The sequence below is a fragment of the Rosa chinensis genome, chromosome 2 (genome assembly GCF_002994745.2).
Source record: "Rosa chinensis cultivar Old Blush chromosome 2, RchiOBHm-V2, whole genome shotgun sequence".
Taxonomy (NCBI): Eukaryota; Viridiplantae; Streptophyta; class Magnoliopsida; order Rosales; family Rosaceae; genus Rosa; species Rosa chinensis.
Genome location: NC_037089.1, coordinates 55886244 through 55958332, shown reverse-complemented (window position 1 = coordinate 55958332; position 72089 = coordinate 55886244). Strand labels below are relative to the sequence as shown.

The window sequence follows — 72089 nt, the reverse complement described above, 5'->3', positions numbered from 1 at the left end:
CTCCTAACTGTTGTCTCAGAGACTCCAAACTCATGACTTTCACGTTAAACACTTAATCAAAATCACAAAGATAATTCCATGGTTAATAAACCTGTGACATTCATATGACTAAGCAAGATATGGAGAACTTAAGTTATACAGTGAATGATAGCATGTTTCGAACAAGTCCAATCCAAACTCACAGGGCATACTCTCGATTTTTCTCTCAGAAATGGCTATGCTTAAAAGCTTCACACTCAAGTATATGCAAGAGAACAAATTGTAAGGCAACAAACAGCTTGCATATTTCATCAATAAACACATTTTGTGAAGAATTTTTAAAGACCTCATGAAATGACTAAGTGCACAAATGGACCTAAACCATAAGCTCGACTGCGTAACTGACTCCACTAACCAAAGATTGCCCATCTCAAGGATCAAGTTAGCACTTAAAACAGGTTGTAATGGGGCTAAGCTAGGGTTTTCGAAATGAAGATTAAGGATACAAAAAATCCTAAGGACCTAGCAGAGCATATAAGGACCACCTTATGTCATCATTTTTGTAGACCCCAACATGGGAATGGACAAAGGCATAATTTTCAACTTTGAGCCTTCTACAAATTTGAAAGTCCAAAACCACACTTCAACAATTTCCCAAGAGTTTTCTTTTCAATTTTTCTTCTCTTTTGCCGCTTCTCTTTCTTTCTTTCTTTTTTTTTTTTTTTTTTCAAGGCAAAATTTTTTCTTCTTGGATTTTCCCCACCCCACAGTTGTCTTTCATCGTCACCCCTACATACTATGTCATGCTCTACTAAGTCCTTAAGACAAGGGTAGAGATATCCTGTACTAAGCTCATGGTAGGGTAGTGAGGGTGATGAAACAAAGGTTTTCAACGTAGGCTCAAAGGGGTTCATTCTAAGGAGTCCCACGACGGGCACAATTGGGGACACATGCTTGTTTGGCTTTGGTGGTTACCCTAATGCCTTCTATCCTATCCAGGATCAGTGCATATTATGGTATACAAGTTTTGACAGTCACAACAGTCGAGTTCTAGTATTCTCTAGTCCATTAAAATCTATGGCACATGATCATTGGATTTTTAAAGAAAGATGAGGTTTTGCAAATATAGCCACGAAATTCAAGAATTATCAGTATGCACTCAAAAAGAAAGTATTTTAGCTCAACAGCTCACTTGGGTCAAATGAATCAGACTTAATCCTAGCATGCTTAATGAACCAAGTTACAATCCTATCTCAAATCTTCATACAAGCATCACAATGTCGATTAACCACAGAATTCAATTAAGTCCTATTTTGATTGTAAAAACCTTCAGCCATGAATTCGGAGACATGTTCATCCTAGACGTTAGGAGCATCCTAAGACTCAAACAAACAAAAACACTCTAAAACCAACAATTTTTTTTTTTTTTAAATTAATTTAATTTCAACACTTAGGTACGGGAACAGGGAGTCTCGATGTGCAATGGGACTGAAACAGCTACCCTTTTTCAAGACTATGTTTAATCCAATATACCTTAGTGTATCACAACATCAACTAAAAACACAATAAAAACACAATCCAACATCAACTATTTTTCAATTTTTTTTTTATATACTAACTACTAAAAACACAATAAAGCAATAATCCTTCCCCCATACTTAATTCATGCATTGTCCTCAATGTATAAACAAATATAAATCATGCAAAGCATAAATCAAGCATAGAAGAGAAAGTTAACACAACGAAACCTAAAACAACTTAAAATTCATGAAAATAAAATAGAAGGAAGAGTTCAAGAAAGCAAATCTGCGTTTGATGTCTCCTCCACAGCTACGGTTGAAATGGGTTGCCTCCCATGCAGCGCTTAATGTTTAAAGTCTTTCAACCTAGACTTGTACCTCCATTTACTCATTTGGAGGAGCGGTATGCGGGCGAGTGGCAGCCCTCTTGCTGGTTTCAGCCTTCGGAGGCGAGTCCTCATGTTGTGATGCAGTAGTGTCCTTGCGAGGAAACCCAGGAGGATAACTCTGCAAGTTATTGACTTCCTGAGCAAGCTTGTTTATTGCAGTGTGACAGCGGATCAAAGAGCAGTTCATCTCAGAGATGTAATCGATCATGCAATTGACTCTCCAATCTGTCACCATAATACCATCGCGGAGAGAGGAACGCAAATCATCAATCGAATCCGACAAGCTTTCCAGGGTGGCCATAGGCCGAGGAGCAGGAGCAGCTGGTGAGGAAGAAGACTCTTTGGGATGCAGTCTGGGAGAGCGACGAGGCAGAGGAGGGGGACTGCGGGTACGCTCACGGATAGGACGATGGTCCCATGGACGAGTAAGCCCAGCTCTAGTGGCCGCTTGACGACCTTCTTCTTCCAAAGAGAGAACACGGCGTTGATTGACGCCCCTGCGAGGGGTAACCTTGGTTCGAGCCATGAGGAAGTAGAAGGAATTTGAAACTGCACGTTTAGACAAACCTTAGTAAAATCTGGAGGAGACAAAAAAGGATGTATATGTAAAGCACAAAATATGGTAGAAATCTCAACAGGCACACGGTTTTAACAAAGCTTCTCCGGGAAGGAGAAGAGTTATGATAGTTCACGGCCCAAGAAACTCCCCCACGTGTAAATATTCCTTTCTTTTCCTGGATTTATGGCATGCTTTCGGCTATAGCTTGTCTGTCACGGATCCTCGAGATTCGTTTGATTCCCCCACGCGTCCTTTCTTTTCCTTGATTCACGGCAATTAAACCTGCTTTCTGCTGTAGCTTGTCTGTCACAGCTCCTCGAGATTCGTTTGGTTCCCCCACGTGTCTTCCACGCACCAACAGCTTTTCCGTGTTTTCGGGTGACTTTAATCCAACGCGGAGATTTAATCTCAGAGATCGTCCATCCAACGGTGGAGATCCGCTCACTCGTTCTATAAATAGGTGCATTCTGAGGGAGCGACTATTCACTCCAAAAGAAAATTCTTCCGAGTTCCAGTCTTTCTCTCTCAACCCTTCAGCCTTTCTTTCGAAACTCAAATCCTTTCTTCATCAACATGGAACCACGAACTCTGCAACTAATGGAGTTACAAACCCAGCAACAAATGGAATTACAAGCCCAGCAACCAACCGAGAAGGGAGGAAGCATCCAAGCAGCCGGGAGTAGTAACCGGTGGGCTCCCACACCGCCTCAACTAAGAATCCTCAAGGGCCTTTACTATGATAAGGGTTTTAAGTACCCAACTCCAGAGCAGATTCAAGAGATCTGCCTTCATCTGAAACAGTATGGGCAGATCGAGGACAAAAACGTCTTCTTTTGGTTCCAGAACCTCAAGGCTCGTGAGAGGCAGAAGTTGAAGGAATTTCGGAACGTTCCGGTTGGTGGATCTCTCGATCTCAATTTTGGATCCACTGGTTCTACTAGTACTGACAGATCCATTGATCTAAACTTTGGGTCACGTGTCGGCTATGGTGCTGATGGATCGATCATGGAACAACGAGGAGAATATCACCAGGAGATTGAAACCCTTCCACTATTCCCCATGCATGGTGAGGACATCTTTGGCAACATGAAGACTACTTCCGAGGGAGGTAGCGGTTATGGCGGTGGCTCTCGCATTTCTCTTGAGCTCAGCCTCAACTCCTACGGAGATGCAGACATGGCTTAGTATAGTGTATAAAGTTTTTTTTTTTGTTTTTTTTGTTTTTTTTGTTTTTTGTTTTTTTTTTTGTTTTTTGTTTTTTGTTTTTTGTTTTTTTTTTTGTAAATAGCTGAATTTAATAAGACAGAATGAATGCAGTTTTTTTTTTTTTTTTTTTTTTTTTTTTTTTTTTTTAATATAAATACTCAAAAATAAAAGACAAATATATATATAGGACTCAAAATGAAAGACAAAAATATAAATCTCTTCCCCCACACTTAAATATTGCATTATCTTCAATGTAATCAATTAAAAGCATGCAATGAAATAAGTAAGCATAGATAGAAGACATTTACGAAAACAAATCCTAAAATAAAAACAATAGAGAAAAAATGAAAAATAAAAAGAAATAGGGAAAGAGAAAGCAAATCTGATTATATTCTGAATTGGGTTGCCTCCCAAGTAGCGCTTGTATTTTATGTCTTGCAGCCAGACAGTACCTACATTAAATAAAGTTAGTAACTATAATTAACAAAGAAATACAAAATAAAAACAAGTATAACTATTAATTACAAACTACAAGTATAATTAACAAGTATATTGTACATAAGACACAAGTTAAGTACTCAAGTGAGTATAAAACGTGAAAAATATTTTTACAAGTTTAAAGTGTGAAACAACAAAATAATTTACACGTATAGAGTATTCACAAGTATTTCTTTTGTTATAAACATTATTGATATCGAATCAAATTCCAAGCGGTAAATAAAGTGGACGTGCGGCCCAAGTATAGTCGCCTAGACACAAACTCCCTTTCAAATCGTTTGGGCAACCTTACTGAAATGACCAGGTGGGGGAGGACGAACACGAGAGGAAAAATCCATTTTGGCATGAGCTACTCCCACATAGTGGTTTAGGCCCATTTGCAAGCACTTCTGGATTCAAAAACCCGTCATGAACGTTGTCCCCTTCCTAGACACCATTTCACATAGGCTTTCTTACTAAGATGAAAAAGTTCATAAGTGTGAAGACAGTTCAACAAGTGTTAATAAAGGCCGCCCTCAACCTTAAGGGACCTGAACTAGGTACCAATAAGGGGTTTAGGCCAATATTAACAAAAGAGACTTCACCTATTCCTCTCAATTTACAACATACAATTAAAATTCGTGTTCAATAATATAAATAACATCCTAGTTAATTTAAACTAAGTTTCAAACAATTTTTAAACAACAAATATATACAATAAATGACACAATTTAACAAGTGATTTTTCAATCCCCGGCAACGGCGCCAAAAATTGATGCGCCTTTGGGAACGCATAATTTAACCCTGAAATATCGTTAGTAGTATAAGCAAATAGGGATCGTTCTATCCGGGGATTGAGGGTACACTTGTAATTGTGAAACAAATAAAGAAAAGTATTATTTACAAAAATAAAATAAAGAATATAAATATATAGAATTGTATAAACAAATAAAGAATTAAAATAATAAAGTATTATTTACAAAAATAAAATAAAGAATAAATATATACAAGTAAACACAAATAAGGGGGGGGGATTAGGATTCTTAAAATTAAAAATAAAAATAAAGAAAACGTAAAAACATATATACAAGGGTGGAACGCAAGGAACAAAGATCAAAATCAATTCCATGTAATCAAATTCGATTCAAACCCTATAATTGTTCTTCCAAGTCATGAGAGAGGAGTTGATCATGTGAAACATTCGAAAGCAAATGATTTCCCATATTTTACTTTTCAATGCTAATTAACCTAAGCGAAAGCACCTAGATTAATCCTATCAAACATGCAATCAAGCCCTAGAAAGCTAGTCAATCATGACATGTTCAACGCATTAGACATAGAGAAAGGCTATCAACTCAAGTGTACAACTTAGTTATGGAAAAGTCCACCTAATTGCAATCCTCTTCAATTAAATTCGATTCTTGTCCAGAACCTTTACTACTTTTGATTCAAGTTACACAAAACGAAAAGTCGATTTCATGTTCTTAAACCTAGCACCAATTACATGCAAATCCTATAAGTGTCGACCCAAATAAGATAAACATATAAAAGTTTTCTGTAAAGCAAATTTAATCGAACAAACTCACATAAGCAACTTAGAATCACAATTATAGAATTCGAAAACTTTATTTAAACATAGAAATTGGGCTTAAACTTTGCCCTAAACATTATTGTTAACTAGAATTCATAGTTTTACAAAATCAAACAAAGAAAACAAGAGAAAGGATATAATACACCTTGAAAGATGAATGATAAAGCCTTGAGACGAAGAACTTGAAGATCCTTGAAAGCAAGCAATCTTCTAGGGACGACACAAGGGTGGATGGCGGTTGGGAAATTGATGTATTGCATGGCTTCTCTTTCTCTTGGCTTGAAAATGAAGAACAAGAAAACTAGAGAATGGAAAAGAAATATGGAGAGGAAATGGAGAGACAAGGAGATGGAATGGATGAAGGAATTGGTGACTAAGGAAAATGGAGAGGAAATGGTGAGACAAGAAGATGAAATGGATGAAGGAATGTTTGTGGGAAAATGGAAAGGAAATGGAGAGACAAAGAAGATGGAATGGGTGAAGGAATTGGTGATTGAGAGTGAGAGGAGAATGTGTTTAAATAGGGAAGAAAAAGAAGAGTGAAATGATGAGATGAAGAAAAATAATGAAAGTGGAGTATGAAAGTGGTTTGTAAAATATGTAAAAGATGAGGTAATGATGAAAGCAAAGCATGAAGGTGAAGAAATGTGGAAGTGATGATGATCTTTTAGGGTAGAAAAAATGTATCCAAGGAAAAAGAAATGCTTTCTTCATATGGGTGGGAAACATGAATATGTGGTGTTGAGCTGTTTTCAGGTCAGTTTCTTCCCCTTTATTCCTTCAATTATTTCTCCATCAAAACTTCAGAATGAGCCTTGGACTTCTTCATAAAAAATGTTCCACTATGAGTGTAGATCATCCTGACAAATTTTCAGAGCTTTATTCCATGTGGTTGGGCCGGAAATGCTGCTGGACCTCTTACAGGTCCAGTTTTCCGGTTTTGCTTATGTAGAAAATTGGGCTGATTGTTTGAAGGCCTTCCACTCATATTTTTCTCTGGTACTCTTCATAAGAAATGATCCTTTAGGTGTCTAGAATGGATCTGGAGAGCTTCAGCTCATTTCAAGTTCATTTGGTCAGGTGGCCGCTCCTTCTTCCTTGCTTGGCTCTGATTCTCCTAGCCGGAGTAAGAAAATATTCAAGGTTGACTTTTTAGTGCATTTTCATTCTTCTCCATCATTTCTAGGTAATTATGGACGTAACACTCATTTCTTCTTCATCTACTCCAATGTACCTAAAAATAGAAATTAAGTTAAAAATCGATTCGTTAAGGAATAACTAAGCAAAATGTGAGGAATTAACATTTAAAATATCGCATTAAAATGCTCCTATCACTTGCCTCAGTGACTCTATCTTCATTCGGCTTCAATACTTATCGTCGGCTAACTTGACGCTGGACTCTATCCGGATTGGCTTTAATGGACGTCATCAACGGCTGCAATTAATCTTGAAGTGGGCTATCTTGGATTGAATTCTCCTTATCGGCTGACATGAATTTCAAGTCGACTGAAATACTACTTGATCAAATTTCATTTTTATCGCTTATTGGCCTCTCTGACAATCGGCCATTATCCTTCTAAGTTGAGTTCGAATTGGAAACCAATTAGAGTATTGGCCAATGGGCTTTTAGACAATAAACCAATGACTACGGGCCGGCCGATAACCAAAGGCCAAACTTTCGAAACCCTCTATCGGCCTATTTTTTATGTGACTCGTCTTAGATCAGATGAATTGTCCAATTATTCATCGGCCAACATTTTTGGCAATCGGCCCAATTATTTGTTGAGTGGCAAACTGTAACTAGAAATCATTCAATAACTATGCACATTAGCTACGTCCGAGTGGCCATGCAAATGTGGGTACAAACATTGCCCCCCCAAGTTTCTTAAGCATCGGCGAATGTCGCCGAGTGGTTGAGAAATTTGAGTCAACTTGGGCCCCTAATCGACTTCGAAAATTCATGTATTAATGCTCCACATGACCTCCTTGATGGCTAGAACATACTTCCTTCGTTGAATGAGATTTCGGAAAATTGACTAAATTGGCGAACCAAATTTAATGGCCGAAATCCAAGTTGATAAGTTGGCATCTATACCTATGTTCTAGTGAGTAACAGGACAACTTGAGAAAATGATATTCGAGTGAGTTGTTCGTTAGTAGGCCAACACGGAAATATAGCTTTTGGTGGCCAATAATGCAATAGATACAAGGAGCAAATCGACTAATGAAGGCCAACAAATAACTTACTCGAGTTTAGCCGGTTGATAGAACTGGAGTTGGCCAACAAGTGAGAGTGGCTCATGGAAGCCAATTTGTAGTTCATGTTGGCCAACAAGTGAAAAAACCTTAAGTTAGCCATTAAATGAGTGGCTAGTGGGAGCCAGCACATGAAAAATCTTCAAGGAAGCCAACACATGAAAAAGTTCAAATTGGCCAATAATTTTCAAGTTGGCCAAAGGAAGGAAGTGTAAGTTTGGCCAACACAAGAGAGTAAGCCATCAAGGGAGACTATTTTCAAGTTGGCCAAAATGAGGGAGGGTAAGCCAACACATGAAAAATTTAAGTTGGCCAACAGAGAGAGAGGGTCAGCCAACACACAATATATTTAAGTTGGCCAAATGCATAAAAACAAAATCGCAAGTCAGCCAACTCAAAATGAAAGTTGGTAGACAACTCAAAAGAAAGTGGCAGCCAAATGAAAATGAAAGTTGGTAGACAACTCAAAAGACAGTGGCAGCCAAATGAAAATGAAAGTTGGTAGACAACTCAAAAGAAGTGGCAGCCAAATGAAAGAAATAGTCAGCCAACGCAATGAAAACTTGGCAGCCAACTCCCTTCGTCTTTCTTTCTCTTCTTTCGGGTTGGCTGTGCACCCATTTTTCTACGGGTCGACCCATTGGTGATTTATTATTCTTTCCCTTCTTATCCTTTCAGCTCCTCACGACCACATGTTAACTCTTCATTCTCTCTTTGACAAAAAACACAAACCAAGCTTTGCTGTGGGTGGTCTTCAAGCTCCCACATACCCATCTTCAAATCTATCAAATTTTCAACAAGTGAACTAGGCATGGAAGGAGTAGGTGATGAAATCAGCTATCATCATTACACGAAAGGTACGATCTTGAACTTTTTACTTGACATGGAGAACCAGAAAACTCAGATTTGCCAAATCTAATGAATATCTCTTCTGCAGATCTTGAACTTGGCATCTTATAGTCATCTATTCCATTGTTCTAAAGTTGAAATCAAGGCTGGGTATCTCGAATTTGAACAAATTCCACTCTAACGGAGCTGTATAACAACTGGGTAACCTTGAATTGCAGGTATAGCTCTTGCTGCTTTTGAAATGCAATTTCGTACTTTGGGATAGTTAGTTGTGCAATTATAGCATTCTGCACTATTGTTCTTATTTTTTCCAGAAATCTACAGTATATGCCATGAACTAAACTGACTGCAATTAAGCACTCGATGGGGACGTGAGTTTGGGTGATGCAACTTGTCCTCAAATTATCTTATAATTTCCTTTTTCCTCTTGTCTTCGGCCGATGCAGTCTTTCCCCTTTTTATTTATTTATTTATTGAAGGACTGAATGCTACCCCACCACTTTTTGCTGCACACTTGCTTTGAGACAACCTACGTTTATTGTAAAGAGAATTGCTTCATTTATATGATAATTTGATTGCAATAATTCGTGCAATTAATATATTGCTGTCAACATTCAAGGACCATGCTGAATAATATATTAATTACAAATGCAAAGGACACGGCCACGAGCACAAAAGTGAAATTGCACAACTATTTATGCTTCCCCCATGCAATTAATATATGGCTGTCAATTATGAAGTGAGTTCCCAGTTGTCATATCACATTCATTGTTTGTCCCAGCTTTATTTGATGCAATTGCTGTCAATACATTGCAATTGCAATTAAAACATGTGCAGCAATTATATGAGCTTTCTTCTCCATGCAATTAATATACGTTTATGTCAATTGGCCCAACTCCTTTGCCGAGTGGCCATGCAATTGTTCCAGCAATGAAGCTTTTTTTTTTTTTTTTTTTTTTTTTTTTTTTTTTTTCTGTTATGGTCAAGTTGGTTCATAACGTCTCATATAATTAATAGCACATCTTTTTTGAGTGGCTTGACCTATGCAATTGTAAGGTACCGGACATCTATAGTAGGGCCTCTCATATAATTAATAGGAATGATTTCGTTCACTCATATAATTATGTGCTATTAATCTAATTGATAAACCTTCAATTAGTTTATTTGATAAACCTCGGGCAGCCAGTCTTTTCCGTGTGCAATTGGCCATATATATATATTTTATATGTCGAGAATGTCTTGGCTCATATGCATGTAATATGCTTTTGCCCCCCCCAAGTTTCGTGGTTTTCGGCGAATAGCACCGAATAACTAGAAACTTGGTGTACTCTGAGAAACATGGTGTGCTAACCAATTATGCTCTATATCATGCAGGACTTGGTTGTCCAAGCAATGGCTTCGAAAGGGACCAGAGAAGACAATTATGAAGGCAAGCAAAAAAGTATCACCAAACGCTCATTTGCATTGGCGGAAGCACTAAGTCAAGCCACTGAAAAGAATGCCTCGGCCTTCATGAATAGAATAACACAACGAGTCCTGAATGAAGGTGGGGTACGTCAACTTGGCCCAAGTTTCCAGAGTGATATACCGGCTGATGTGGAAAAAATTTTGAGCCAGCATGAAGTGGATGATTCTAGCTATTTCAGTGATGGAAAAGCATGGGGAGCATGGGGAACAAAACCAGGAAAATGGCCTGGTGAAACGGCCAACTGGATTCCGTGGGTAGAACGAGTCGAGAAGCGATTTGGGGAAATATGGAAACGACTTGGGATCTATGACGCCATCAAGCTGTCCACCATTACTATTCCTTGTGACCGCTCCTTGCTGGTTGCTGCTATGTGTTTTTGGAGTTCTCAAACAAACTCTCTGGAGCTTCAGTTTGGTGCACTTAGTCCGACCTTGATTGATATAGCGGCCATTATAGGCCTGCCGCCATATGGGCAAGTGGTGGACATTGTATTTGCAGAAGGAAAGTTTGACATTGATCTTGGTGGTGAGCTAAGAGATCGAAGTAAGGGCAGACCAGCCGTTGCCAATTATAATACATGGATTGAGGTGTTTAACAGCGGCTTGGGAAATAAGTCACTTTATAGTATTGGCAGTGCAGAAGAGAAAGAGGAAAACCAGCAGGAGACAATGGAAGTAACTCATGTAGAGCATGCTGCGTTTCTTGCCTTTTGGATATGTAAGTACTTAGTGTGCACAACTTCTAAAAAAGTGAATGTGGAGTACTACAAGTTGGCTGAAGCATTAGCAAGTAAAGAAGTACAAGAGAGCGATCAGCCATTAGCTCTTGGTCCATTTGTGCTTGCCCACTTATACAGATGTCTTCACCATTGTGTGACCGAAGGACTGAACCCAAATTGGTCTGGGCCATTGTGGATTTTTCAGTTGTGGCTGCACACTTACTTTCCCACTTTCAGACAGCCGGGTTTAGCATTGGCCGTAGACACCACTCTTGGACAACAATTGGCTTCTCTTGATTTACTTCCTCATTCGGCAGAAGAGTGTTTTGAGGTGTTGTTCAAGTGTCCAGAGTTTTCTGCAGAACAGTTTGCCGTTTGTTTTAGTAGGAAGTATCCATCCTATCTTGCAATAGATATCAGCCAACACGCCTCAGAAAGTGAGACGAGATGGGAGACTGCGTGTTTAGCTTGGAAGAGTGCAATAGGTATGAGGGATCTCTTCTGGGGTGCCTTGTCTGGTAAAACACTCAAGTGTGGAGTGGAGTTATATTCACCATCCTATTTCAGTCGTCAGTTGGGATATTATCAAGCTATACCGGCTCCGGTGCCAGAATCGTCAAACCGATATAGTTCATTGCTAGCCGTTTTCTCCAACAAGGACGACATTGAGCAGAATAATAAGGCGTTTGTGTACAACATGAGCTTTCCCATGAAGACAAGAGTAGCAACTAGCAAGAGTTCCTCCCAGTTCAGAGAGTGGTGGGCGAAACGAGTAGGTAGCCGCTTTAAAGATGGGTTGGTGTCGGCTAGGCGATCGGCTTTTGCAGGAAATCCATGGGCACAAGAAAAGCCGAAAGCTGTAAGGCGTGGTAAAATAACAAGCAAAGTTTCTAGAGCAATCCCAACTATAAGTAAGTTGTTGCTTCCCCAAGTGTACTTTCATTTATGCACATGTTGTTAGTTTGTTCACTAACTTGGAGTTTGTTGAATGTAGGTGGCCAAGAATCTTTGAAGAAGTGTGCTAAAGGGAGCACAAAGAGAAAGGCCATCCATAGTGCGGCCACTGAGGCGACCAAAGGTAAGCCGAAATCAATTTGAATTGCAGTCGGCCATTATGTAAGGAATCATGACTGATGGCTAATGGCATTTCTGTTTTGTCTCCTTTGAATAACAGATGGTGCCACTTTGTCTTCAACGTCTCAATCTCCTCAAGCAAAACAACTGGTAACACAAGATGAGCAATCGTCTGAGAGCGAAGAACAATTGTGCGTGGCCAAACGAAGTTGCCTGTGGGGGAGATAATTTCTCTTGAAAGAATGGCTGAAAGCGAAGTTGTGACAAGGAATATGGAAGAAACACTTGTGCTCACCCAAACTTCAACGCAAGCCAGTATTCCCTCCTCGTCGTTTAGTGAGCAACACCTGGTGTTGGCTAATGAACTAGTAAGTATGCACCAAACATGTTTTGTGATTACTTCCCTTCTATTATGCGGAAGAACTGATTGTTAGTGGCTGACATTGTAGGAATGTAATCAAGGGTTTGAAGCCGAACTTCAGGCTTTCATGAGGGCATTTTCGGCCGATGCTCTAATCCAACCAGAATGCTGCTCGGCCATTTTGCAGTTACCGGCCACTCAATTGACATCAAGGGAGGAAATTGATGGGGCTTTGAAGGTGGTAAAGGAAGCGTTAACGCAGCCATTAAAAGAATTTGTGGAAACAGGCCAACTATCAAAAGTGAAAGTGGCCATGGATTTGTTACTTGGAGCCAAATACTTTGCCCCTCCCAAGGTAGCTCTTATTGGTGAGAAGTTAGAAGTGTTGACCCAACAAATATCCCGTGCAGCTGGTTCTTACCAAGAAATAGAAAAGAGGAGACAACAAATCTCGGCTTGTGAGCTAATGAAGAAAGCCTTGGTTCCCGAGTTTGGGTGGTGTATGGAACAAAAACGGGTTGTGGAGTCTCTTGAAGGCAAGATAAATGAGTTGGAAAGACAATTGGCATCCTTGAAACAAGAGAGAGAAGAAGTGGGGGAAAAGCTCCTTCAGAGGAGTAAGCAGTGTTTCCAAAGTCAAGGACAACTGAAGAAGATAGAGGCCGATTTGAAAGCTTCCGAGCCTAGGTGTATGCAACTTGAGAGTGACCTTCAGGCCACTAGTTGTACCTTGGGAGCTCTTAATGATTTATTAGCCGAGGAATGATGATTGATGTATGTGGCTCTTTTGTCGGCCATTGGCCGGTTTTTATAAACATTTGAAAGTTATGGGCCGATGAAAAACTTAATTAATTATTTGCTTGCCGGTAGATTATCATAAACATCATTGGGTCATGGATAGATAGTATCTTGTAGTAGTAAATACAAGTGAAGTATAATGGTCAAGCAAACAAACTGGAAATCTGATAAAAGTAATCTTTTCGGCTTAATTGCATCGGCCAGAATCAAGATGGCCTAAACATATATACATTATAAACTAGTGGCCATCTTTTGGTTACACCATTATTCAGCAGCTCGCGCTTCCCACATTGTGGGATAATATTTCTTTAGGTATTGGCCATTGATGGGCATTGCATGTCGTTCACCATCTTTATCTCTCAAATGATATGCTCATTTTCCAAGAACTTTGTCGATAATAAACGGACCCTCCCAATTTGGTGACCATTTTCCAAATCTGGGATCCTTTGTGCCGATGGGTAACACTGCTTTCCAAACCAACTCGCCTTCGCCAAAACTCTTGTATTTGGTCTTTTTATTATAAGCACGAGCGACAGCCTTCTTTTGAGCTTGAAGCCGATCATATGCATCCAACCGCGCCTGGTCAAGATCCTCTAGTTCTTGCAACATTGCCTGACTATATTCGTCGGCTGTGAGATTGTTTTGCATTGCGACTCTCAATGATCTAACTGTCATTTCCATTGGTAGAATTGCATCATGTCCATAAGTCAGAGCAAAAGGAGTTGTCCCTGTAGCCGAGCGTTTGGAGGTCCGATAAGCCCATAAAGTTTCTGATAGAAGATTGTGCCAATCACGCGGATTTTCCTGAATCATCTTTTCCACGATTTGGATGAGGACCTTGTTTGTGGCCTCAGCCTGTCCATTAGCCTGAGCATAATAGGGTGTCGATTGCTGCATTGTAATCTTATACTCGGCCATCCGTTTGATGACGGCTTCAGCTATGAATACCGATCCTCGGTCAGTTGTTATAGTTTCTGGAATACCGAAGCGGTGAATGATGATTTGCTCAATGAATTTGATCACCTCGGCACTACTTATGGAGGTGAATGGAACGGCTTCAACCCATTTTGTAAAGTAGTCTGTGGCTACCAGTATCCATCTGTGCTGCTTGGAAGATGGGGGAGAGATTTGGCCAATTATATCCATTGCCCAGCCCCGAAAAGGCCATGGCTTCACTATTGGATTCATGGGGAAAGCAGGAACTCTCTGAATGGATCCGTGAAGTTGGCATGGAGCACAACCTCGGGCATACTCAATACAATCTTTAAGAATAGTTGGCCAGTAGTAACCATGTCTCCTAATTAGCCATCTCATTTTTATCCCAGCCTGGTGTGCTCCGCAAATACCCTCATGAACTTCGGCCATTACTAGCTGGGCATCTTCGGAGCCGAGGCAACGAAGAAGAAGGTCATCACCAGGACTTTTCCTTAGCAGTTCACCATTTTTAATTGTGAACTTGCTAGACAACATTCTAATTTTTCGGCTTCCACCGCCATCAGTTTTCATCAAAAGGTGTTGGATTATGTAAAATCTCCAATCGCCAAGTGGCACGTCTAGCTCAAAGACATCGGCCGGCATACCTCTCTCGGCCAAAGATGGCAACGATTTTCTCTCAATTGTGATGATTTTGTTAGTCTGGCCTGCAGGAATGCTGACGCCGGAAGCAATTTGAGCCATTTCATTCGCTTCACGATTGAGTTCTCGCGGAAGATGGTGAAATTCTACATCATGAAAACAACTAAGTAGTTGTTGTGCGGCTGCATAATAAGTGGCCAACGAGAGATTTGAACATCTAAAAACCTGGAGCATTTGATTGATGACTAATAGTGAGTCCCCAAACACCTTAACTCTTGTTGCTCCAAGTTCCTCTAATACTTCCAGGCCAATTATTAAGGCTTCATATTCGGCCTGGTTGTTTGTGCAGTTAAAGTCCAGTTTGAAGGCATATTGATGCTTTTGGCCGGTTGGAGATGCAATCACTATTCCTGCCCCGGCGGAGTCACTAGTGCTTGAGCCATCAAAATATAGTAGCCAAGGCTCGTGGTACATCTGGCCGACTTGTGCAGTATCTATTTCAACGTTCTCCATATCTTCAATTTTAACAGAAGGGTGGTCAGCAAGAAATTGAGCCAATGCCTGGCCTTTGACTGACTTCTGGGCCACGTATTTGAAAGTAAATTCAGAAAGTGCCATTGTCCATTTTCCAATTCGGCCTTTGATGATCGGCCGAGTCAACATATATTTAATTAAATCCGTTTGTGAAATTATATGAACAACTGATGGTAACATATAATGTCGTAATTTAATCGCCGAAAAGTAGAGCACGAGGCATAGTTTTTCAATCGGCGAATATCTTATCTCAACGGGTGTGAGGATTCTGCTCAAATAATGGATGGCTTGCTCTTTTCCTTGATCATTGTCTTGAGCCAACATGCTCCCAATTGATTCAGTTGTGGCCGCTATGTAGAGCTTCAACGGCTTTCCTTTATGTGGAGGTACTAACACTGGGCGTTGTGTTAAATACTTCTTGAGTTCGTCAAAAGCTTGTTGGTGCTCTGGCTCCCACTTGTATTCATCTCCAATTTTTAACTTAAGTAGAGAAGAGAAAGGCCGAAGTTTACCGGCCAAGTTAGAGATGAATCGTCTGAGAAAATTAACTTGACCAAGGAATGATTGTAGCTGTTTTTTGTTAGAAGGAGCGGGTGCGTCGATAATGGCTTTAGCTTTATTCTTGTCGACCTCAATTCCCCGCTGGTGAATGAGAAAACCTAGAAAATTCCCCGCCGAGACTCCGAAAACACACTTCTTGGGGTTCATTTTAAGTTTATGTTTTCGCATACGTTTGAATGTTTGCTCAAGATCAGCTAGATGTCCTGATCGGGTTTTTGATTTAACGACCACATCATCTATGTACACCTCTACGGTTTTGCCAATTAAGTCGTGAAAAATGGCATTCATGGCCCTTTGGTAAGTTGCTCCGGCATTCTTTAAGCCGAATGGCATCACTATCCATTCAAAGGTTCCAACAAAGCCTGGGCACCTGAAGGCGGTTTTATGGACATCCTCTTCGGCTACAAATATTTGATTATAGCCGGCATGACCATCCATGAAAGATAATATTTCATGTTTGGCCGCTCCATCAATTAAGAGATCGGCCATTGGCATAGGATACTCATCTTTTGGAGTTGCTAAATTTAAGTTTCTGAAGTCAACGCACACTCTCATCTTGCCATTTTTCTTTCTTACAGGTACAGCGTTGGAAACCCATTTCACATATCTAGCAGGTCTAATAAATTTAGCATGTAATAATCGTTCAATTTCCTCTTTCATTTCAATTTGCACCTCGGCGGAACATCGCCGAGGAGCTTGTTTGTAAGGTTTACAATCATCTTTAAGAGGTAATACATGTTCTACTAAGCTTCTATCGAGGCCGGGCATTTCATGGTACTCCCATGCAAAACAATCCTTATATTCTCGTAATAAAGCCTCCATTGCTATTCGTAGTTCTGGATCGAGAAGTCTACTGATAGAGATTAGCCGAGGGTTATCTTCATCTCCCAAGTTGATTTGGTCTACAGGATCTTGAGTTTCGGCTTCAGTATCTTCTAATTCGGCCGGGGCTGGGCTGATATCTTCCAACTGCAATTCTTCTTCCTGTTGCTCTGCAATATATTCCATCAAGTTGATGGCCGAGTTAGACTTGGTAATCCTGTCGGCCCAATAGGCCAGCAAACGTCCTAAAATAGATCGGACTGCGGCCTTTCTTTCTAGAGACCTTGGGTCTCTAGACATTGATATTGTCCTTGAAGAGGTCAACCAGGGTTGGACGTTCTGCATCTTGCAAAACATCCTCACTCCCTAGGTTGACAATTTTCTGGGCCGTAACTTGGGTAGGTCGGCCCTTGCTATCTCGTCCACTGAAAGTGAAATAACCAATATCGTCCTCATAAAACCTTGCTTCTACTACATTGTTGGATGCTTGAAATGGATTATTGTCTGCTGGAATGACCTCAATTTTGTCTCCATGCCAGAAGATCAAAACTTGATGTAGGGAAGAAGGTACACATAAATTCTGGTGAATCCAATCGCGGCCAAGCAATGCATTGTAATGAGCAGATGAATCGACCACGAAGAAAGCTGTCATGTTTGTCTTTTCCCCCACTGTGACATCGAGTGGGAGGATACCTCTTGGCCTGCTCTTCCCGCCAGAGAAGTTGCTCACTGTGATGTCAGAAGGTAGCAAATCGGATTCAGTTCTGCGTAATTTTTTCATAACGGCTGTAGGTAACACATTAACTGCTGCACCATTGTCCACCAAAACTTTCGTTATTGGATATCCCTCTATGTAAGCCGTGATGTATAACGGCTTCAAATGCTGAGCCATTTTGGCCGTTGGTTTTGTGAGTACCACACGGCCGTCTTCATCCTTCAACTGGGCAACAACTTCATCAATCTCAAATCGAGGTTGTTGATCGGCAACAAAGTCGCCGATCAGTTCATTTGACTGACCTGGTTGAGCTTTGAGTTCGGAAGGTAGGACATAAACCATGTTGATGTCCATTGTATTACCTTCTCCTTTTCCAAAGGCGGCCTCGCCCTTGTAAAATGGGGATAAGGTTTCCATGTCAAAAGCCGTGTCATCTCCTATGTCGTAGTCGATTCCAGCTTCATTATCATAGTCACCTTGTTCTTCTTCTTCCCCATAATCGACTTCCTCATCACCCTCGTCTCCATAATCGTCTTGCTTACCATTGTTCGTGGCAGCACCTTCTATCATTTCTTCATCCTTCAACTTCTGATTGAGACTAGCTTGCTCTTTCTTCAATTCTTCAATGGCCCCAGTTGTCAGCTTGGTGGACGCCTTCTCTGTCTCTGCTTGCCACTCGATTGCACGAGCCCGCAGGTATTTGGACAAATTATCTAGTAATTTGCTCTCGGCGGACGTGAATCCGTAAATCTCAACAGCTGGATGTTGTTTATGGTAGGCGCGGAGGTAAGTCAGGTCGGCATCAGAAATAGGTAAGTTATCAGTATTGGCTTCCAGTTTATAATTCTCCATCATTGCCTGATAACTAATTTTTAAGCCGATGCTAGAATCCTCAGTGATGAGGTATGACTCTGAAGACATATCCTTTTCTAACATTTTCATCATCGCGCTTTCCTCCTCAGTTAGGCCATAAGTGGCCAATGCTGAGTACATCCTATGATATTTTTTCATCATCCCTAGATCTTGATTTGAGAACGGCGGGTCCTGTCCTCTCAGTACTCTTATGGTAGGGACTTTTCCATTTGGCGTCTTATCCATAGCCGCCTGTTGCACTTCCTTTTGTCGTTCAATATCCTTAACTTTGGCATCGACTTTTGCTTGCTCTTCAGTCGCAAAGTCTTTCTTTTCTAAATAGTCATCAAGTTCCCTTGCGAGCTGAGCCTCTTCTGGTGATATGCCATAGGTTTCCTCAGCCGAGTGACTTCTATGAAAACATCTAAGGAAATGAAAGTCGGCTTCTGAAACTGGAATTTGAGCGACTATATCTTTCTTTTGGATTCCTTTGCGATGTGCTTGATACAAAGCTTTTAAACCAGGTGTAATGAATCGGCTATGGAAACCCTGCCGAATTAGAGCATGATCGGCATCAGAATTTGCTACTATTGTATTAAGAATATAGTCTTGACTCCTTGGAAGCCCATAAATTGCAAGGGCTGAATGTTTCTGGTGAAACTTTTTCATTGTTTCTAATTCAGCCAACTTAAATGGAGGGTTAAGATGTTTGAAGACTTTAACCCCTCCTTCAGTAAACCGCAGATGGGGTAGCTTTGGGAAGCTAAGGACATTTTCAAAATGATCACCAATGGTCTCAAGTTCCATAGGTTCTCCTGAATCCTTGTGAAAGTCCTCTCTTATTATAGGGGCTTCTTTGTTATCTGCTTCAGTAGAGCGTCTGACTTCCTGCCCTTCTGACCCCTGCTGCCTTGCGGCCGCCACTTCCCTTTGCATACGTCTCTTTTGAGTTTTTGTCAAAGGGGAAAATGGCTGATCTCTGGCCGTTCGGCCATACCACCTATTATCATGAGTAACTGGTGGCCGATATGTCCTATAAGGTCTTCGGCCTCTATTTCTAGCAAAATAATCTTGGTCATAAAATCGATCATCTTGGTCAAAACCTTATCGTCGTCGGCCATTGAAACCATCAGCAAAATTTCCCTCAAGATCATCATCCTCAAAGGTCAACCTCCTCCTCACCGAAAGTCGTCCGCTTTCGGCATTTTCAGATTCCTTTATTCTCTTAAACACACTTTGGGAAGTTTGTTGTCCCTGATAACATCCCTTGGGACTGTGAGGGCCAAAGAGCTTAAGAACTTCATCCTCGGCCATATTGGCCGTGGGAGTCCCTAATTCATTGTCAGCATGTTTCCCTACTGAGTCTTTCTTCTTACTGTCTTCACAATTAGTTGGGGCTTTTAACCCAGGCTTTACCTGTCGATCAGTAGATAACTCTTGGTTTTTGATTTGCAGAAGACTATTGAGGGTTACCTCACAGTTGCAACGGCTGCACAGAATCACAGCATTGGCCGGAGGTACTTTTGAAGTAGATGACGAAGAGGTCTTCAAAGCCGGTGGCATTGTCATATCGTATGCGTCCTCATCCTGACTATCATAAACTGGTTCCCTCCTCTGGTCACGAAACATATATCTCCTTCGGGCCCTAGGATCAGACAAGTTCATATTTGGCCAATTCCTCCTGTGACCTCTTGGGAAGTTGACGTACACCATGTTGACTGGAAAAGGGTCGGTATCGACAAGCTGAGCTGGTTTGCTCGTCTCCGGAAACTTTAGCTTTCCTTTTTCGATGAGATCCTGCAAAGTATCACGGTAAACCACACAATTGTTAGTAGAATGCTTCCATGAATTGTGAAATTTACAATAAGACTTATTTCTAGTTTCATCGGCCTTAGGTATAACATGGCCGTTTGGCAATTTAATTACTTTCTCAGCAAGAAGTTGATCAAAAATTGTGTCAGCCTTTGTGATATCAAAAGTGTAAGTGCGGGTAGGTGTCAATCTTAAAGGTGTGCCATCTTTGGTATGGTAGGTTATCGGCTGAGGTTTATCCTTGATTGGGTTTGTTGGCTTTGCAAGGGCTTTACAAATCATTGGTTTGTTTATAAACAATTCGGCAGCATTGATATCGGCCGAATCTTCTTCCTCGACCTTCAAACCTTCGAAATTGGCCTCCATAGCATGAACAGTAGGATTTTTATAATAAGTTCCCTTTGAGGCTGATCTAGCTTGAGTCTCTTCTCTAATGATTGCCTCATATCTAGCCACGCTAGTGGTTAACTCAAAGATGTCTCTAATATCAACTCCCTCATATTTCTTGCGCAATTCATAATTCAGACCTTGCTGAGCTATTCGAACAAACTCTAGCTCTCCCAGATTGACTCTGCACTTATTTCTTGCGGCCTTAAATCTATCTAAAAAATCTTGGGCCGACTCATGTGCTTCTTGATACATTTTTGCTAAGTCAGCGATTGTGACTTCTGGTTCGGCTCGGTAGAATTGCTCATGGAAAGCTCTTTCCATGTCGGCCCAGTTTTGAATAGAATTAGGAGCCAAGTTGACATACCAAGCATGAGCAGGGCCGGTCAATGAGTTCTCAAACCACTTCAACTTCAAATCATCATCTCTAGAATGCTCAGCACATCGCGCTGTGAACCGGGAAATGTGTGCTATAGTTGATTGGTAATCATCTCCACTGAATAAAGGAAAGTCGGGAAATTTGAATCCCCTCGGATAGTCTCTGTTTTCAACCCTTTCTGGATATGGTTTGGTGTATCTCGGCCTGGCCGTTCTTCTAGGAGCCGGCCCTACAGTCTCTTCACAAATTCTCCTTATTTCTTCGACTGTCAACCCATTCCTAGGCGGATTTTGTCCTCCCAAACCGTTGTTATTTATTGGCTGTTGCACATAATTATTAGCCATTCCAAATTGGGGTTGAGCTTGAAACGGCTATCCACCAATAGGAAACTGAGCCTGTGGCTGTGGAACATATGCATGAGCTTGCTGCCATGGGGGTTGAAGTGTTTGGTTGAGTTGGCCTTGTTGATTTTGTATCAGTAAGGTTTGCAAAGTGTTTTGACCATTCACCATAGCCGCCATTGTTTGGTTCAGTTGCTCAAGAGACGTCTGTAATCCTCCGATAGATCGGTTAGTAATCTCTCCCAAAACAGTGGCTAACTGATCTACCAACGTTCTATTGTTGATTTCTCCTGGGGTTGCGAGTTCATTCGTCTGCAATTTAAAAACCTCATTCAATGCTTTGTACAAATACTCAGCTGATACTCCGGCCGGTCCTAAATAATCAGTTTCCACAGTATCTCTAATTCTACCATCTCGTGCTGCATAGATGATAGCACCAGGAGTGGTTGCACTATTCGAGGCACTCTGAAAAGCATTAAGTGGTGAATCTCTAGACGAACTTTCAGTAGATTGTCTGGCCAAGGCTGCGTCAGCGGCCGCTCGTCTCATGTCTTCTTGCCTTGCAGCGGCGTCGGCTGCCGCTAGGCCTGGCAATTCAGCCCATGACCCGTTAACCGCCCATTAACCGCCCGCTAAAAACCCATTTATTTCCGCCCAATAACTTAACGTGTTAATAAGCTGCCAACCCGTTAACAACCCGTTAGTTAACGGGCGGAATCGGTTTGCACGACGGAACCCATGGAGCCCAATTAGAAAAAAAAAAAAAAAAAAACAGTCTAACACTCTAACCCTCACTTCTCTCGCTGACACTCTCCTCTTCTCCATTTTAGCTGCTCGAACCCTCTAGGCCTCTACCCATCTCTACGCCGCCGGCCGCCGCTGCCAAAGAGTTCGCCGACGGAACCCTCTACAGTCTACCCATTTCTCTTCTTTCACTTCTCGCAACTCTTCATTTTCAGCTTGTTCTGTTCTCGCCGACGGGCTCCATGGTGAGTCATGCTTGTTCAGTTTCATTTATGTTTTCTTTGCTTTCTTTCTATCGATCTCTGTATTGTTTGTTTTCTGGGATTTTCGAACTGGTGGGTGTTTGTATTTTCTGGGATTTGCGAATTGGTGTTTGTATTTGGATCTGGGTTTTTTTATTTTTCTGATGTGCAATATATATGGATTTATATATATATGGATTTTTCTGAGAATATGAAGGGGAAAAGGAGCTAGATAATCTGTGGAGATGGTTTGATTCTGCACTTCTTTATGGGCTTCTGTTTCTAGGAAGCTCAGGGAATTGTTAGAATTGGAGTTTAGCTGTTGTTTAGCAAATGTGATGCAAAGCTAGTTTATATATTAAGGTTTTGGTTTTGAGGTCAGTTGTTCATGAAAAAACGTAGAACCAGTAGAGGAAGACAATGGAGAAGGATTGAACTAAATGGGTCCTGCGTCTGAGTGCGGAGTTTATCATAAACCCAGAGAGGAGAACTTCACTGAGTACAGGAGACATCAATCTAGCTCAAACATGAAGAGCTGGATATGTATATATTAAGCATTAGAGAAGCTAGGACCAAACTAAGAGAGCTTTATTGGTATGTGAGAAAACACAACAATCAAAGCTAAAATTTTTCTGTTTCTGGGTTTTGTTTCTCTTTACCTAAAGCATTTACTGTTTTTGTAACTGCTCACTGTGAAGTTGATTTTGGGAAGACTGTGAATTTGATCATCTTTATGTCGTTGATGCTCTTTTTGGTCTGATTATGTCCTTGATGGGGATGATGATGAATCTTTATACAAGCATGCAATTGCTTTTGGTGGTTTCTTTATCACGTGTTAAAGGGCTTGGGGGGGGGAGCCCCTCTTTCTTTGGCTTTTAAAAATGGCCATTTCTTTCTTTTCTGTAAAAACCAGAGAGAGAGAGAGAGTACTAGATCAATACCCTTCTATGTATGTTATGCCTTCTAGTTTTGTCGGTTAAAAGGTTGTTAAATATCATGTGAAGATTCTTGTAACATGATATTTTTGTTTCGATTCTTGTAAAGGAATAAACTATTAGGAAACTAATATGATAAGCATATAAGATTAAGATGTCAAAGTTTCTTGGTTCTTGAATATTTTGCTAATCATGGTTTTTTTTGCTTTTTTCTTTTGGGTGTTGAAAGTTTCAACAGCTTTTGATTGGTTTAATTGCTTTTTGATTGTGTTCAGACAAGTATGAATGATGAGACAATTAATATAATGGAAGAAAGCGGAGAAGCTGTGGCAGAAAGTGGACATGGAACAAGTAGAAGACTTCACACTAGAGGTGTTCCAGTTAGGAAGCGAAAGAAAACTTCTCGTTGTTGGATATCATTTAAAGAATTGCCTGTAACTGAGGATCAAATAGAGCGTGCAGAATGCATAAAGTGTGGAGCTGTGTATAAGTGTGATTCTATTACGGGAACAGGTAGCCTTTTACGTCATCATGATACTTGTTATAGTTCGAGTAATGTAGTGTCACCTCAGTCTTCTACACGTTCTTCAAAATTTCAGTATGAAAAGTTTTCTGAATTGTTAATCGAGGCCATTGTTCAGCATGACTTGCCATTTAGTTTTGTGGAGTACGAGGGAATCAGAGCTGTATTTCAATATATTTCTCCTTCACTTAAGTTGCCTTGTAGAAATACCGTTAAAGCCCATGTTTTGAAGCTATTTGATAGTGAAAAGTTGAAACTTCAGAATCTGTTAAGTTCAGTTAAAGGGAGAATTTGTTTAACTTCTGATTTGTGGAGTTCTCAAGCAACTGATGGTTATTTAACACTCACAGCACATTTCATTGATTCAGAATGGAAATTGCATAAAAGGATACTTAGTTTTTGTCATATGCCTCCACCACATAATGGTATTGCCCTAGCTGAAAAGATCAATTCATTGATATGTGAGTGGGAGATTGATAAGAGATTGTTTTCGATTACATTGGATAATGCATCTGCTAATGATTCATTTGTTGAGAAATTGAGAACTCAATTGAACTTTAGAGGGCTTCTTTTGTTAAATGGAAAATTTTTCCATGTTCGATGTTGTGCTCACATCTTGAATTTAATAGTTCAAGATGGATTGAAATCAATTGATCATTCAGTTATAAAGGTACGTGATTGCATCAAGTACATTAAAGGTTCTATGGCAAGGAAGCAAAGATTTTTGGAGTGTATTGTACAAGTGGGAATGGGAGGTAGTAGAAGAGGCTTGAGACAAGATGTGCCCACTAGGTGGAACTCCACCTATCTTATGCTCGATAGTGCAATTTACTATCGTCGTGCATTGATTAACTTTGCATTAAGTGACATTGATTTTAAGTGTTGTCCATCTCCTGATGAATGGGACAAAATAGAGAAGATTTCTAAATTTCTTGGATATTTCTATGAGGTCACTCTCTTATTTTCTGGAACCAAGTATCCTACTTCAAATTTGTTTTTTCCCAAGGTATTTGTTATCCAGCACAGCATTCAACAAGCCATGAGACACCAAGATGGCTTCATGAGACGAATGGGATTAGAGATGAATATGAAGTTTGAAAAATATTGGTCGGATTACAGCTTGATCCTTGGAATTGCAATTGTGATGGATCCTCGGTACAAAATGGAATTTGTAGAGTGGGCCTATAGCAAGCTCTATGGTGTGAACTCTGAGCAGTTGAAGCAATTCACTGATACTTTGTATTCTCTATTTGATGTATATGCGGAGAAGTGGTCTAATCCCGATAATTCAAGTGGTTTCATGAGTGAGAGTTGTTCTCAAACTGAAGGTGAAGACACTATTTTGGAGGTAAACACCATTATTAGTCATCTACTTTCCATTATTAGACATCAAATTGTTTCTATTAAATTATGCCTATGAATTATATATTATCAAACTGAATGTGAGTAGCTTACTGTTTGATATTTGGACAACATGACCTAGCTTGCTTCTTTGTATTGTAGTAGGTAGCTTGCTTCATTGTGATTTAAGTGCATGTTTGGTTTATTTTTGTCTAGGAATTTGATGCTAACTACAAGAATGGTTCAACTTCTAGTATGAAGAATGAATTTGACAAGTATCTTGATGAAGAAAGGTTGGAAAGAAAGAAAGAGTTGGATGTTCTTTCTTGGTGGAAAATGGAACAATTTCGATATCCTATACTTTTCCATATGGCTTGTGATGTGCTAACGATTCCTATTTCTACGGTTGCATCGGAATCCGCATTTAGTACTGCTGGTAGAGTACTAGATCAATACCGTAGCTCATTATTGCCTGATACTGTTCAAGCATTGTTATGTACTCGAGATTGGATTTTCGGTAAAAAAGGTAAATTCTATATCACTTGGTTATTGTATTAGCTTCTTATCTTTTCATCATGTGAATATTTATTTTAACTTGCCTCTCTTTCTTTTTGTGTAATTTAGACCAAGATCGAACTGATTTGGAGCAACTTACTGAAGATGTGTTGGATTTGCCATTGAATGGACAAGGCCACACCAACTAAAGACTTTTTTAGTTTCATGTAAAGATTTTCTTTGAATTTGTAATATTTTAGTTTCAAGTAACATTGGATTCAACCTATTATGAGAATTGTGAGTCTAATATGTTTCAAAGAATGTGAGTAGCTTACATTGATATTATAATATCTAGAAAGTGAAAAAAAAAAAAAAAGTTTCAATGGGTAATGGGTTGGAAAATAATTTTAAAAAAAAATTAGAAAAGAATTTTTAAATGAAAAAAAAAAAAAAAAAAAAAAAACTTAGCGGTCTTAACGGGTTCCAACAGGTAACCCGCGAACCCGTTAAGCCCGCCCGTTATAACCCGTTATCTTAACGGGTTATAACGGGTTAAACCCGTTAAGACCGCCAACCCGTTAAGCCCGCCCGTAACCCGCCCATGACCGTCCAGTTGCCAGGCCTAGCTGCCGCTGCTTGTGTGGCCTCCTGTCTTGCGGCTAGTTCGGCCGACGCAGTCTTTGCTGCTTCTTGAGCTCTATGTTCATCGGCTGATTGTTTAGCCGATGAAGCGTCTGAAGTCCCATTCCCACTTGACTCAAGTGACATTCTGATTGGAGTAAGATTGAGCTTCGGTCGTGATGGACAAAAAGTTGAATTATGTCCTGACTCTCCACACCGAAGACACTTCTTTCCCCTGTTTACACTATATGGGTTGTCTTGTTTTTGTTGACTAACCTCCTTCCCTTGCATTCAACCTTACTAAGAAAATAGTAATCTTAGTCCCACTGGGCGTGCCAAAAGATGTTGCCTCTGAAAATCACCTCGGCCTATATAGCCGAGGGATCAAGGAACAAATGTCCTTCTCGATGAATAGATGCGGAGCGTGCCAGCACACGGCCAGAAGGCCAAGTGTGCAACTGTAGGTGTAGTGGATGTAAATCTGACTTATCAAGCAATTGTTAGCCGAGGAAGGAACTTATTCTCAGCTGTGATTCGATGCCTCTAGATTAAGGACTTGGTGGCTGAAGGTCGAGTGAGTTAGGTGTTGTCGTGACAGTATGAGTAAATATAAGAGTAATAGCTACTATGAATAACACGATCAAACAAGTAAAGCGTAAAGACAATAAGGAGCAAATATAAGATAATAACAAAGAAACTGAAATCTGGAATGGCTAAAAATTATCAACTATTGTTTGAAAGAAAACAAAGAAAACAATTCAAAATCGATACTAGGCTACAAGAAAGGTAAAGTAACTGAGATTGTAACTAGCAGAGCAAATAAACTAAGGAAACAAACGGAAATTCTACCTAAGCAAAAGGTAACACGAAATAAGAAAAGCTTGATGGCTTGAGTTTCTGGAGTTGTGTGTATTTGTCTTCTTGTCTTGCTTCTATTTATATCGGCTGCTTTATGACTTGAACTGATCTCTTGACTCTTTGAAGTTGAGTGGAATTCGGCCTCTTCTTGCCTCAGTGACTCTATCTTCATTCGGCTTCAATACTTATCGTCGGCTAACTTGACGCTGGACTCTATCCGGATTGGCTTTAATGGACGTCATCAACGGCTGCAATTAATCTTGAAGTGGGCTATCTTGGATTGAATTCTCCTTATCGGCTGACATGAATTTCAAGTCGACTGAAATACTACTTGATCAAATTTCATTTTTATCGCTTATTGGCCTCTCTGACAATCGGCCATTATCCTTCTAAGTTGAGTTCGAATTGGAAACCAATTAGAGTATTGGCCAATGGGCTTTTAGACAATAAACCAATGACTACGGGCCGGCCGATAACCAAAGGCCAAACTTTCGAAACCCTCTATCGGCCTATTTTTTATGTGACTCGTCTTAGATCAGATGAATTGTCCAATTATTCATCGGCCAACATTTTTGGCAATCGGCCCAATTATTTGTTGAGTGGCAAACTGTAACTAGAAATCATTCAATAACTATGCACATTAGCTACGTCCGAGTGGCCATGCAAATGTGGGTACAAACAGTTTTGGGTTCTCAGGTTGTGTCTAAGGCTGTGAGATTTTGACAGATTTTTTGCCATGATTTAGGCAGGATTTGCTGCTGTAATTTAGGCTTTCTGTTACGCATGTAAGAGTAAAATCAGTGCTGTGTAAAAGAATGCTACATTTGAGAGGAAATCACTGTTTGTGTAAAAAGATGTTGTTTGTTTGGTTTGAAAGAAAGTTGTTATTATGATAAATAAGGCTTGTCAATTTGGGATATCTCTTCTTCATTTACCCGCATTAAGAGTTAGGCCGTTGGGTATGAATTTTGGTCCCAAGTCCAAAATTATCAACGAGCCTAAAACTAATAACGAGCCTCATGCAATTTTGTTACCTTCCACACCATACCTATTCTTGTAAGCCCAAGTGCATGAATGTGGCTTGGGTCCACGTGCGTGGCGTGATGTTTGCGGGTGTGATTTGCCTCGAAATATGAATTGGGCTTGTTAGCTGAGTTTTTGGGTGTCAACAGTTACCTTGCCGCAGGTTGTCGGAAATCTCACCAGAGTAGCTTTTGTTTATAGTGACAATAGTTTTTGTTGCTTGTGACAGTAGCTTTTGTGACCTCGCAGGAGGTTGCCAGAAATCTTACCAGAGTAGTTTTTGTTGTTGTGACAATAGCTTTTGGTGTTAGTGACAGTAGCTTTTGTGGTCGTTGGAGTTCGGCCGGAGACCCGCTGGAGTTGGTCGTAGACCTCACCAGAGAGAATTGAGAGGATGATTGTTAACTTTTTACTCTAGTGGCATTTATGTAAATATGTTAGTTTTTATATCCAAAATTTTACATCCTTTTTAATCTAGTGGCTTTATAAGGGAAAAAAAAATAGTTTGTGGCCTTATGGCTAAAAAAATATTCAAATATGCACTTTATATGTAGGGAACTTCTATTCATATCTCTATAGTTGGCATTTGGACCTCCCAAATTTTTTTTTTTTTTGAGAGAATTGTCTACTCATTTCATTGATTAGCGAAATTATACATAATGAGACTGTCAAAAGAGTCACTCACTACCTAAGTAATTCAACATTTTTAAAGATCATGACGCTCAGCCAAAACTACCCTAAAACATCCATGAGAATCAAAGGGGCACAGATGCTACAAACATTTCTGGCGACATATTCTCAGAGAGACCCTACGAACTCCTTCCCCAGAGGAGACGGAGTCCTTACAATATAATAATTGGAAAAGATAAATAAAATCCAAGCCCAAAGAAATAGGCCCAGACCCAAACAAGAAACCCTAGCAGAAGGAAGCCCAATAGAGTACCAAGCCCAGCTGGAATTGATGAGGCCACCCATCCATCAGCCGCTAACCACCAGTCTGCCTCCCTTCAACGACGGCGCTCGAAAATATTAGACCCTGCAGCCCACCGCAACCTTTGCCGCAGTCAACCTCAGTCCAAGGTGGTTGACATCGCCAACTCCGTCGCAATCCTCGACCACCAACAGTAGGAATCGAGAACCCACCCTAGACCACCGCCCAGAGCTCTAGTCCACACCCCATCCGATCGCATTCGCCAGATCTGCTTGCGCATGCAGCACCAAGCACCGAGACCCAGAGACCTTCACCTATCTAGATAACCCAGGGTCACATCCCAATGCCACGACCTCGCGCCTCCTAGGATGACCATCACTACTGCCAAAGCAGACGACCCCGAACAAGAAACCAAGAAGTAACATTTTGAGAAGCCGATAGCGAAGAACCCCGCCACCTTCAATCTCCAGTCTACTCGATGAAAGGGAAATCCCATGTCCTTCAGTCCAATTTGCAGATCCGCCGCCAGGAGGCCACGACCTCCACCCACCTCTCAGAGAGAGTAATCTAAACATAACTTGGAATAACTATCACTTGACCTCCCAACTTAATAGACCTCCAACTTACTTTTATAGATAACAAATTTGCTATCTAGACCTCCCGTAGTTTTCCCACAACGCCCATCGTCCAAAAAAATCAATAAAAACTTCTTCTTTTACGTTTTATTCATACCTCCAAAATCAGTATTCGAACCTCATTCAATTTTTGAAGATTTCACAATCCTATTTTACCCTTCATATAATTAAGCTGCACAAAAAATATATATATATATATCTCCAGTTGGTAGTCAATATAGTATTTTTCATTAAATCAATTGAATATAGAAGCACGTTAGTATACTGTTATATGAGATGTTTAGATATTACTCCCAATTCTCAAATTTTTTAATTAAACTGAGTTTTTGGGTACAAAGTTTTCATCACTTAATTATGATTTATGTACAGTTGGTACAGATGACCATACTGAAAGTGGTCATGGTGTTCCAAAGCCAGTCCAACATAACGTTCCTTAGCTTGGAGAGAGACACATATTTACTAATTGCTTCGAGTTGGAAAAAACGCGCAAGTAGCAATATAATAGTCAATGCACAGCTCGGAATTTTGCGAATTGACTCATCGAAACATGCTGTTTGTAAAGTTAAGAAGAGACTTTTGTTTTTTTTTTGTTAGTGAGCTGTGACCTATTGGTTATCTAGGATAACCGATATCGTGGATATCACAGTTTCAGACCTCACTGACATCATAGGAGGGGAAAGGTGGGGTGGGGTTAAAAAAAAAGGGTGCAGCTATTGCCACCCTACTATTTTCTTAGTTCACCCTACAAACATTTGAATTATTGAAAAACTATATTATCTAAGTGCAAAATGACAAATAAGTACACTAATTTTCTAAAATCCTAATATGTATGTAAAACTAAATACATAACCAATAAATTAAATACAAAGACTACTTAATTTTTTTATTAAATAGCATTAATTTTCATCTTCTCCACTTAAATTTGAATTTATTAATATTTTTTAGTCTTTTTGTTGCCTCCTCATTGTAATTCGTGGTTTAATTCACAAAACTATTAGTGTTAACTTCATCATCTTTGCAATACCCATTGTAAAACAAAAAACAAAAAAACTCTCTTCTTCATTGCTCATAATTTTTTTTTTTGGAATAGTTCTTCATTTCTCATAGTTGTTAAGTTACTAATCTTTTAACATGGATTAACATAGATGAACATTGAAACTAAAAGAAATTTTTTAAAAAAAAATAGAAGTAAATCAGAATTATAATTTTATTAGGAAACTTTAAAAGATTTTAGTCTTTTTATTGGAATAAATTAAATGAGAGATTTTGTTAAAAAATATATTCTTTAATTGGATATGTCAGATAAAGATATTTTTGGAATAGAGAAATGGGTTAGATAAGTAATATAATAATTAAAATTAATATGTAGGGTGTAATGAGTAAGTAGGGTGAACAAAGAAAATGGTACGGTGGCAATAGCCGCACCCTAAAAAAAAGGGGAAATGATCATTTACCCAATTTTAACTTGAAAATTGCCCACTTACCCAAACACTCTAAGAGATTGCCCACTTACCCAAACACTCTAAGGCTATGTTTGTTACATGGGACTAGACTGGATTGGAGTAACTTATGTACGAAAATAAGACTCATCCCACGTTTGGCACACATGAGGACTCAATTAAATGAGATGAGAGAGTCCCCGCATCAGCTCCCGACCTTCTTACATAGAACCCCCAAATCTCATCAGACTGTGGAAGCACGGGCTTCAACAACGCATTAGTCTCTCCTTCCCTTTCACGCGCTTCAGCCTCGTCTCTCCTTCTCTTTCGCGCTTCAGCCTCGTCTCTCCACTCTCGATCGTGCATCATCCTCCTTGAACTTCCAGGTTCAATTTCTTTTCTCTGTCATGCTCCTTTTGCTTTGATTCTAATTTCCTCTTCCCTTCGACCCCGTCTAGCTTCTTCTTCTCATGTGTCTACTGTGATTTGTTAAATTAAAGACTATGGATTGATTTTCTATTAACAATTGTTTATGGGTTGTAACAATTGGTGTCTGGGTAGCTTGATTTGCTAATAATTGATCAATTTCAAGATTGAGTTTTTTTTTTCTTTTAACAATGTCTGTGTTTTTATCTTCTTCTTTGGTTGGTTGTTTTCATTGATTTTGGATGTTGATCAATTCTGGGTTCTTTCTTTCTTTTAACAACGTCTGTGTTTTTATCTTCTTCTTTGGTTGTTTAATTTCATTGATTTTGGATGTTGATCAATTCTGGGTTTTTTCTTTCTTTTAACAACGTCTGTGTTTTTATCTTCTTTTTTGGTTGTTTGTTTTCATTGATTTTGGATGTTGATCAATGGATGCAAGAGCTGCAAGGGATGCAAGAGTTTGAAGAGAATAAATGATGTAGTTTCTGCTTTATAGGCCATTTAGTACGAAGGATCATAATTTATGTAACTTTTGATTTGTTGTGAACACTAGATGAGACAATAGGTAACTGATTCTGTACATCAGTTACGTACATTGTTAGGAGCTATTGATTAGTAGAGCTATTGCTTAATCTGAAATTGTTTTCCTTATTCTCATGATTAGTTTTTGTGTGTTTACTTGTGTTGATGTAATTGGTTTATTCTCATGACGAGTATGTAACTGGTCACGTAACTGACCATGTCATTGACCAAGTCACTGTAACTGAAAGCTCACACTGAACATGGACAAGCTCCTTCTTTTGCTAGATTAACATTCATTTTTTTAATTGCTAGATGGAACTTGTGAATGTTAAATCTGTGTATTAGGGACTTGTGAATATGTAAAAACTAACTACAAGTATGGAACTTTATTAGCATAGAACTTTATTAGCATGTGTTGTATTAATAGGTGGACTTGTGAATGTGTAAAACCTAACTACAAGTATGCAAATTGTGGTTGCTCTTCTCAAGCTATTTGGTTATTAGATTTCTTCTTGCTGTATCTGAACTTTGCCAAAAAAAACAAGCTACAACAGTTTCTCACGGCATTTTCTGATTGCCATCTTGAGATTAGGATTTGTCTTTAGCTTTCTCATTCCAATTTTCTTTTCTTCTCACAAACTCATAAAATCGTTCATGTCTTTACAAATTACTAACTTTTAGTCCAATACAAAACAAACATGGGATATGACTATTTTGACTATTCTGCTCTTTAGTCCTAAGCAATACCAAACATGGGTCAGGTATTAACATAGCATATCCCAGGTTAGAAGAGTCCTAGACTATTATAAGAAATAAGGTGGGGGATAATAGTCCCACGTAACAAACACCACCTAAGAGATTATTTCCCTAATACCCAATTAAGTATTTTTTAATTCATTTTTATTTATTTTTGGGACAATTTTGCCCTCTCCTTCTTTGTCACTTAGACAAAGAAGTCATTCTTCTTTGTCACTTAGAGAAAGAAGTCATTGGAGACATTGCTTGACTCCGGTGGCGGTCCGGTGACCGGTGACAGGAATTCGGAGACCGGATTCCGGCGTTTGAATTTATTGCCTCTAATAATACCCAGTAACCATATTATTGTCCCCCAGTAACCATATTATTGCCCCCCAATACTCATATTATTGCCCCCCAATACTCATATTATTACCCTCCAGTGAATTGTATAATCTCCCAAAACCAAAATGAATACACTACAGGCACAATTGATCAATTTATATGCATATTATTGCCCCCCAATACTCATATTATTGCCTCCTAATAATCATATTATTGCCCCGCAATAGACATATTATTACCCTCCAATAATCTTTTTACTACCGCCCAATAATCTCATTATTATCTTCTAATAATCGTTTTATTGCCCCCTAATGATCTTTTTACTGCTTGCTCTTGGGCTTTATGAAATTTCTCATTCAATGGAAAAAAGAAAAAGAAAAAAAAATCGTAAAAGACAACACCCAGTTGATACGCAATGTCTTATCTCCCTTTTCTTATCTAATTAAGCTGACTAGCTAAGGGCCCAGACTTCTTCTGCACATGGTAATTGCCCAGGAGATATTATCACAGTAGCAGATGGAAGTTTTTGGTTTGGCAATCGTGGGTTTCATTACTTTTCTTCAACTCCATCCTCCCAGAAGATTATGATTCACCAGTTTCATCCGCCGCCGCTCAAAACGTCGCCGTCTATGGCATTCCCCAACCAACAAGTACCCAATCTCCGACTAGCCTCGTCTCTCGCGGCTTCTTCCTCCACCGCACCACCGCCAACCTCAAACCTCAACCACCTTACGTCTTCGTCGCCGTTGGGTTCCCCAAGCAAGACCCGGCCAAGATCCGGATAAAGAAACAGAGCCGAGATGGCCCAAAATCCGCTGAAAAGGTTTCGTCACCGTCATCGACTCGCCAGGCGACGACTTCTGCAGTGAAGTCTTCACCGCTCTAGATCGGATTCCTGTACTCCGACGCTCCAACGAGAGAGAGAGAGAGAGAGAGAGAGAGAGAGAGAGAGTCTGATAGGAGGAGAGGGAGAAGTTTGTAGTTTATTAATTTGATTGTGGGTAAAAATGTCACTTGCGTTTAAATGGGGTAAATGAGGTTAAAAAAGTCTTAGTGGAGCAAGTGGACAATTTTTAGGTTAAAATTGAGTAAGTGGTCACGGCCCCTAAAAAAAATTATAAAAAAAAAGTTTTATTTTTTTCCCCTCTTTTGTGTCCTTATTAGTAATTTGGCATGAGTTAACAAATAATTTAGAAAAAGAGAGAGATACAAATACCAATTTTGGAGGTATGAATAGAAACTCCCTTTATATGTAATTAACCCTATAAAAAAAAACAAAAAATCCGACCCGGCTCATTTAGGGCGGACTTGCCCAAATTTAACCGACTTGGGAATGAGGAGGGTTGTTGGTTACATAGAGGTGAGGTAGTAGACTCCTAGTTAGAAGCTGATAGTTAGAGGGAACCCATCCATGGCGTTGCGGAGCCTGACGGTGCCTCTGCCCGCCGTAATTCCACCAACCTCCTCTTCTTCTTCTTCTTCTCCTCGCCGGTATAGTCTTACACAAAACAACCAGTACAATTCCCCTTGCTATGTAACTCTCCGCCGCACCCCTACCTTCGTCGTTCACAGCCTTCGGATGCGACGGCATGTCGTTCGGATGGCTCCCGAGGAGGAAAGGTTGACCCGTCGCTCCCCTCTCGATTTCCCCATCGTAAGTTTAACTTCTCTCTCTGATTAATTCTGTCGAACACGTTCTGTGCTTTCTGTAATTCTCTCATTGAATTTCTTGGTAGATTTCAAATTTATGGAGAGCTATTGCCACATTAGTATATAACTGATAACATACAACTTGTAGAGGTTTATTATCAGAGGAATGAGGACTTCTAATTCTGTGAGCAATATTTCAAGAGTCATAGTATAATACACTCTTGTCTAGGCTATATTTAGATCCAAACTGGGGATGTGTTGATGCACATCATGCTTCTCTTGTTGATGGGTTGTTATTACCTGCCATCGTGTCATTGATTTCTGTTAAGTATCATCTGATTCTTGACCATGCCTACGGGTTGCCATCTCGGCAGATGAGAATGAAAGGTAAACTGTCGTTTACTTTCAATTGTAGCTTGTTTCTTAGATTTGTCTTGCTTCCCCATGCTCAGTTGTAGGAAAACTGTACATTAAAATCATTTTGCTGTTTGGGTTTCCCGAGCGGGACAACTTTTAGAATTCAGTAGATTTGGCCCTATGAAAACAACCATCAGAACATAGCGCTAGGATATAGCCCCCACTCCATGCGGAGGTTTTTAGCCAGATTAATTTAGAAAACATTCAGTCAGGTCAAGAATCCAAGGCCGGTGGTACTACTCTCTCACTCCCTCTTTCCATCCTTATAGCCCAAATAAATTGAGAGAATAAAATCAGTAGGAATGGAACCTAAAATGGCAGCACTGAAGTTGAACCCCCAATGGAGAGCAAGAGTATCCCTGTATCATTCTGTTTTGCAATCTGCTCAAAGTGTGCACTCTCATACACACACCCACACACACAGAACCATATATTAGAATGTGTGATTTCTCCATTGCTAGACACATTAGATGTTATCCGGTGAAAAAATCCTGGAATGGGACGTGTAAATAGGGAATTAGGAAGATTCTTCTCTTTACTGTGTTGTCGATGAAAATGAAAAGTTATAAAGACAGAGAAAAGCTTTATTTTTTATTAATTTTTTTGTAATTTAAAACAAGCTATATATGCTGGAATATGCCTTATGTATTGATTATCAATTTGTAGGAACTACATAAATGTATGTTGTAAACATTACTACTGATATTGAATGTCAGGACCATGGGTTTCTGCTTTTCTTCCTTGTGCCCTGGGTTTCAAACCCCTCGGGTTACCTTCCTAGCCGTTTTCTAGAGTTTCCAGTCTCCCAAAGGTTGTAGGGTTTGGTTGGAGGATCCAATTTCGATTTCGGGTCCACAAATCAGATTGGGGGATGGGTATAACTAAAAATGCTGCAAGACACTACAGGCTATTCTAGGCAGCAACAATACCAAATAGAATCTACTATTATCTGATAGACATGATAGGCAGTTCTACTTTTTTTTTTCTTTTTTTCAAGGGCCATAGGTGTAATCTTCTCTCTTGTTTTAATTTATTTTTCACCAATCTAATTAACTAGCCCTGTAATCAAAGTTGGTCTTTAAATGATTTTTTTTTTCATTTTTTTTTATAGATAAATTCCTTTTGTATAGTCAAATTTGAGAATGGCTTCCTCTTAGTGTTCTCCTCCTTTGACGTTGCTTTGCTTGGGTATCCCCAATTTTTTTTTTTGTCTCTTTTGTTTCCTTGTAAGAAAAATTGGAGTTAGGCTTAATCAAAAGTTCAAAACTAAAATGAGTTGGCTGTGGATATTGAAGTCGTGCAGACTTGCCCAAGTTGTAGCCAGTGGAGATGAGTCAGGAATCAGAAGAGTAGTATAATCTAGTTAGGTAGATTATAGCAATCCCAACTCCCTGTCCTCTGAAAGAATTATTTGACCTATTTTGAAGTCATTTCATGTAGGCAGAACTCGGTATATGTAGAAAATAACCAAGATGTGAATGATATCTTCCAAGTGCTAATGACGTGTTTGTCTATTGGCCCGCATAGCATGTTTCCATCTTTAAGGATTTGGGATCGCCAACATTAGGGAGAAGTAGGATTTGGGAGTTCATAATACCCTTCAGTATGGCTTTCATGTATTTTCAATCTACGGTAGTTGCTTCTTGTGACCAGCCATCTTGTCATTGAATTCTCTCCTGAGTCTCTCTCTCTCTTTTTTTTCTCTTTGAAAAGAAACAAATTGTACTTATCACAATTAATGAATGCAATAAAAGTGGACTACTGGTCCACATAAAAGAGAAAAAACCTGTTAAGCAAAGAAGCACAAGAAATTTACACTAAATACAATTGGGCAGCTGCAGACAGGACAGTCCATAGACCCTATGCTTAGACTACAGTTCCCCTACAGTCAAGCAAAATTTGAGAAATGCTAGTCTCTGAAGCAGAAGCTAATGAAGCTGCCAAAAATGTAGCAAGAGCAGAACCCCTCCATCCCTGCATCTCTATAATCTTTGAAATTCCTTCTATTTCTTTCCATCAGTAGTTCCCATGTGACAGCTCGCTACAATCCCAGAAAACATTAGCCTTCTTCCCTTTACCAAAGCCAAGATGCCTTGAACTTAATAGAGCAAGACTCCCTGTTGGAATCTTCGACCTCAATCCTGCCTTTCTGCTTAGTACCATCCCACTTTTACATATGGCCATCTAAACTGATGAAATAGAAGGTAAACTGTTTGTTTTTCCTCTTTTTCAAGGTATGTTGTCTTATATGCTAGAGCTATACTCAGGCAACTTGCTTCCTCACTCTCAATTAACGAAAAATTTGTAATTAAGTTATGCTTTTTGGGTGTTCCAAGTTACTGAACTTGGAACTCTAGTAGCTTGAGAGTGATCCCATCAAACTAGCAGCCTTAGAACATAGGAATTGATTATAGCTCCGCTGCATGTGGGGGGTGTATTGGTAAGTTGATTAAGCAAATACTTTGAAACTCTGCATGGCATAGAAGCATCTTTCGGAAGTGGGGCAAAAAGTGCCCTATAGTGCAGGTTGTTTGTTTTTCAAGTCAAGCTCCATATGCCCATCTCTTTTTAGGTTGGCATAACAAAGAAAGTATTTTCTATAAATGGTACAGGGTGGAGTAACCATGACATCTGGACGCCCCTCTTGTTTCTAGAATCAATAGAACTAGCTGCATTGTAGTTGAAGAGGAACCATTTCCTTTTATCATTCTTTGTTGATGGTTGCTCACTTGTTCCATAATGTCGGCACATAATCATTTATTGGGTTGTATGTGCAACTATTTTTATGATGACACAAACTAAAAAAAATAGGGATTTAGAAAGGTTCTTCAGTTTAATCTGGTGCTAGATGAGAGTGGAAAGAATATAAGACAAAGAAGCTAAAAAAGTACCCATAATTAAATAACAAGATATAGGCACTGGCTGTTGGAATTTTATTTTAAAGTATGATGTAGATTTAACTGAAACTTTATATATTGTTCTTTTCTCACCTGCTGTGCATTTACATCACATTTCAGGAATGGGAAAGACCAAAACCTGGGAGGAGACCAGATATATTTCCCCAGTTTAGCCCTATGAAAACACCTTTACCAACTCCAATGCCAGCAGATCCTCCCGAAGAAGATGAAGAAGAGGAAGAAAAGAAAGAGGATGACGAAGAAGGAGAAGACAATCCTGACAAGGAGAACCCAGGAATCCCAGAAGAGTAGTTGTGCATCACACTAGAGTATGTGGAGCATATATCACTTCAATGTACAGCTGCCTTGTCTGTTTTCAAGCTTGCCAAGTGCGGTTGATACAATCGAGTAGAATATGATAGAGTTAAAGCTGTTGGAACCAACTTTAAATGTCATGCCTGTAGCATTCTTACATATTATGCCTTACGATTTAACAACTCTAAATCTCTGTTGATTTGTTGAATACTGTCTTTAGTTTTTGTTTTTATTGAGCAATATTCGGTGTTTATAATGTTTAGAGGAGCTGTGTATAATCACATTTCCTGAATTGGGAATAGTAAGGTCTGGTAGGATGATTATTAAAGCTGTGGTCTAAAGAAAATAAGGCGAATGCCTCCACATTGACCAGTGAATTGGAATGAATGATCTTAATTTGCCGAAAATTCGATACTTGATTCCATTAGCAATGAATTTAGCCATTCAGTGTTCAAAATACAGTTCCATGCTTGAAGAGCTGTACAAATTCAGACAAAGCATAAGGATAGCAGCATAAGAGGCATTTCATCAAACATAGTAGTAGACATAGATTTTCGAATATTGGGTAATAAATGTATTCAACTACGCTATTTTGGAATCTCATATCTTCTACTGAAGAATACGTATATGAATTTGAAGGGCTTGTTACAAGCTTCAAAATGGTGGTAAAATTATTTATTAAGCTCAACTTTTAAAAATTATAATTGAGCGTGAAAAGACTTGCTAGAGTGGAGGTTACTGACGTTTCTTTCTCAAGAACAATTTGGGTCTTCTCGTAGATATATGCACCATGGGAATCCAAAGGTAATTGGTCGTTATAAGTCGATGTTAATTCGAACAATACATAACATTGTAAAGAACAGTACAGGGAAGTCACCTAATCACATTGACTACTGAAGTGGATCAGGAAAATTCTCTTGATAAGACAAACTTAGCATATGAATTTGCATTGCCGGAAAGAATGAATGGTAATTATGCTAACAGTAATAACAAGCTGATCAATGCACCAAACATATGGTACTTTAATCTCAAAACTCGAGACTCATTAGTACTCCTAAAATGTGATGGTGAACAAATAAAGCTTGAGCACAACAGCCAGAGCCACAGAAGGATCCCGGCCACAATCAAGAACCACCTTTCACCTGCTGACATAATGTGTGTTTGAAGGTTAATGACCAAAAAATGGCGGACATGACCACAGCCACACAAGCAATTACTTGTTGGAAAGGGGCACAACTGAGAGACACTGCAAGCAGAGAGTAGCAAAGTCAGCTAGCTACTGTATCCATCTAAATCTGAGATTTTTCATTGTAAAATGCACCTATGAAAGCATTAATTGGCTCGTGATAAACAATGAAAAATTTACCATTTAGTAATTCTAACCTAAAACATTAATGTCCAAACTCTTAGAGGTAGCAGCATTTAAGAAAGCATCCCCGGGATTCAACTTTTGCAACGTAAAATTTTGACATCCAGAAAATTTCTGATAGATGTTTTCCTCCCACCCTTGATCTACATTTTAATGGTGCATAGGTCGAAATAGCTGGAATGAGCTTTGGGGAGATCGAAACGTTTCTGAAATACATCTCTTTAGTAATAGGGCTAAGGATAAAAATACATCAAAACAAGGGACTTACCAAAGCTGGAATAAAGGCAAACAGGGACAAGCCATACAGATAAAACAATAAGTCTAGGCTCTGGCTGGTAGGTTATCTTGTAGAACTTTATTTATAGATCATTTGTTGCATATTTTATCTCATGATCAATTAGGATGGTTGACCCAAAAGGCAATAAGAACAAGTATTAGAATGATAGCCTCTTATTTAAGTAAAGCAATGGGAGTATAACTGAACTAACATCAAGAGCAATAAGACGAGATTCATATGTTGGAGATATGGTATCAAACATTCATATTTAATAAATCTAATCCGGCAACCAAATCAATTAAATCAATTGAGCACATCATATAGACACAAATAATATAAAGAAGAAGAGATATGAAGAGTCAAGCCTGTGAGAACAAGAGAGGCACGACATTGGCTATCCTAAAGCCGTAGACGCCTTTACGTCTACAACTCCAATATATAGCCCTTTGCACGACTAACGGTAGATGGGGTGCCCAGTATTTATCAGCTGCCCAAGGATTAGGAAATAGGAACGAAAAGAAGAAAGATGAAGAGTAAGAGAATGAAAGCAGTACAAAGTTCTCTACCTTTTGTCTCAAGAGTTAATGTTTATAGAACTCTTTATAACCCTTAAAAAAGATATGACTCTTCATTTAAATTAATATTATTTAAATAATAATATGAGTTTTGAATCTTAATAATTTAATAAAAAACCAACAATCCCCCACAAGATTCAAAACTCAATGAACTTAAAAAGATGGGAAGGTTTTTTTTTTTGAGGTTTGGACGACAGTAGTGACCACACACACACCCTCATGCAGTGTATCTAGTGTAGTTGGACTAATCACTGCACCGCAGACGCACGAACCTTGGTGTGTAATCAACCTAGGTCCCTCAAATCTGCTGGCCACGGGGTGGAGTTGGGATTCAAACGCTAGACCTGGGGGTTCCAGACTAGGCCACTCAACCAACACACCACACCAAGTGGTTAAGATGGGAAGGTTGAGAGAAGGAAATTTGGGCAACTTTTATACCATGCAATAGGTGTAGCCGTGTAGGTGTCTTCCGAACTTGAACTTACACTTAGTGTAAACAACTTTCATTTGAAGGAATCATAGTTCACTATGAGTCTTGAACTAGACCCCTTTTAATCAAATTACACATTGTCACACACATGATATCGATACGTAAACTTGGCGTGGGTTAGCACTAGTTATGGCCATGCGCTTAATCTTGATACTCATGAAAGTTATTAGAGTGCAGCCCACCTCTCACAGTTACGGCCTCACAACTACTCTCACTTACGTGAGTTCTCCAAGAGTTACATGTGACAATATATACCCCAAACTTATTCAAGGTAAGATACCTTTCCTTAATTTCACATTAATATAGAACTATGCCTTAGGGATGTGAGGGAGAATCTGTTTTTGGATGTCTCCTTAAAAATTTGTGCTATGTAAATGAGTCACGCAATATGAATTGTTTCTACCACATTGAACTTCCTTCATAGGATCTCCAATCACAGAAGTTGAGTTTCTTCCCTAGGTGACTCCCTTATGGGCTTAACTACACCCCCTACGACATATAATAAATATTATAGTCTCCTACCCAAGACTATAGCCTTCTTGAGGCATATATAGCTTTTTGTCATATTGAATGAATTTGATCATTCAAGACTTGCCCTCCTTGCTAATACATCCATGTTAGATGAGTTTTGGGTGGAGGACACACTTGATATCATACAGGATGTTCTTATTGAGGATGATTGTTCTTTATCACGAGGTTTAGACTATATGCCCCCCTCATTGTATTGTCCAAGTATAAATAATGAAAATATAGGAAGGAGCACCACCACTCCAACCTAACGTGGCTTTTGCCAGTCTTAAAAAAAAAAAAAAATTGTTACACATTGACACTCGTACAAGCGTTTAGGAGCACATTCGATTAGCTAGAAATTAGACCATCACATAAATTGAAAGACTTCAATACAGGTAATATTACACCACATCCGAACTTTAGGTTTCAAAAACCCCTTTAATTTGTTTCCATTCTTCTTGAGGCTAGCACCTCCAAAAGACTCTTTCTGTTGTACCTTGGCTCTAAGCTCTTTCAGTGCCAGCTCATCATTAGAATAACAGCTTTTTATTAATAATTAGTCAAATAACTACATAAAAAAAGAACCAGGATATTGTGACAATTGCATGAGCTCTTACCTTCTCCTCATCCTTCTTCGTCTGAAGCTTAGCCAAATCATCATGTAGGGTAGCAAATAAAAATTGATATTGCAAGGAAAATTGCGATAAAATCTATAACAAGGCAAGTCCTGCATGAGCCTAAACATGGGCTCGATCAATAAAATCTGAAGAAACATATGCTTAATAAGAACGCAAGACACATATAACTAGGCCTCAAACCCAAGGCAAAGATTGAAATCTGAGCAGGACAATCCAACCTTAGAAACTTAGAATACAAGATTTTATCATGGAACAACTTATATTGTGGTAATAACAAAATAGTTAACGTATGAAAAATGCCAAGTGCAAAAACATTCCAAGCTAGAAGCCTAATGCAACAATTCCTACTAGCAACGACTATGTTTCTTAGAGTGATCTAAGATATTCATGCATCTTCAATGAGAATTTCATCTTCTAAATTCTAATGTGTAATGATTGTGATATATCTGTAGTAACACATTCCACTGCATGAAGAGCAGAGCAGCAAATGGCATCAAAAATAGTTTTCACACGTACAATACGAATCTTCTTTCAAAATATTCTCGATCCCTTGGTTGCAGACTTGATATAAAAGCCTCAGGCTTGGTTTAATAAACTTCAGACTTTAAGTAGACCGACATAGAGGTGTATTAATTAGCTTTGAGTAGTTCCAGAGATATCAAAATTTTATACAAAATGATGTGGCATATGCCGCAATGTCACTTTTGTGCTGAATCTACAATGATCATGGAAGTATGGCTGTAATTTCATATTTTTAACTACTAAAATGAAACAAAACAATTGTGATTAGAAACAAAATAAGAAAATTAAAAAGTTCTCAGTCATTTGCTAAAAAAGAGGACATCTATTTTCATTAAAAAAAAAAAGGAAAAAAAAAAGTGACTCGTATGTAATAGGGAGTAATCTTGCAATTGGCTGTGTTGACAATCAACCCTATATAAGCACTTCAAAGGACAACATCATTTGTTTCTCTCTTCTTCTCTCTGCTAACTTTCATGATGTATTAAATCAAGGGTTTGTGGTGGTTGTTCTAATAGAATACAAGGGAATTGACTTCTGAGTGGCTGTTTGTTCTAGTTGAACAAATGGGAATTGGAACAACCAAGGGTTTTTTGATGATAAATCGAAATCATATTTCAATAATAAAAAAATAATCTTTGGTTGCTCTAATTCGCTCAATTAATTTTCACAATGTATTCAAGAGCCCTCTTCTGCTTCTACTCACCCAAGGCTTTGTTCTTCCAAAAGATAGAGGGCAAACTTACTAATTGGATTTTCAAAAAAAGATTAAGATAGTGGTTTAGTTTTTATTTTTCGCAAATTCTCATTTCTTGTTTCACTCTTTTATGATTTGTGCAGATTTTTGTTGCCAATCACCCGATTAGATATGTGCGCCCAACCATTCCTATAAAATTCCCAAATCCTAAACCCCCAAAGTCCCTAATCCTAAAATCAGAGCGGAAAGAAAAAAAAAAGCTCTCAAGTGAACGCAAAATGAAACTTCCAGCAATTTGCAAAAACTCTGACATCGATCTGCTTCCTTCCAACTATAGGCCAGATCGGCATTGGACTCCTAGGGTCGGCGTCGTTGATTGTCCTCACCAACCCTTCTAACGACCTCCAGCTCTCTTTTGCCGACACGACTTTCATCAGCGATATGTAGACCTGTAAACGGATCGGATTTGGAGCGGATCGACCTAATAAAAAAATTCAACCCGAATCCGCTCCGTTAACCTGGTGGATCGTTGATAGCTTGATCCAAATCTGTATCTGCAGGATTAAAGGATACCTGATCCGTTTATAATATTTTTAAATTTTAAATAGTAATATTAAATTTGTATCATGATACCTCATAAAATATTAATAAAATATTAAAACAACATAAAGAGTATCAGCGAAAGTAGAATTACATTATCAAAATATTCCCTACACCCGATAAATTATGAGAGATGTCAGGAGATGTGTATGAGATTAATTGTGCTTCTATAACCTTCTTAGCTTTTTGCTAAACTAAACAAAGCCTTTATCAATAATGCTTCTTGGATGATGGACTAATTGACTCTGTTTACGAAGACCGTCCCTTAGGATTTTGCAAAAAAATTGTATTAAGAAATTATTAATATTTTATATTTTTCAAAAAATAATAACGTATTAAAAAAATATTTTATTATTATGAAAACGGACCGGATCATTAACGGATAGGATCGACCTAAATCCATATTTGATCCGTTAAATAAACGGGTTAACGGATTTGGATCATTAACGAATCAACGGATCCAAATTTTCAATCCAAACCCATCAAATAGCCACGGATCCGGAGCGGGTCCGGATCAAAATCCGGTCCATTTACAAGTCTAGCGACAAGCACTTCTCCGCCGCCTTGGCGTTCATTGGTGACAAGATCGGCCACTTTTTAGCCACGTTGCTCACTGCATCACCAATTGGCCACACCAACCCCTTCACCGCCCTCGGCGACTCTTCCTCCGCCTAGGCGTGGCACGAGCACTCCTCCACCTCCTCAGCGTGGATTAGGGACTCCTTCGCATAAGAGTGCCTCGAGTGCTCCTCCACTGACTCAGCGTGGATCGGCGACTCCTCCTTCGCCACGCGCCTCCTCTTTGCTCCCTCGGTCAGATCTCTATGCTTTCTTTTGTCTTTGATTCTTGATGAGCCCCAATTACATGTGTTTCTTATGGCTCTGAATTAGTGGATGCATTATCTCCGGTGGTCACTATTAATTCTTTGATATATATTGTGGTTTGGTGGTAAAGTAGTTTGTGTATTGCTATGAAAGTGAAGAGTTTGGTTATCTTTTTCATAACCAGGTCCAACGTATAATTTAATTAGTGTAAATAGAGTTGCCAATGGTTCATTTCTACAACTAGCTGTGTTAGAAGTCTGCATCTAGGCGTTTTTTTTTCCTGCATGATTGGCTCTATAGAGTGAAGAGTCTGCTAACTATTTGTGGTTGATACTATCTTGTGGTTCAAGCTTATCCAGTCATCTTGTTTTATCTAAGAGTATGAAATTCTTTTTTATCATATTTTGTATGAAGCATAAGTGAAACTTACAGCTTAAAGTATGACTGTTTTCACCTTTAGGAATTGGTTTTTCATTAGTTTTATGATAATGTATGTATTAGTATTAGATTCATTTAGCAGACATGGTTTGCATCAGGTTAATTTGTAATTGAAATTATCTAATAGGGTGATGAGAGCAATATTTACTATGTTTTTAATGCATTTCTCTCTACATTTTACTTAGTTATTTCTTTAACAATATCATTTCTAACTTAGTTTTCGTTTTTAGGTACTTTTGAGTCTAGAAATGGAATGCAATGAGTTATATGCACAGAAATGAAAAGAAATGGAGAAATGAAGTTTTCCCAGTTCTACTAGGAAAAGGAATATCAGTTGAAGTAGGAGTCCTAAGTCAACTAGGAGTGAGCTCCGAAAAATGATGTTTGGAAATGAGAAATGACAGAGTCCTAGTTGGACTGGGAAACTTGATCACATTAAGAATCCTGATGGTACTAGAAGACCTGGGAAGACTAAGAGATGTTGTGGCTTTAAGATGACTAAAGTTTTTTCAAGAATGTTTTGGAATGTACAAGAATAGCATTACATATATAGATGGGTGTTGAAAATGTCCAATTGAAAAAGATTGGCCCCAACATTGAAGCATGTGACTTGCACATGAGTCTCTAGAATCATCCATGATGTCTTGGAGGAGTTTGATTCCCATAAATATTGCTTTTGCTATGAGAAATAAAAGAATATCTAGAAGATTTGGCAATGCATCAAAAAGGGAGAGTTTTGAAGAAAATCTACTTTGTGTGAATTATGGAAAAGAAAATAAAGAGAATAAATATTGATTTAGGTTTCCTGATTGCATACAAGTTGAATGATGACCATTTTGATGGAAGATACATAATAATTTCGGCAAGAAGATTACATAGAAGATTCAAGATTGTTCTTTGCTTCTCATGGAATATTTTGATTGGTTGAATGATGTCATGAAAGTAGATTTCGTTCTTGATACCCAAGATAGTCGTGCACTATATATAGGAAGGTTTGTGAAGTTGTTTTACACACCACAAAATTCAGAATCAAATTACACAAACTCGTCCCCTTCTCTTCTCAATATTTCGGCGACTTCATAAATCTTTAAAGTTCAAGACCGTGAAGCATCTCCATCTCCATTCAAGAATCCTGCCATGAGCCACCATTCATTCCGCTACCTTTGAAGCTTCTTGTGTTCTTGAAAGATTCAAAAGTGTAACCATGAACATCTTATTTTGTTTTCGGTTTTGCTTTGTAAAACTGTTTCAGTTTTTAATCTTATTTGGATTTCGATTCTCGTTTTGGTTTTATGATTTGCGATTTCATGATTGGATGAAGTGTTGAATTTAGATATATAGTTTTCGAATACTATGAAGCATGTTTTAGGTTTTAGATTTTCAAAATAAAAATTGTGATTTCATAAATGTTAAGCCTGTTTGTTGGTTTTGTGCGAAATAACCCATCGTTTTTGTGTTAATTGATCTTATGATGCATACTTTGATTGATTAGCATGTAATTGAATCTATATTAAGATTTGCTAGCGTTCTAGGTCTCAATAATTAAAATGAAAAACCTATAAATACTTAGGTAAATTAACAATGAATCTTGCATGCTTGATTAGCGTTTTAACTTGTGTTCTTGGCTTGAATTGATCAAACTTTCATATGTGGTTAATGCGTTGATTGTGTTCTTGTTAGTGATTAGCAACCACTAGTAATTGCATGTTTAATAGGGTTAACTATGGTGTGTTCATCTAGTTAATTTAATTAAGGGAAGTAAAAAAGACTTTGCATGCGTTCATCTCTGTGCTTGATTGATTCCTTACTATGAAATATTTTGATTCGTGATTTGATCTTTGAAACTTTGCCAACTTGTTAGTAATAGTTAACTATATCTATTTTCGTTCCATTCATATAATTGTATCTTGATTCTTTGTTTGATGTGTCACATGTATATAATTAGTTGTTAAATTAGAATTAAAATCCAAAAATCTCATTTTCTTTGTATTTTCGTAAATATTGTATATATATTCTTTGTTCATTTGTCTAACATTTTATTTTTCAAGATTAATAAGGCCATAATCCCCGGTTAAGAATGATCCCTACTTATTCTTACTACATTGATAGGGTTTTAAATTGAGCACTAAGTTTTGTGCAGGTCATAGGGTATTAGTTCAACATGTATATTAATTGCGTAAAGAAAATGGTTAAAATATTCAACATGAATGAACATCCTATTCAAGTTGTAAATGTCTTAGAAATTGTTTTTTCTTAATTGGATGCGTGTTGGTATTTTGAAATTGGTCAAAAAGGATTCTTCCAAAATTTTTGGCTTTGCCTTCATTTACACTCTTTGTTCTTGATGACTGCAACTGCTTCTTTAAACTTTGATCTTCTTTCCTTAAAGTGGCTTATGCAGATTCTACTTGCTTGGATTTTCTTTCCAATGACCGCAATTAGTTCTTTAAATGTTGGTTTTCATTTTTTAGAGCCGTAGTATGGTTGCTTCTGCAGATTCTAGTTGTCCATAAAAAGTAGTTTTTATTGTTTTGTTATTATTTTATGTAAACGTATTAATAATGACTATTAAATTGTGCCTGGCCAGCTGCTCGACCTCGTGTTGCGCCACGAGTCGGTCGACCACTTGGCCTGGACGGTTTACCTTTCATTGGGCCACTCTTTTCTCCTATGGTTCACCCCTTGTTGCTGGTCCTGAGGGCCGTGTGGTCACCAATGTCACTTTCTGCATTCTTCACCTATAGGTATAGCGTTTTGAAATTATATAAATTTAAATTATGTGAGCAATATTTGAAGTGAAGACATAATCACTTGTTTAATATTGTAGGATATTGTTCCACATGCTCATCCACGTTCTGTGCCACGGGGGGGGGGGGGGGGGGGGGGTGGGTGGGTGTTGGGCTGGTCGACCACTGGGTCTGGATGGTTTACCATTCATTGGGCCATTGTTTGCTCCTAGAGTTCACCCTCTAGTTGCTGATGATGAGTGCCTTTTGGTCACTGATCCTATTTTTGTGCCACGCATTCTTCGTCTTCAGGTATAGCATTTAGTTTATTGTGTTTCCGCACTTTAGTTTATTTTTTCAACAAGCCTTCTGAAAGAATTATCTTACCTTTTTTAAGGTGTTTGTTTTTTCTCCTTTTCGATGATATGTTGTCTAATATGCTACAGCAATACTCGGGCATTTTGATTCTTAAATCTTAATTAATGATAAATTTGTATTCAATTAATTTGTGCTTTTCGTGTGTTCCAAGTTACTGATCGTAGTACTCTAGTAGCTGGAGAGTCAGTTCCCAATTCCCATTAAACTAGCAGTGTTAGAACAAAGGAATTGATTATAGCTACGCTGAATGTGGGGGTTTACTAGTAAGTTGATTAAGAAAATAGTTCAGTAATCTTTATGGCATAGAAGCATCTCTCTCTAAAAAGTTTTTTTTTTTTTTTTTAGAATGCTCTAAAAAGTATTTTCTAGAAATGGTAAAGGGTGGAATTTCAAATGAGTAATTATTATACTCTTACCTAAAGCTCACCTCCCCTTAGGAATAGTAACTCTCTTAGGAATATTGGTTTTACGTTTCTACCCTTACTGTTTCTCACGTGCTTTTCCGCCTTTTCCCTCATCTAAATGTTTATCTCCTCTTCGATCTCTCTCTGTTTTTTTTTTTTTTTTTTTTTAGTTGGGAACGATTTAAAACTGGAGGCCAAGTGCATCGCTTTTGGTTTTTGGGTTAACATCTTTTCGGAATTGCATTGATAGAAGCAGGAGAGCGTTAGGTCACATGCCCTCTCTCAATTTTTCTTTTCCCAGGTTTAATTTCTGAAAGATCCCAATTTTTAACTGGTCATTTTAGTTGTATTCATGTGTAATTGTATAGTTGCTATATGAGTTGGGTGGCATTATGCAGTCAATTATATGGAAAAGTTAGCTCTTTGCTTTATTTCAGCAACCTTGATTGTATATCACTTTCTTCACATGTTAGCAAGCTAGAAATAAAGTGGATACATATGTGTTATAACAATATTAAACACACCTGGAATGACTATTAATCAGTTGAAAGGTTGTCGCATTATCAAATTCAACTTACAGCTTCCAAGTATTTGGCCTCATTTAAAAAAATATTAATAATAATAATAATAAATATCTGCCTGTTCTTTGAACTTCTCTCCATGCTTGAGAACTTACAAATTGACATGATACATTTTTCATCTACTGCAGTTTCTCAATAAACAGATGACAATTGTTACTTCATGAGTCAATCATAATTGGTGTGTTTGAACTATATGGTTTAAGATTTAGCACTATACAACTCAAATTGAGAGAGTTAAAAAAAAAAAAAAAACTATTAATTCTTCTGGGATTAGATTTTCAGATTATGCTTACTTAAATGCAGCGCTACATTTCCATAAAAAAAAAATATATTTATAGTAATGTAAAAACATAATCATTTTGCTTATTTGTACATACATGCATTGGCTAGGATATATGAATGCATATACCAACTTATTATATCTGGTAGATAGATTAAGCCATGCATGAAATCATTTGGATCCCTGTAATATGATTGTTTTTGTTAAGAAAATGAGTGATTTCTTGAGTTGAGCAGTATTATGTGTTTGGCTACTTCAGCTCTAGCATTTTTTATCATTCTGGAGAATTCTCAGCAATTTTCACTTTTGCTAATGGATTGATATGCTCAAGCTAGGAGTCAATTTTAAAATCGTAAAATTGGCAAAAGTTAGGATGGCTCTGCTAGGGTTGCACTCCAGCCGCCCTTGGCCTCTCCTCCATCACAGATGGACATCTATTCCGATCTCCTTTTCATCGGATTCATTGAGCATGCATGCTGCTATCTCCTCCAAGAGGCCAAGGCCAAGGCTAGGCTTTCCACTTACCATGACCTCGTTCTCTCAATCCCAATCTACTTGTGGAGTCTCGATGCTATGTGTTTCGCTGAGGAATGCAGATCGATCTATGATGTGTTGGACCGAGACGTCAAGGAAAGATTTGGGCTCGATGGAGGCTGTGCAGGTGAGCAGCTTTGCTTGGGCGCTGCCGGCGGTGATGCAAGAAGAGGCAATCCTGCGATCTGTAGCTCTAGTGACGAGCGACTGTGATTATCGCTGGACGAGTACGACAGTGGAGGTGGTGACGCTATCGGGCCGGAGTTGCTGGTTTGGCAGATCAGATTCCTCATCCAACCTTTTTCGTTCATCTGGTTTCGACCAGATTCAACGTTCCATGGCGTGGGCTGGGGGGTCCAAATGGTGCAACTGGCCCTGTGGTTGCACTTGAAGCTTTTCAATATGGTGGTCTTCGCAGCATCTGATGGCAGTGCAGTCCGTGGCATGGGCCTGCTGGATCATGACTACACGACGCCAGGATTGGCTAGGCCTTTTGGGCTTGCTTACTTCTTTTGGGGCTGGGATGAGGTCCTTGGGCCTCATGAGGAGTGGGTCAGCCTTCTATGGCCAGGTCTCATTTAAGTTTTTATGTACTTAGCCTATTTACTTGTCTTTGGTAACATAGTTTATAGGCTTTCTTTGAATAAGTGAGCATGGGTACCGTCAAATTATCGGATCTAATCTATGTATCGATGTGGTATACCACAAAGTCTTTATCTACCCAGAGATGGTAGAGGGAGGATATGTAATGGTCATTTCTAGCCTGAGTTTATTAATATATCGACATGATATTCTTCAATATATGTATATGCTCAAGCTTTTTCCCATTAATCCAATCATGAGTCTCGGCCTTCAGAGCCAGAGGGTTCTTGTAAATCTTAGAGAAAAGCGGGAAGTTATTCTTTGGCAAGACAAGTTTCCTTCACATAATCTTTTTAGCTCCAATATGCATCATCACATAAACATATTACAGTTCAAGTTGTTCATTGCCATATAACATGGCTAGCACTAGCAGTTGGGATCATATTTATTTCTTTAGATTGACATTGACAAAGAGAGGTCAATCTGATAAACCATATTTCCAGCAATAAAGCCTTATCATTGTTACAAATATATGCTATTCATTTTGTTATATTTAATTACTGATTGCTACACAAAATTTTTTGGAAAAAAATAATCCTTAAATAACAAACAGATTATAATGTGCACGATGCAATGTATATGTATAGACATATAGAGAAATGATGACTGTTCTGGAAGCAAAACCATAGCATCATTGAGAATATGTCATCCCAACAAAGTATGAGATTATGTTTAGATCTTTAAGGATCATACATTTTAGTGGTAATGTTCACTTTAGTTTACTACAACTGTAGTTGTATTGGCTAATATCCTTTTGAATTTGATTGATGTGAATGCACAATTCAGTTGGGATTGCAGTGCCTTTGTGTTCTTTGTTTGATTGTTTCCATGTTCAAATCACATGTATTATAGATTTTCAGAGACCTGCACTTTGGTATTGAAAATTTGAACTATGATAGCACAACATGTCTATATGCATTCTTCCTCCCAATATATTATGGTTGGTATCAATACATGATGCATTACAAACAAATTTAGATATAAATTAACATGAATGTGTAAGAACCTTACTTTCAAGAGCTTCAAACCATCTTCCAGATTTTGCTACTTTCAATCCAATTGATTATTCTACCCAATAAATTATCCAACACAAGTCAAATATAATGTTCCAAATGCTGAATCCAGATTGTCATGAAAAATGCATCTTATGTTTCTATAAAAGTTTTAGGCATTTGATATAGTCATCAGTTTTGAAGAAATTGAAAAATACATTCTGGTTTTTAGGTTGGTTTACTTGGAGTAAATCTGTGTGACAGAACTTGCACTAAATGTTTCATATGTGTGTGACAAAATAAATATTTGTTGGGTAAGATTAAATTTGAATTATATTTGTGCACAAATAACTACACTTCCTATTTCTGCATACCAAAAAAAAAAAAAACAGCCTTAGCCTCTCCTACAAACATGCATCCTACTGTAGATTGGCATAGTTGTTTCCATTTTCCAGTGACAACACCTTAGCTGAGACTTCTAAAGAACTGTTACATGCTGAAAACAGTGAATCTGACATTATAAAATCAGCTAAGGAATCATCCGAGGAGCTGGTGTAATATAGTTAGTGTTAAATGCAAGCATAACCAGTTTTTTGCCAAGTCTAACCATTTTCTGCTATATGTATATAAACACCTACTTGATTAGCATATGCAACTTTGAAATATGGCCAAGGCTTCTAAAAACATCAATGTCCAAACTCTTAGAAGTAACAACATTTAAGAAAGCTTCCCCAGGATTCAACTTTTGCGATGTAAAACTTTTGTTATCTTCAGTAACACCATTTGTTATTAACTGTTAGTAGCAATATGTATTTTTTTTTTCTTTTTGAGTTTGGTAATTGATGTTTTTATGGGACTTGGTGTTATGTTATGCTTTAAATCCTTTTCTACTCCTATATTTCACAATCATGACGAGTTTCGATCTGCAAAATCAGGCATTTGTGGCAACCGTCTCTGCCACCACTTATATTGTACTTATTTCTTTTCTGATGCTCTTTGAGGAAGGGAGCCTTTAAACTTATAAAATTTATATTCTTTACAAAGACAATAGGCGTTGAAGAGGTATCTTGAATATGAATATGAAGAAGCTTGAGCAAACAGTATATATACTTGAAGTAACTAGATGACAACATGTTTGATGTTAATTGTTTTGAATTGTTGATGTTGATCAACCATGCTGGTTGAACTGAGAAATCCAAGTACATATCTACAAAAACTTGTTAAAAGTGTCAAGGTAAAATGCACTTTTGAGACAACAGCGGTAGTGCAATGCCTCTTCTACATCCAATTTGGAGCTGTACATGTCATTTTCCCTTCTTTTTATTTTTTATATATATTTTTTTTATGCCACAAGAAGATATTAAAGCAAGATGGTTTGCAATGCGAAGTTTACTTTATTAAGCGAATGAGATCGAGAACTATGAAGTTGGTTTGTAGTTGTATTGTTGCATTTCTATTAGAATAGGTTGAATATTTCTTTTAAGTTGGCTGTTTAGCGTTAATATGGTTTCATATGTCAGAATTTGCTTGTATCAATATAAAGCAGCTGGTTGATGGTTATATTGCTCCATTTTTAGTAATTATGCATATTGAATCTTTTTGCTTAGCTTAAGATTTCAGTTCTTAGATGATTGCGAAAGCCATAGTTTCTTAATTGGAAGAACATCAGTAAAGATCTCATTACAAGTAGGTACTTTTTTTGAGATACAGTACCTAATGTGTTTATCCACACTAGTTTCTTCACCTCCCCCTTGGGCAAGGGCACAGCTAGCCTAGGGCGAGAAGGCTGAATTGACCCTTCTCAATTTTTGGAAAATCCTTAATTAGTGTTAATGATTTATGAACCTTAATGGAATGAAATAAAATTGACCGTACCCTTCTCAATTTTTGAAAAATCCTTAATTAGTCTCAATTTTTAAAATTCAATACAAATTTATTTTAATTAGTTTTAATTATCCTTGAACTTTAGTGGAATGAAATAATATTTTACACCATTAATACACTACATATATCTAATTAATACGAATCTTTTCAAGGTTTTCTTACCCTATTGATCGATATATGCCCATATGCGCATAATTACGATTCTTTGTTAATATGCTAAATTGAAGTAACACATAATTTTTTCTATATTTATCATTCATCTTAAATCCCAAAATGTATTCAACATGATTTAAGGATCTTTCAATTTCAGCATTAGTACAAGAAATATTACACCTAAATTTTCTTAATTATACTAATATATATATATATATATATATATATATATATATATTTTGGGGCAAAATTAAGAATGTGTTATTTTTAGAGGACGACTGAAAATGAGTTTTTTTTTTAAATAAAGGGCTGGTACGGCTGCTCTCAAACCTTCATTAATGAAACTGTCAAATAGGGGGGGGCATTTAGCCTAAACCCCTGATTACAATAAACATTTAGAGAACATCCTAAAATACTATCATGAGTCTCTACCAAATAATTGTTTTCAACTAGGCACCAACTAGCAAAAAGCTCTCTTCTAGCGACTCTATTTGTTAGTTAATAAAGTTTGACCCTCCTAAGTGAGATTTTTGGCTACGCCACTGCCCTTGAGGCATAAACTTCAGCGAACAACGTCACTGTATGACACAAAAATGCATAATTGAAGGTGTTCCAGGATGCTTATTCTGGTGATTAACTTCTATGAGAACTAATGTTGTTTGGTTACAAATGAGTGTCTTCAAATCCATTTTGGTAAAGATCGAGTGGAGTGATACCCATATTCCATAGTATGCAGCACAAGAATAGTCATCCTCAGTAACGAATTACTCGTTATCCATATAGAGAAATTATGCGGGTTTTCATTGATGAACATGCAGTAAATGATGCAAGGGGATTGCAAATAATTATTGAGAAGGGTATATCCTACAAACACCAAATGACCCTTGATTTGAATCAAATATGGCTCTCATTTTATTATTTACTATTATTATTATCATCATCATCATCATGGCAAATCTATGCTGTGACTGCTTCCAATAACAGGTATTTTCATCATACAAGGTAATGATAATACATTGATAGGGTAACAAGAAAGATTTTTTTTTGGTCGAAAAAGAAGAAAATCTTGCAAGCCTGAAAATAAAAACCAAACCAGGCAGTAACAAAGACACAAAGTGGAATAGAAAACCAAGGTGTTGGAAAGATCAAGATCAACAGATCTATATGCACAAGTAAAAAGTCACTAGCATAGACACTACAACCTAATGGAGCCAAGTCTCTAGTCTCTGATTGAATTGTTGATGCTGATCGATGGTGGTCTGTAGTCTCTGCTTGAATTGTTGATGCTGATCGATGGTGCTGGTGGGACAGAAAAATCTGAGTACATATCCAAGAAAAACTTGTCAACAATGTCAAGGTACACCGGACTTTTGAGGGTGAACATTGCTCCCTCTATTACCATTTATTTTCTGGAATGATAACTGATCTTTTCCTTTTCCAAGATCACGAGACCTTCCGCTAGAATTCTTGTCCCCTAACAATCCCCCTTCTTGTTTCTTCTTCTCAGGACATTGCTTTGGAAACATGATGAAGCTTTCACTACTTGGATCCTCATCCTTGATTGTTTCTTTTGGTGCACTATCTCTCTTCTTCACCTTATCTATGGTAGACTCCCACTCATCATAATAATCAGTGTAGAACTCATTCTGTTGGGTGATATTTCAGGTCACTCCCACAAAAGAAAGGATTCAAGGAAAGGGATTTGGGTAGTTTTGTATCCTCCACAGAAGAAGCTTTTGAGGTTTTGAAGAGTTTTGTCATAGAAGTCCTTGCTTTTGTTCATGGTTTCTTTTAGGACCATTTCTGCTCTGCTCTGCTCATAGCATAACAACTCTTCTTCTGATATTTGCTTCAACGCAGAGATAAGAGCCTCTTAATTATTACGAGGGTTAAGAAAGTTTCAAGTTTGTCAAGCTTACATGGAGACAAAGAAAATGGAATCAAAGAGAAAACTTACTTCAAAGTTTAGCTTCCACTCTTTCTTCTTTCTCACTCTCTCTTCCAAGCTATTGAACATCTGGTTGTATGATCACTAAGCAGGCATCCGTATTCTTTATCATTCTTTGTGGGTTGCTCCATAATTTCGGCACATAAGCATTTATTTGATCGTGTGTGCAACTATCTTTATGATGACACAACATGGATGTGCAATTCAAGAAATGTGCCTGTAGGGATTTAGAAAGGTTCTTCTATTTACTCTGGTGCTGGATGAGAGTGGAAAGAATAAAGACATAGAAGCTAAAAGGTACTCATAATTTTGTAACAAGACATAGGTACTGGCTGTTGGAATTTTTCTCAAGTATGATGCAGATTAGCTGAAACTCTATATAGTGTTCTTTTCTCACCCGTGTGCATTTACATCACATTTCAGGAATAGGAAAGACCAAAATTGGGGAGGAGACCAGATATATTTCCCCAGTTTAGCCCCATGAAAACACCTTTACCGACTCCAATGCCAGCAGATCCTCCTGAGTCCTGAAGAAGAAGAAGAGGAAGAAAGAAAGAGGGTGACGAAGAAGGAGAAGACAATACAGACAAGGAGAACCCAGGAATCCCAGATAAGCAGTTGTGCATTAAACTAGAGTATGTGGAGCATATTTCACTTCAATGTACAGCTGCCTTGTCTGTTTTCAAGCTTGCCAAGTGCGGCTGATACAGTTGAGTAGAGTATGAATATAGAGTCGAAGCTGTTGGAACCAACTTGAAGAGTATGAATATACAGTTCATGCTTGACGAGTTGTACAAATTCAGTCAAACCTTAAGAATAACAGCATAAGAGGAATTTCATCATACTGTTGGTGCGTAAGTTCGTATCAAAAATTTGGTACATCAGTCTGTTCCAAAAAATAAGAGATAAGAGAAGAAGTATACCTAATAAGTTGGTGAGATTGATACACATGTTATGCAGAAGCCATCAAGCCATCGATTAAATTTTTATTGGATATCGCCATGGGGCTAAACATAGATTTTCAAAAACTGGGTAATAAATGTTTATAAAAAGCTCATATCTTCAACTGAAGAGTAAAAAGTACGAGCAATCCTTATATTTGAAGTTCGTGTTACAATCTTCAAAATGGTTTCATTATTATGTATTAAGGTCAACTTAAAAATTATAATTGAGCGTGAAGAGACTTGCTAGCTGGAGAGGCGAGGCTTATTTCGTTGCATGTGCATCCTGGGAATCCGAAGGTAATTGGTATTTTATAAGTCGAAGTTAACTCACACAGCAAGATTACATAACATTGTAAAGAACACTACAGGGTAATAACTAATAAGAGTAACTCTCCACCATCAGACAAAACATGCAAAAGACATTTAGGAGCTCAAGACCACAATTTGTATTTGGCATATCAATGTTGTCTGCCACGCTTGTTTAGCACATCTCTATGCTTTGTAGTCTATATATTTGTTATCCTTTGTAATCAATCAAGCAAGCAAATTCATTTCTCTTCATGGTATCAGAGCATCTGCTTAACCGCTCTTGATCCTGTGAACTCCAAAACCTTCCCTGGGTGTGTGGAGTCATTTTCTCCATGCACCCACGGGTTGCAGCATCTCCGAATCCTTCTTCTTAGTTCTTTTTTTTTCAATTCAACACAATCATGGCAGAAGCATCTTGTTTCAATTCCCCACCCAATCCCAACAACCCTTCTCCTCATATCTTCATCAACTTCTTCTGCTGATTGCAGCATCTATGAACCTTCTTCTTAGTTCAATCTCTGATGAACCATGCCGGAGCAGCGTCTCCGATGAGCCATGCCGGAGCAGCGTCCCGATAAACCATGCCGGGCCATGCCGGAGCAGCGTCTCCGATGAACTCAAATCCGGGCAGCAGGCTTTGCTATCTTAAATCAATCCCAGTGATGCAGGCCTTGCTCTTTCTCTCTCTTCTTCACTGGCGGCTCTTCTACAACAATCTCTCTCTCTTCTACTTCGTATCTTCTTTTGCTTCTCATCTCCTCATCCTTTGAGATATTATATTCCAAACTCTCTTTCTCTATCTAATCATCCTTCAAGTTTTTTTTTTTTTTTAATGTATATTCCGTCTTTTTCTCCCAAATCCTCCCGGTCTCTCCCCTTCAAATTTTTAATCTTTATCTTCCTCTCTGCCATGCTTTACATCTATTGCTTTTTCCCACATCTTCCCCATTGTCTGCCACACCAACCTTAAACCAAATACATCAAGACAAAGTCTTGTCTCCCATCATCTTCCTTTTCCCTTGTTTACAATTTCTTCTTCCTATGCTTGCCAACTCTCTCTTTCTTATTGTCCAGACACTGCGTCATGTTCATCTTGCTTTTACTATGTTATTTTTAAGTCTCTCTTTTCCTTCCCTCTGCATTTGCTTTTGCTTTATTCAAAGTCTCTTCCCATGTGATTGCTGCCTTTTTTTTTTCTTTTCTTTTTCTTTTGTTAAACAAACCCAAAACTCTCTTTCTCTATTCTCCCAATTTTCAGTTCAGTCTTCTCCTCCTCTCGGCATGAGGCAACCATCTTCTTCTCCAACATTACTCTGCAGCCAACCATCTTCTTCTCCAACATTACTCTGCAGCCATTCCGATCTTCCTTCTTTTCACACTTCTTGCCTTTTCCTTTGTTACATTTTCCTTCAACCAACTTGCTATAACAAGCTGTCTCCCTTTCCTTTCTTGCACTTCAATCCCAGCTCCATCCCGTCTTCCGCAGATTTGAGGGGCCCTTTGGGTTCGTGCGTCTGCGGTACAGTGGATTTACTCTTCTCTCAAAATTCCACCTGTTGCACACTACTTCTTCAATCTCCCTCATCTTTGGAGTGTGTCACCTCTTCTGCTGCTTCTTCTCTGTGTTTTCAGCCACTGTGTTTATGTCTACTTCTTCTCTGTTTTCTCTCCAATCTAGCCACTGTTGCCGATATCTTTACCGAAGTACTTCTCAAGCATTGCTTTGCAAATCTTAGTTCCAAGTTTCAAGCTGCTTGCTCCTCATCACCGCATCAGCTTGCGGGGGGATAATAAGAGTAACTCTCCACCATCAGACAAAACATGCAAAAGACATTTAGGAGCTCAAGACCACAATTTGTATTTGGCATATCAATGTTGTCTGCCACGCTTGTTTAGCACATCTCTATGCTTTGTAGTCTATATATTTGTTATCCTTTGTAATCAATCAAGCAAGCAAATTCATTTCTCTTCACAGGGAACTCACCTAATTCACATTGACTGCTGAAGTGGATCAGGAAAATTATCAAGAAAGAAGAGGAGTTGGCACAAAGATATGAGCAGATTTGAACAGCTTATTTATCTCACCAACATATTAAAGTACCTCAGATTTCAGTTCAATATCCAAAGTACAATATGTATGTTTATATCTACACCAACATATTAAAGTACCTCAGATTTAAGCACCTTATTTATCTCGCCAAGATCGTTCTCCTATCAAGGGAAAACTTAGAGAGACTTTAAAATACACAAACTTTTACTTGCAAATAAGAAACTTCCATATGTAATTGGCACAAAGTTTTGGTGAAGTACCACAGAAAAGAATAAGAAGAAAATCAAACATGTGTTAAATTAAACTATTTTGATTCTGGACTCAGATAATTTAGAGTGACATTTATGACTTATGAAATAATAGAAAAAGAATGGAAAAACTAGACATGAAGGGAATCAATCCAGCAACTTAATTCAGTTCCACGATATCCAATTTCTAAGCATCCAGGCATCGACATTAGAGCCCATGATGCCATCTTAAAGTCTTAGCTTAATGCTCAACCAGTTAGCTAGGCTGCTGACCAGGATTTCTGTCATGCATGGCTAAGCTATTGATTTTTTAAGTATAAAGCTAATGTAATCTCTCATTGACCAATTAGTCAAACTTGAGAAGTTTTCATACTCAAGATTTTCCTTGACCTCTAATCTTTTCTTTCATTGTCTGGTGTTTGTTGAAAATGAAGATGGCTTACATCTTCAATGAAGCTCCATCTTGTTATTAACTAATTTGTATGAATTGGATTCAGGTCAACAGTGACACCTCTGCTAAACCTCCATAACATATTGTATTGATCCCATCCTCCTATTGACTAGGGAAACTGAATGCGGCTTTCTGTAAGAAGCTCTAATGCTACTTGGAGCCAAGTCTGACCTATCAATTGGAAGTTGACCACTGCCCCATACATTTCCCACAACTCTATCCAAGCTGCTCAACACATATCTCAGAGAAATAAATTGTAATACTCCCGATGACTCAAATGGTAAGGAATTGCTAGCAGATTCAGTAATGCTACTCAGTTATGTGTAGATCATGCTGTTCAGAGCTGGAAAACAAATATAAAATTAGTGAAGAACTAAAAGCATAAGAACAATCCAATGGATAACGAACTGCTGAGAGTGACTATGCATCTAATAACTCACTGCCCACAAAAGACAGAACTGAAATTATTGGAAATAGATCACTGTGATTGGTACATGGCAATAGAAGATTTTGTGCTGCAGTATTTCAAGATGCAAATGTCAAGAATGTAGATACAACATATTAAAGGTTGTCTGAAACTTATGAAACCTGATAATCCTCTCGAACTGAAGATCACACCGATCTAGGCAATGCACTTCAATTGGAGATGTCAACTCAGCACCACTGAAAAGGGTCTGGCTTTAGTTTCACTTTTTTTTTCTTTTTCATATCCATGGAGGTATTTAGTGCCAGTTATTTTGATTCAATCCTCATGCCAAATTCCAGCATCCTCAGAATCATAATGCATATATTACCAACTCATTTGCAACTGCATTGCCACCTCTAGGGATATAATGAAATGAAATATATTGAAAAGCAATAACCAATGCTAAGCCACCATAGCTCTTATTGTAACATTCTAAATCATGTATAGAATTATGGATCGCCTTTTATGGTCCAAGAGAAAAGACTTGATATATATTTATGTAATATTTTCAGTGGACTCAACTGTGATTATGACATACACTAGTGAAACAGAAAAATGGATTTCATGCTTAAGGAAAATGATGCAACTGTCTATGAGTTTTGAGTGCAACGATTGTATTTGCTTGATATGGTTCCTTTTCGTTGGTGTTGCTTGCTTTGTCCAATCGATTCTCTTGTCGACCCAAAGGCAAGTTTTTTGGTAGAGTTCGTTCTGTTAGTTCTGTACAGTTGGTGACTTAACTTTTCCATTACTATATCTATCTATTCTAACTTACATAGAATAATTAAAACAGACTAGCAAAGAATGAAACCTTGAAACTTCACCCACCCTCAGAAGGTCATAATTAAAATTCACAACTTCTTTTTTTTATCTCTGTTTGACATTGGAAGATTCATGGTCTAGTACTGTCTTATGTTGATTGATGAACCTGATGCAAACCTTTGGCCATATCCTAGAATCCAGTTAAGACATAAATTGGAGAACTGATGCAATTCTGACTTGCCTGTTATCCAATCCACTACTCTCTTATGCAAACACAGATGATCTAGCAGACGTTGGAATGACATGAACTATTGCCGAGGAGTTTTGACCAGGAAGCACTACTAGGAGATCAAAGATCGTGCACTGAGAAATGGACATCCCAGAAGAAAATATGACTCATATATAGCACCGTGGGAGGACTCGAGAGCCATTACGATTATAATGCAACTAAAGATGTTCGGCAGCCAGGCTTTGAGTGCAAAGGTACATTTCTCATGTATGGGGAACGTAGGCTTTGAATTGGACGGCACATATCTGGGAAAGCTATAACAAGTCTAATGGGTAGAACTGTAGTAGTGTCAGTTTGCCAAACTGAGTTTCACAATTAACTAAGCCAAGCAAATCAATGAGAATATATACCATTTACTTCAAAATTTATGCCTTTCATCAACACTGAAAGATTCGTTCGAGCAGAATGACATTAGATGGACCTAGAACAAATAATTGTTTGTTTAGCTTAGCTTAGCTTGTTGTATTTCGTCAGAGGGATGAGCAGGTCGAGAAAGATTAGCCTATCAAAATCAGACTTCACAGTTGATATGTGCTGGAGGCGGGGGTTTCAGGAACTCCTCAGATAAAGCTCAGGCAACCCGGTAGGTTGTTTTTTTTGCCAGCTTAAATGTAATAAATAAGAAATAGGAGCTTGAAGTTGATTTTAATTTTCAAAACCTTCATCCCATAAACCAACAGTGATTCAATCTTTGCAACAACGACAAACCAGCACATTCATCATTCTCATTTGCTCATATAAGGAATTTACTCCATACATAAAAATGAAACAAGCTAATTAAGAAAGGCAATTCAATTTATTTAGTCTTAATGTTACACACTGAAGCGTTTAGGAGCACATTCAGCTAGGAATTAGACCATCCCATAAATTGAAAGACTTCAACGCAGATAATATTATATCACATCCAAACTTTGGGTTTTGAAAACCCCTCATTTCTTTCCACTCTTCTTGAGGCCAGCACCTCCAAAAGACCCTTTCTGTGATGCCTTGGCTCTAAGCTCCTTCAGTGCCTGCTCATCATTAGAATAACAGCTTTCTATCAATAACTAGTCAAATAACTACATCAAAAAGGAACCAGGATATTGTGACAATTGAGCTCTCACCTTTTCCTCATCCTTCTTCTTCTGAAGCTTGGCCAAATCATCCTGCATAGTAGCAAATAAAAGTTGATAGCGTAAGGAAAATTGCAAATAAAATCTATAACAAGGCAATTCCTGCATGAGCCTAAACACTGGCTCAATAAATTCTAGAGAAACCTATGCTTAATAAGATCTAAAGACACATATAACCAGGGATCAAACCCAATGATAAAGATCTAAATCTGAGCAGGACAACCCAGCACTCATTACAGTTAAGAGTACAAGATTCAGCATGGAATAACAAAGAATCATGAAACATCTTATATTGTGGTAATAATATCAAATAGTTAACATATGATAAATGCCAGGCACAAAAACATTCCAGGCTAGAAGCCTCATGCAACAATTTCTACAAGCAACTGCTAGTCAAAGACGTGTACCATTTGCTTTATTATGTGGTTCCTTGTTACAGATCTACACTTCTTATAGAATAGTTAGAAGTATGCATAAGTAGAGATTTCCTATTAGAGAAAAAAAAAACTAACCAAGAATATTGATAATGAAAAAATAATAATTTAGCAATGCCAATTTAGACATTAGATTCCTCTAAACTAAAGAACTACATGGCAAACAATATAACAGATCTAGATTACGAAACGAGTTCCTCTCCGGCGAGCAATCAACAAAATTACACTAATCCAATTTCCACCCAAACCTGTGTACAAACCAATTCCACTGGTCACAACAAATTGAAGGCTAAAACATCTCCCAAAACTACAATCCATCATTGACCCAGACAATAAAACCCATCTATTCAAGCAGTTATAATCTGTTCCTCTCTAATCACTAAGATCTCCAATACATAATGGGCCACCAAAGCTACGAACTTTAAGTTCAACATTCATTCAATAGAAACGATACCTCGTCGTACTCCTTCTTCTCAGCCTTGGGCTGCTTCAAAGGCTTTGCCTTTCCACCTAAAACAAAAGGAACAAAATTAACGTTGATTGCAAAATCCCATCAAATCTGACAAAATTTTAGGCTTTATGAGAATTGAATCTGCAAAGGTTGGGGCTTTTGAATTAGAAAGGACGTACCTTGCTTGGACGACATGGCTGCGATCTAGGGGGGAAGGTTTGGTCGGAAATCGAGAGCTAGAAGAAGAAAGAAGACCCAACCCTATTTGCAGCAGCGGCCGATATTATTATAACTGGAAGTCAAGTCACCGCCATATATAGACAGAGATTACATACTTTTTACACTTTGCCCATTGTATTTTACACTTCTACCCTCCTGTGCCTGTGCAATTGGAGTGGGTGGCTATATATGTCAGTATGTACTGTGTGTAAAATTGCTAAGGATACATTTTTAGGGAAGAAAAAAAATGGCAAGGGATACCAAAACTCGGGGTGGGCACGGTCTAGAATCGGGACCGAGCCCAATTTTAACGGGTCGGGTCGAAATGAAGCTTTCTAACATTAGAAACCGAGCAAGACTGAATTAATTAGACTCAGTTTGGGTTTCGATCTTTGATTCGTGGACCGAGAAGAAAAAGATAAGACAGTAACTTATAAACCAAAATAGAAGAAAAGAGAGCAAGAGTTAAACCCATAAAGAAAGATGAAGAACTTATATGGCGTAGACGTCGATCGCAACATCAAGCTCTCTGCCTTCATTTCCAAGCTCTACTTCTCAGGCACGGATGTAGGGGTGGGCTGAGGTGGAAATTATTATTATATATATATATATATATATATATATATATATATATATGATTAAGATATGTTGTAGTCTGTAAATAACAAGTAGATAACTAGACAAATAAAACTTTTCTCCTCTTTTTCAATTTTCTGTCTCCTCCTCTCTACCCGGTTTTGCATTTCTCATACTCAACTTTCACTTCTCTAATTCTCTTTGCACATCATTATTATAGGGGTCAGTTTCTCCTCTTTCCTGCACTCATTCTCATTCTCTCAACCTTGCGAAGGTATTACACTTTAACTTCTCTTCTATAATGAAATTTTTGACGAAATTAGAATGTAATTTATGACAGAATTCGAGTATTTATCGATGTAAGTAATTAAATCTATTGATCCCTAAAAATTTAGCCCACCTCAAATTTAATTCATGGTTCCGTGCCTGCTACTTCTTATGCAAAACCCATAACACCTGCTTCAAGTACCAGCTCCCTAACGATGATCGAGTATGACAACCTCTACAACAACGATTTGTCGAATGAACTTTGGTTCATAATGGAGATAGAAGAATTTGAAGTTGGAATCAAGAAGAAGAATATAATCGAATAGGGTTGGCTGGTTGGGTTATTGAGTGAGGATGAAGTGATAAACTGAAGAGTGAAGATGAACTAATGAAACGAGGAATTGAGAATTCTAGGGTTCTTTGAAGAACAAAGAGAATCAGAAGATTTTTGGTATTTGATTCGGAATAAGTCAATGTTTGACCGAAGTTGTGTTAGTTTTTCCTGGTGATTTTGTGTGGTTAGGTGCATCCTAAAAATATAGGCTTGCATAGACAACCACTAATAGTGTGACGTGCAAAAATAAATATATTCTGCCTGTTCGGGTTTTTTGATTGTTGCATTATGGGTACAGGGACCGACCCATTTTTTTCTAAACCGATCCAGTTCGTGATTTTTTATGTATTTTGCAGAAATCAAACTGAATCGGCCAGTTTGAACCGATCCGATCCAGATTTTTTAGGTTTCTGGGCTGAAACAGCCAGGCCTACCAAAACATTATACCACTGAATTTAGTTTTTCTATTCTTAATTTTAAGAATTTGTCTTTTGTTTTACCATTTACGATTCGAGTTCATAATTCAATGGTTCAGGTGAAACTTTTGGCTTTAATGATAATAAATAAATCCTGTAAAGTAAGTAAAATTCATCTAACACACCTTTATAGAGAATTTTATAATATAAATCGGAGTGAAGCATATTCAAAACGTTACAATATGCAGTTTAAAAAGCATTTGTTGCTATAACCAAATGCTTTCGGTGATGAGGCGCACAATTTGTGGCGCATAATATAAATCGGAGTGATGAGGCGCATAATATAAATCGGAGTGAAGCATATTCAAAACGTTACAATACGCAGTTTAAAAAGCATTTGTTACTATAACCAAATGCTTTCAGTGATGAGGCGCACAATTTGTGGTGAAGACATACCCTCGCTTCACTAGTTACCAGTTGGCAATTGAGTTTTCAGATCTGATCACATCGTTTTGCTTAGATAAGAACAAATAAAAAAATGTCGCCAAATTTGACTATCTTGAAGACAACATCTACTCAGTGGGACGTCTACGTTCTCAAGTAACCGTGATGTTGTCATCCTAGACAGTGGTGGAGCCAGAAGTTGATCTCAAGTGAGGCACTCGAAAATTTTAGAAAAAAAATTTGAAACTTATAATATTTTGAAACTTTATAAAAAATAATAAATTAGAATAACGTGAGAGAAAGATTAATATTTTTTTTTAAAACTACATCTTATATATTAAGCCAATTTCCCTTTACAATTTTTGAAAGTCCATAATTGTCATTTCCCTAATACAAAAATAACTTTATATTCCAAGGACATAATAGGTGCATCAATAAAATTAATCATTCTTTGCTGATAATAACTGCATATTTTCTCTTCTTCTTTTTTTTGTATGAGATTTTGTAGTATGAAAAAGAAAAGGAAAATGATCTAAAGATCTAATTTTAAAGGAAAATGAAATCACTCAAATAAATTTTGAAAAACAAATTAGCACGAGCGTAACACTTGCTGAAAGGCTGGTATTTTATTAATCAAATTTATAGTTTTGAAAATTTCAGATAGAGTATTACTGATACCTCTAGGAGGCTTGAATTATTGTTGGAATTTCAGATAGAGTACTACAATAAAAGCACCTTCAGTATGTATTCATATATAAAATTTGTCTCATCTATCATGTAGGGCTAGCTAGCTGGGTTATTGAGTGAGGATGAAGTGATAAACTGAAGAGTGAAGATGAACTAATTAATGAATTGAGGAATTGAGAATTTTAGGGTTCGTTGAAAAACAGAGAGAATCAGGAGATTTTTGGTGTTTGATTCAGAATAAGTCTACGTTTGACTGAAGTTGTGTTAGTTTTCCTCTGTGATTTTGTGAGGTCAGGTGCATCCTAAAAATATAGGTTTGTATAGACAACCACTAATAGTGTGACACACACACACACACACACATATATATATATATATATATATATTGTGTGTGTGTGTAGCTTCAAAGAGGACTAATTAAAATGAAGTAATGTAACATTTTGTCGCTAGGCTTTCTATATGGCGAAGATTAATATATTTGGTGTTTCCGGATTTTTTGATTGGTGCATTATGGGGACAAGGACCGACCCGGTTTTTTCTAAACCGATCCAGTTCATGATTTTCTATGTATTTTTTTGCAAAAATTAGACCGAACGGCCAGTCCGGACTGATCCGATTCAGTTTTTTGGGTTTCTGGGCTAAAACACCTAGGCATGCCAAAACATAAAGATTATACCACTAAATTTAGTTTTTCTATTCTTAATTTTAAGAATTTGTTTTTTGTTTAATCATGTAAGATTCAAGTTCATAAGTCAATGGTTTAGGTAAAAGTTGTAGCTTTAGTGGTAATAAATAAATGGGTTAAATACTTGTTACTCCTCAAACTTTTCCCTGAAAAACAGTTTAGTCCCTCGCCTTTCAAATTAAACTGGATAGTCCTTATTCTCTTTAATTCTCACACAACAGGTCCAAAACAGGTTTAAAATGACTATTATACCCCTGAGATCCTTTTTTAATTATTTTTTTTTTCTCTTTTTTAAATTTCTCTCTCTTTTTTTTTCATGGTTCTCTCTCTCTCTCTCCTATCTATCTCTCTTTGGGATTCAGGATCCTCTGCCATGGCCTTCATGACAAGACCCACAAATGCTCCGACTACTCCTGCAGCTCATCTTCTTCATGTCTCCTTCTTGATTTTATCTCCTTCACATGAAAATCAAGCAATTCAGTTGCTGGGTTTCAATTTGACAGAAAATTTTGAGGAGAGAGAAAGTGGAACTGAGATTTTCTCTCTCCTCCATAACTGGTCTCTCACACTACCATGTAGCTCACCTCCACCACTACTGTACTCACCGGCCTTCGAAGAGTCTAGTCCTGCCTCCGCATCATCCAGCGACACCGGAAAATGGTCCACACGCCAACACGCAGGTACCCAGAATTTTCTCTGGGCACCCAAACCTTCTTCTTCATGGAGACTCATCACCTGCAACAATACAATCGCTGCAACTCTTCTCTTGCCCGATTACACTTCACCACTCGTACTCCCTCACTGCTTTCACATCTGTCTCAGACCAAAAAAAATACCATGGGTTCATCGAATTCATATCAAGGAAAGACACAGCAGAGAGAGAAAACTCGAGGAGAGAGAGAGTGTATTTGGAATCCACCTACCCTATTCTCGATCAACCATGGCTCAAAACCGTGGCAATGCTCCGGCGAACTGCCTCTGCCCTTCTCTCTCTCTCTCTAAATGAAATTTCCAAAATGATGGCAGTGGGTGATGAAGGAGAGGCAGGGGGTGAACTTGAGCAAGAGGTGGCGGAGCAAGTGTGGGCCGCAAGTGGAGGACACGGACTGGAGATAGGCCCAGGTGACCCGCTTGACGAGGCGGCTACGAATGGATATCTCATAGCCGGAGTTGGTGGTTAAGTTGGGCATCGGGGACTGGACTGCGACGAAGGAGGAGGAGGAGGAGGGGAGGAGGTCCTTGAGTGAGGTGTAGGACTCGAGCTTTTGAGGGACAGAAGCTCCAGATCGAGCTCCGGTGGCCGATGGCATGGCATCACAGCGCCGTTTTCGGTTGGGAAACTGCAGTTTTGGCGGGGCTTATTGGTGGGAGTGGTGGAGGATGAGGAGGAGGAGAGGTGGCTGATCTTAGAAGGGGACGACGACGGAGGTGGATCGAGTGGAGAAACTCGAGGTCATATACGAACTTGGAGAGGGAGAGAGAGGGAGAAAGAGAGAACCAGAAAAAACAAGAAAAAAAAAGAGAGAGAAATTTTAAAAAGAGAAAAAAAAATAATAAAAAAAGGATCTCAGGGGTATAATAGTCATTTTAGACCTGTTTTGGACCTGTTGTGTGAGAATTAAAGAGAATAAGGACTATCCAGTTTAATTTGAAAGGCGAGTGACTAAACTGTTTTTCAGGGAAAAGTTTGAGGAGTAACAAGTATTTAACCCTAAATAAATCCTATAAATTAAGAAAAATTCATCTAACATACCTTTATAGAGAATTTTATAATACGAATCAAAGTTAAACGTATTCAAAACGTTACAATACGCAGTTTCAAAAACGTTTGTTGTTTCAACCAAATGCTTTTGGTGATGAGGCGCACGATTTGTGGCGAACACATGCCCTTCTCATTTTAACGATTTACCAGTTGACGGTTGAGTTTTTAGACCTGATCACATAATTTTCCCTAGATAAGAACAAATAAAAAAATGTAGCCACATTTGACGATCTTGAAGACATCATTTACTTGATAGAACGCCTACGTTCTCAAGTAACCGAGATGTTGTCAGAAGTTGATCTCAAGTGGATATCGCTCTTCTTAGAGTTGAAAATGACAAATATCGGGTGATAAGCTCTCGTAGAGACCCATACATGTGTGAAATTGAATTTGGCAAAAGGTTTGAGGGTCTGTGCTTGTAACAATTCTCAAATGCTCACAAAAAGTTTGTACAACACCAACCTCACAAGCTGATATCCCTTCAGTCAACTTAGAGACCTTTGATTTCTCCTCTTCTATTGCTGCCTTGGTTACTTAGAGGTCTTCTGAAAGTTTTTCCTTGACTTCTCTATCTGAGCCATAAGATCTCTGCTCAAACCTTCTCTATCTAAGCCATATTCACACGAGGATACAATCAGTATTGATTCCCTTGTTATTAGTTTGACTGTACAATCAATTGGCAAATTGTTCAAACATTAAGTTGCTGAACTCTTTAGACTACTTGAAAGCTTGTATAACACCAACCTCACAAGCTGGTATCCCTCAGTCAACTTAGAGACCTTTGATTTCTCCTCTTCTACTGCTGGCTTGGTTACTTAGAGCTCTTTTGAAAGTTTTTCCTTGACTTCTCTATCTGAGCCATAAGATCTCTACTCAAACCTTCTCCTCAGCTCGTTTTTACTCTTGTTTTATTTTTTGTCTTAGATTTTTTGTTTCTTGGTGGTTAATCCAAGATGCTATTAATACAAGCCTTGTAAAATTCTTCTCTTTAGAATAGGATTGACACAAGTTTCAACATTGGTGAAGAAGTTTTGGTTGCTGAAGTTAGAAATTTGGTAAGTGTCATGTGAAGTATCGGTATAGTGCGCTCTATTTCTAGCACCGTTGGTATGATACAAGCTTGATCCCTTCAAGAGGTAAGTACGTTTTAATTTAACATGTGATTTGTAGCCAAATGAGAATACCAAACTAATTCAATATGGTAGCATGCATAACTTTAATTCTAAAAAATCAAGAGTTGAACTACTTTCCTTATGTCTAAAAGGAGCAACAACATCTTTCATGCCACTATTAGGACATGTGTTTTCCTTAAAACTTACCTTATTCTATGGTTTTGTAGGTATTTGTTACGAGGTGGAGGGGAAGTTTTCATGAAATATTGTGTTATTCCAAGACTTGTTGTCTATGACAAGTATACTTTATCTCTGGTCAAAAATCTATTTCAAATCTTTAGCTATCTTATAAAAACACTTGGTCGAAAGGATGATAAAGCATGACTTGTCATAAACAGACCATAGTTTCAAACACAGGATGAACTGGAGAAATTAGTTGAGGACACACTAAAGGCCAATCAAGTATGTATTCTCCATCTCTAGTCAAAAATCTATTTCAAATCTTTGGTTATCTTATAGAAACACTTATTCGAAAGGATAATTAAGCATGACTTGTCATAAATAGAAAAAATATTCAAACACTTGATGAAATGGAGAAATTAGTTGAGGACACACTGAAGGTCTATCAAGTGATTGTTATCGATCATTACACACACGTGTGTGTGTGTGTGTGAAAATTGTAGAGTTTTGAATGTCTTTTTAGTGCAAAGGAGAGGGAGACAAGATGTGTTTGAGGCAAATTTTGCTTTATATTCAAATAAATTGAATTTCATATAAGCAGATTTTTTAGACAAGATTTGTTAAAGTAACTTGAACAACTTCCCTACAGGCTAATTTATTGTGCAAGGTGTGGGTGGTGCATCAGGAAGGTGATACTAGTCATTGTCTCATTGATCTTATTGAGGAGGCTGCAAAAGGAAGATGTAATGCAGGCCCCAAAAGATATTTTTGGAATTCTTCCACCTCATGCTATGACAACTACAAACCCGGCATAGCCTTTACCTTCTTACAAATGAATTCTAATTCTTAGAAAACAAAACCTATTTGAAGAGTGAAGAACCGATTAACCTTAGGCCACGTTTGGTTCATGGAAAGTAAGCATCAGGAAAGAAAACTTGTTCATTTCTTGCGTTTGGGATGCAAAAGTAAAGGAAATAATTTCCTGAATGGAGGGAAAATAAGGAGGAAAGTGATTCCTTCCCAACCCCAAATGAATCACTTTCCCCCTTCTTTCCTTGCATTTATTACTCACAACATATTATTTTATTACATTATTTACATATTTTTTAACAACTTTCCTGATAACTTTCCTTACGTTACCAGACATCGGAATGGAAAGTTGTTGGGAAATATAATTTCCCTTCTCATGAGAAAGACAAAGGAATTACTTTCCTTTCTGTGAACCAAATGAGGCCTTAAAGATGAGGTAAACCTGAACCACCTTGTCATGCCCCAGTAGACACCAATTGTTATTGAGGAAGTAGCTAGAAGAGGAACACACTTTCCTCGTCATCTTGGACTTAGTGTACGTGGAAGGTAGCAAAAGATATGAACGCAGAAAAGCAAGATGTCGTTGACTTCATCATAGTTGGCAACAACTACTGGAACTTGATAGTAAAATCAGTGTTAACCAGTCAAGACTCGTAACTTATTATTTGATATCAACTTGAGCATTTGATCAGAAGTATGACCAATACTTAGAATGATATAGGTTCTATTTTGAAAGTTGAACTTACCCTTGAGTTAGTAGGGTCTCAAATTTGCATGTGACTGTAACTTCAACTCCATCCCTACTACTATATATGAGTGAAAGCCAAAATTTGGTGTCAAATGCTTCACCAAATTTTGAATTAGCATTGAGGGAGCTCTTCTAATGAGGATCACTATAATGAGATCTAATCGAGGACTTTCTAATTAATGGTTTGGGAGACCCACTTTTCGATTACATTACGGAAAATCAACCATTAGATATGTTGGAATTTAATTAGAATATTTCAAAATACCTGATATTTTTGAAACCTCATTTGAACCGTTATTTACAGATAGTAATAGTCATGAACTCTTTTTGTGTCATTAACTCTCTTTGATTGTGATTGTTACAAAGATTTCATCAACTTGAATTGTTCTTATACCATTAATTTGGTTAACTATGCAATTATATTGGTTCATTCCTTATTTGATACACTTCCGTTTTGATTTTTCCTAATAAATGTCATTATATTCATTTCTGTTACATAAGTTAGAAAGCTTAATTGCTATTAGCAAATTGTTATTACATTAATCATCCTTGCCCT

General features: G+C 38.1%; 3 protein-coding genes and 1 long non-coding RNA gene across 6 annotated transcripts; 3 read left to right on the top strand and 1 right to left on the bottom strand.

Annotated features, from left to right (window-relative positions):
• The first annotated feature begins 8599 nt into the window (after positions 1-8599).
• LOC112189722 lies at positions 8600-13328 on the top strand. 3 transcript variants are annotated; one of them, XM_024329075.2, is made up of 6 exons: positions 8600-8834; positions 8915-9044; positions 10201-11923; positions 12007-12090; positions 12187-12454; positions 12536-13328. In XM_024329075.2, the coding sequence occupies exons 3-5, from the start codon at positions 10219-10221 to the stop codon at positions 12312-12314; spliced, it is 1917 nt and encodes a 638-aa protein (XP_024184843.1). In that variant the 5' UTR covers positions 8600-8834; positions 8915-9044; positions 10201-10218; the 3' UTR covers positions 12315-12454; positions 12536-13328. The 3 variants fall into 3 exon arrangements, with proteins under 3 accessions (XP_024184843.1, XP_040370566.1, XP_024184842.1); XM_040514632.1 differs by lacking the exons at positions 8600-8834; positions 8915-9044 and adding an exon at positions 9533-9565 and having other exon boundaries at positions 12549-13328; XM_024329074.2 differs by lacking the exons at positions 8600-8834; positions 8915-9044 and adding an exon at positions 9533-9565.
• An 8742-nt stretch (positions 13329-22070) lies between these two features.
• LOC121051832 lies at positions 22071-25821 on the top strand. The gene is made up of 4 exons (XM_040515270.1): positions 22071-22212; positions 23420-23681; positions 25382-25534; positions 25633-25821. Exons 1-4 carry the CDS (start codon positions 22210-22212, stop codon positions 25710-25712), a joined length of 498 nt encoding a protein of 165 aa, XP_040371204.1. The 5' UTR covers positions 22071-22209; the 3' UTR covers positions 25713-25821.
• Positions 25822-34387: 8566 nt separating this feature from the next.
• LOC112185537 (histone chaperone ASF1) lies at positions 34388-38645 on the top strand. The gene is made up of 2 exons (XM_024323799.2): positions 34388-34692; positions 38123-38645. Exons 1-2 carry the CDS (start codon positions 34450-34452, stop codon positions 38312-38314), a joined length of 435 nt encoding a protein of 144 aa, XP_024179567.1. The 5' UTR covers positions 34388-34449; the 3' UTR covers positions 38315-38645.
• A 23356-nt stretch (positions 38646-62001) lies between these two features.
• On the bottom strand, positions 62002-63622 carry LOC112190965. Its single transcript, XR_002932723.2, has 4 exons — positions 63473-63622; positions 63297-63352; positions 62400-62441; positions 62002-62306 (listed from the first exon to the last, which is right to left on the bottom strand). It is a non-coding gene; the product is annotated as an uncharacterized LOC112190965 (long non-coding RNA).
• Positions 63623-72089: the final 8467 nt, after the last annotated feature.

What these genes read in the sequence shown, in the direction of transcription:
- LOC112185537 (XM_024323799.2), top strand. Translation starts at nt 34,450, where the DNA reads ATGGCGTTGCGGAGCCTGACGGTGCCTCTGCCCGCCGTAATTCCACCA. An exon ending in CCCCTCTCGATTTCCCCATC is followed by an intron (nt 34,693 to 38,122) that starts GTAAGTTTAACT and finishes ATCACATTTCAG; the next exon opens with GAATGGGAAAGACCAAAACC.
- LOC112189722 (XM_040514632.1), top strand. An exon ending in TAGAGCAATCCCAACTATAA is followed by an intron (nt 11,924 to 12,006) that starts GTAAGTTGTTGC and finishes TGTTGAATGTAG; the next exon opens with GTGGCCAAGAATCTTTGAAG. An exon ending in GGCCACTGAGGCGACCAAAG is followed by an intron (nt 12,091 to 12,186) that starts GTAAGCCGAAAT and finishes TTTGAATAACAG; the next exon opens with ATGGTGCCACTTTGTCTTCA.
- LOC121051832 (XM_040515270.1), top strand. An exon ending in CCTTTTACGTCATCATGATA is followed by an intron (nt 23,682 to 25,381) that starts CTTGTTATAGTT and finishes TTTTCCATATGG; the next exon opens with CTTGTGATGTGCTAACGATT. An exon ending in TTGGATTTTCGGTAAAAAAG is followed by an intron (nt 25,535 to 25,632) that starts GTAAATTCTATA and finishes TGTGTAATTTAG; the next exon opens with ACCAAGATCGAACTGATTTG.